The sequence below is a fragment of the Fringilla coelebs genome (assembly GCF_963513975.1).
Source record: "Fringilla coelebs genome assembly, chromosome: 3".
In the NCBI taxonomy this organism is placed as follows: Eukaryota; Metazoa; Chordata; class Aves; order Passeriformes; family Fringillidae; genus Fringilla; species Fringilla coelebs.
Genome location: NC_140030.1, coordinates 17,999,223 through 18,071,311, shown reverse-complemented (window position 1 = coordinate 18,071,311; position 72,089 = coordinate 17,999,223).

Below are 72,089 nucleotides of genomic sequence, written 5' to 3'. Positions count from 1 at the left end.
ATTAGGACACTGTCAGTGGAATAGTTACTGTCCTAATCAGGAACTGTGGCAGACAAGTGGTTTGTTAGACAGGTTGTAAAAGATAGACCATGCATAATAAAGTCACCAGAGACCAGACAAGGTATTGATGATGATCCCAGTGCTCTTTCCAATGCTGCTCTTTGCATTGAAATTTTGGGCTTATTTCTCTGATAAATGTGCTCCTTGCTGTATGACTGTGACCTTTGAATGCCTTTGTTAAACAACACACTTACATTTGATGCCAGGATAGCGCAAAGAGCCTTACAGGAAGACTGGTGTTATTATTTTTTGTCATTTCAATACTCATGCAAGTGTGCCAATGACTGTAATTGTTGAGTGGTTTATAGTCTGACCACTTGGACTCAGTTTTACAAGCAGTTTTGTGTTGTATTTCAATTTAGGAAGAGCGTAGGGATCTCACAGTAACAGAAAAACAAGAAAACAAACAAACCCCAAAAATCAACGATCAAAATGGTTCCAATGCCCAAGGCAATAGTATTGCTTTCAAGTTTCCTTAGGCAGAACTGTTAAAGTCTAAGTGCACCGAGATTCTGGGGAGTAGCAGACAGTATTTGTCTTCTACTTAAGGCTGCCTGAGATTTTTCAAGTAGACCTTAGAGCTGAGCTCTCTAATGGCCTAATGCACTCAGAGCTTGCTTAACAACCTGAGGGTAGGAAAGCTCTACAGACAGACCCAGGCAGACTCCAACAGTGGCCTGAGGACAGCTGCAGGTGGTTCAATAAGGCGAAGTTCCGTGTCCTGCACTTGGGTCACAAAAAGCCCAGGCAGTGCTGCAGGATGGGGAAGGAGTGGCTTGAGAGCTGTTCAGTAGAAAGGACCTGGAGGTGCTGGTTAACAGATGGCTGAGCATGAGCCAGTGTAGGCCTTGGTGGGCAAAAGGGCAAGGCCATCTTGGCCAGGACCAAGAGCAGGGTAACCAGCAGGACCAAGGAAGTGGTTATCCCTTGTACTTGGCGTTGTGAGGCTACACTGCATTCAGTTTTGGATCACACCCTTCAAAAAGGGTGTTGAGGTACTGGAGCATGTCCAGGGAAGGGCAACAAGGCTTGTGAAAGGACTAGAGAACGTGTCCTGTGAGGAGCAGCTGAGGGAGCTCATTTTGTTTAGTCTTGAGAAGAGGAGGCTCAGGGGGCGCCTCATCGCTCTCTGCAACTCCCTGAGAAGAGGCTGCAGGGAGCTGAGGGTTGGGTCTCTTCTGCTGTGCCTGCAGGGAGAGGACAAGAGGAAATGACCTTAAACTGAGACAGGGGAGATTCAGATTAGTTATTAGAAAAGAAATGTCACTATTGGAGTGATCAGGCATAGGAATAGCTTGCCCAGGGAGGTGGTAGAGTAACCATCCCTGGAGGTGTTTAAGAGGTGCCTGGATCTGGCAGTGGGTGATGTGTTTTTGTGCTTCAGGGGTTAAAATGGTTGTGCTGGGTTGATGGACTTGATGATCCTAAAGGTCACTTCCAAGTTTGACAATACTATGATTCTAATAAACAATAATAATGGTAATTTTAGCAATTTAGTGATGGCAAAACTCAATTAGTAATATGCGCCAAGGAAAGTGGTCATGCCCTTTTTCATGCCAAGTACAATTATTCTGCAGTTACCTGAAACAGAAGCAGAGGAAATTATCTGGGTAAAAAAATTCCATGGGAAATACTTTTTATCTGGATAGAATTGCCATGGACATTTCCCATCTTGCCCTCTGCACACAGAAGGGTTGTGTACTTGTTAGGAAGGCAGAATTTAGGTTAGGAAGTTTGTGGCCTTTAAGGCATGCAGCTCATGGAGACTAGGTTCCCATATCCCATCATGTAACTCACTACTCAGCATATAAGGACATTTCAGGAGCTTACACATTTAATTGATAATGGTAAAACACATGGCAAATACTGTTTCAGGTAGGGTCATTCATCATAACTGGAAACGTGGTCACATGGAATGTTGTCATCCTCTGAACAAGGAATTAATTACTTAAGGTGGACTTTTTTAATACATCAGAATGCAAGAACATTGATCTACTCTGCCTTGCTTTATTTCTGAAATTATGTCTCAAATAATTTATGAAATTATTTCCTGTTTTCCTTATTTTTTAGTTGCTTCTTTCCCCATTTTCTCTGCACTGCATTAATAAAACTGCTGCTTGACCTTCTGTCTTGATGCTCAGACCTGTGGGAAATTAGTAAATTGCCTAGCATGACAGCAGACCATCCACTAACATAGAGGAAACCCTAGGTGAAATAAATTCAGCTTCTGATACCTGACCTGGCTCACATCCATCAAAAATGATGTGCAGAGAGTGTGGTCTTGCAGACAGATGAATCCAAGGTGGTGGAATCATTGTAGAAACAATTCTTCTGAGATAAATTACACCAAGGGCTGAATGAGAAACCATATGTTGTTAGGATTATGGAAGGCAGACATGGGACTGGGAGCCACTTTCCCACTTTGTGAGACTTATACTGCTAGCAGCTGGGAGTTCAGAAATATGAAGTGGAAGTTGGTAGATTGTCTTTCTGACATTGATATCATCAAAGGTGTTAGTGTGGATGTGTCCAAGACTCATGGTCCAAGTCCAGCACAAGGAAAAGTGCACAGATTGATTTTGACACTGAGATGGATTCAGGATTATCTGGAACATAGAAAACGTGTCTTTACTGTGAGAAATTGAGGAAGACCAGTGTATTTAATTTATCCTCTTGTGTTTTGAAAAATAACTTACTAAGGGTCCACAAATCTCTTCTTGCCATGCAAGTATTCTGCCCTGGAAATCAAAAGTGCTTGTGTCTAAGAAGATTAAAGGTTTCTGATACAGGACATATTTTTAAAACAGGATAGTGGTAGGGCCAAGTCTGACATCTGGCTATCAGACACTAGAACAAATTCAAACTGAAGTAACTTCAAGTTTGTCGACATTGGAAAAGCAATATTTTTCAATCAAGGTTGACTCAGTAAATTTCTTAAGATTCTGTTCTAAGTTAAACATAATTGATTCAGACTCTGTGGGCAAAATCCTAGATAGGTAAAGAATGATGGTAAAGTCAGTATTACAAACATATAATGGATAAATAATTGATCTGCTAATTTCAATTTACTAGCTATAAGTAAAAAATAGTAGAAGTAGTTAGCTGCCAGCCTGCCCCTGCCTACCAACCACCCACAGGCGGTCCCATGAAATCCTCCCATTAATGCCTCCTTCAGGTATGATTTAAAAAAGCAGTGTACAGATCCAGTGGAGGAAAAAAAGTCCTGCATTATCTCCGGAGTTAATGGTCAAACAGATCTTATCATGGAAGGTGACAGCCTCACCACTGTGAGTGACAGACTGTTGTTATTTACATACAGCTCATTTCTGCCTGGTGAAAAATCTGACGTGGTGGTGAAGGTCTTCTAGTGGTTCAGTTGCTAAGAGATGGAAGGGTTTGCTTTGATGCAGATAATAAACAGCTGTTTACACAGCATGTTTGCATATGCTTTAATAGGATCACTTTGCTTATTTGGATTTTTTCCGTACTGGTTGCACTGTGTTAGCATCTGTCAAACAACAAACAGCATTACCTGAAATGTATTAATATTAATGAAGATGCTATTTTCATCATGGTAAGGACATGAAAGTAAATCTCATATTAAAAAATATTTTAATATATTTTCTCATTTGACAAAGTTTACCTTTTCCTCACATGATTTCTTCACCCACGTGTGTTTATTAGGGATTTTATCCCTTAACTCTGAATCAGACTAAGCATGAATAACTTGTAAATGGCTTCATGATTTCTTAAGCCTTGAGGCCACAGGTTATGATTGTGCTGCACACAAGCCACACAATTTCATTAATTAGCTCATGGAATTGACATATTTGTGTCTTTTGAGTGATCTAAAGCATATCTTTTGAGAATGGTACCGCCATTCTGGTATGAAAGGTCTTAAATGAGAAAGAAAACACTGCATCTATAAGAAGTTGTTCCTGTTCTTAATCACACCTAAAATTTAAAAATGTACCTCTTGATTGTAGTATTAATTTAGCTTTGCTTTCAGAAACTGAACACATTTTAGTGCGTGGATCTGACAAGTTAGAGCATGTGGCATGTGGCAATAGAGTTGGAGTTGAGCAGCTTTCTGGCATTGCTTAGCAAGTTTTAGAATTATAAGAACTATACATACCCTGTGGACAGGGGGTCACTGAATTTCTCGATGTCTTATCTTTGCTTCACCATCACCATTTTGCAGTATTATTTCTCCTGGATACTGTGGCTATCAGCCTCTGGCCAATATTTATTTATTGTATGTCAAGTAGAAATGTGCGCTTGGTTGCAACAGCTTTTGCCCATTTGGAGCTTTACATGAGCAGTTTAACAATACTCCTGCTTCAATGATTTTAATATAAAAGCCTGATTCTGTAATTCTCTGCTTCTAATGGTTACAAAAAAAAAAAAAGGCAATGCAAATCTTGAAAATAGCTATCAGTAGTAATTTAATATTGTATGCAGTAAAAATGTAAAATTATCTTAGCGTTCTAGAAAATTAATAGTTTCCAGAGCTGACAGGCCTAAAGTAAGTAAAACAACAGCTCTTTCCAGTTTTCATATGAAAGCTTCAGCTTTTTATTCCCTTAGCCTATTTACATTATTCTTTTTAGCGCAAAATAATCGGTTTGAAGCATACCAGTTTTTTCCCATAAGCCTACTAAACTGTAATTCATGCATACTTACTACAGAGAAGTTGATGCTTTTAATTTTTTAATTAAAAAGAAAATTTGATGTCAACAAGAAGGATTTTTTTAATAATTGAAAAGAATGCACATATATATACACATTATTTTATAAATGGATAAAAATATTCTGTCTTTCCTCAGTTCCATAATTTAGTTTTCTGATAAAGATCACTGGAATTTTTAAAGGAATACTGAAGATTATAATTAACAATGTTTTCTTGAGCACATCTCTTAACTGTACGCTTATTAGCCCTGAAATAAACATTTCTGTTCTCTTTGCCCTTACTGATTCCCTGACATCCAGACTGTGATCCTTACAAGCTGGTCATTTCCAGCTAAGAGATTTGACATCTCAGCAGTTTCCAGAAGTTAAATGCATCTTTTATTCCAATACACTTATCAAAAATATATGAAGTTGGGTTTTTGTTTTGGGTTTTTTTTTTAATATCCATGTTCCAGTATCAGGAGATCCATACATTGCTGTAGGTAATTTTACATATTACTATACAACGATTCATGAGCATGATCATGAATTTATTATGCAGGAATAGAGGTTTTCTACACTTGAAAGTTCGTTTAAATTAATTTTTGGTTGCAAGTGTGATAACTATTTCTGTCCACGTGCTCAACAGTGAGGGTATGAGGGGGCTGGATATTTGAACACAGTATTGCCTTCCAAAGGTTGTATAATAGCAGGATGATGGTATATAAAGATCTTATAAAAAATGGCTGCAACTTGAATAAGTAGCGAGACTGTTATTGTCTGTTTTAATTAAAAAAAAACATGCTGTTTCTAAAAGAAAGTGATATGAACATCATGTTGTTGCAAGATAGATGTGTTTGACAGTACATTTAGCTAATGTCTGTGTCCTGTAAGAAATACAGTGTGCACTTGGAATTACCTATATCTTATAGTTATTATTCTGAAATAAACCATAAATCAGCATGGAAATGATGCATAAAGAAAAGCATTTTTTTTTTTAATATCAAAAGATATAGCAAAGAGATGTCTTGCAGGATATGCTTAATATATTATGATGGTGCAGCTTTACCCTATTTCTCAGGGTGGGATTGAAGCTTATGGACTTGAAAACCTGATATATCTAGGCTCAGTACAAAGGTCAGGCAATATGATAGGGACCTGCAGCAGGCTTGCATCAGTACTGCTTTTAACAGTTCGATTGCCTGTGAGTTTTTCAGTTTCCTTTATTAGCTGATCTCTGGAAGCATAGCTCAACATTTCACGGCTTTTGATCTTTACTTTCTCACTGCTGAGGATGTCTGGTAGCTTTAAAGAATACATTATAATTGCAAGAATTTTGAATGTTCTGCTGTCTCTAAAAGGTAATGCAATCTGGGCTAATCAAGGAGATGTAAATGGCTTTCAGAAAAAAACTCCAGTGAGCACCATGTTGTGGTCAAAGCAGGGTCTGATTCCAGCTTCAGCAGAGTTTGGCAGGAGGTGGGAGCACCTCAGAAGTGCCTTGCAGCTTTGAGCTACCAGCCCTGGCAAGTCCATTACCAATTCCAGGTCAGCTTGCTGAGCTCAGCTGGCATGGTGGGTCCTGCTGGCTAAGGGAGAACATCACCAGCAAGGAGAGAGGATGGCTGCTGAGGTCCTGCTTTCTGCTGGATATGGGGGCTCCAGCGTCCAAATGCAAAGTCTTTACTCTGTGAGTGCAGAATGTGTCTCTGGATTTCCAGTGAGTTCAAAGTAACTTGGGATGCAGTACTGAAAACCTGGCCTGGTAGAGAGCAAAGGCACTGCTGGCTGCAGACATAGCCTGCATTTTTGGAGAACAGCACCCGTGGAGACAGAGGCTTCACAGTGCAGTGGGAATAACTGTATAAGGGACCTGATATGTTTTCCCTGATTTTGTCTAGCTCCCTGCTTCAGGCCCCTGCCTCAGGGGTAATGCAATCTGTTTTTATACAGCAGTAGTAGTCACCTAAATAAAAACCTTCTCAGGAATCACAGCAAATGTTGAAAAATTATAGCAAAAACTACCAGACTGTCTTGCAGAGAGGTTCTTCCACGTCTTGGTGTTAGACTTAGCTCCTTGTGAAAATGTTGCAAAAAAAAAAAAAAATTGGCACTAATTTCTGAGTCTCAGCTGCAGTCAGGCTATGTGCCTGAAGCTGACACTTTCTTGTCTAGTGTTTTGAGGTGTCTTCATTAAAGGTATATTTGGCTGTTGCATGCATGAAATGAGCTTTACTGGCTGTGTCTTTGCAATATGCCCTGAGCAAAGATGAATCCAGGGAGAAAAATGTCTTTCCTAGTTTCTAGACACTAAAGAACAATAAACTGGCATAATCTTCTTGCTGATTTCAATGAAAAGGAAAGTTGAAAGCAGTAAGCAGAGCCTACCTGCTTCTCCTGTGACACTATCTAAAGTGCTTGAAGACTGCATCAATTTACTCTCTTTTACTGGGGTGAGACTAGGCAGAGGCTTGGCAGAGAATCTGCTGCTTTCCTTTTTGTTACCTTGGTGCTGAAATGAATGTCACAAGCTGGCATCTATTCTGTTTGGGATATAACATTGTAATAAGCACACGAATGATGCATCTCTAAAATTATGTGCAAATAATTTACTCTGGTTAAATGCTTTTATTTGGTATTATGCGCCAACTTTAATTGTGTTGCTCTTGTCTTTGTCTAAATTGACTAAAATTGCTTTAACTGATATTATATAATAAATTTCAAAATAATCACATTTTGCTACAGCATTTAGTGCAAAGTACTTTTCTGCACAGTGCAGCCTCTGTTTTTGTAAAAGCTATGTTCCCAGCCACCTGGCAGCTCATTCTCAGTTCATGCGCATTTAGTTACAGCTGGCACAAAGAGCAGAGTTTTCCAAGGACACTCTGCAGACTTGTCCAGTGGAAATTATAACCTCTATAAAATTTTTTGTGATCAAATTTTGTTTTCTCAGGCCTGCTTTGTCAGATCATGGTCTTGGGTAGAAGTAGAGGAGTCACTGATCTACTAGGGTGGCATGTCTAACTAGAATTGCATTGAAGGTAAGCAAACAGCTTTAAATAGCAGAGACCTTTTTCTTCTGTTGGTTCCATTGCACAGTCAGCATTAATTACATTCAAATATTCTTCTAGAGATAAGCTGCCCACCTCTCAGCTTTTGTTTTTAAAGTTCTAAATTTTTGGTGGTGTTTTGGAATTTGCTGGTTTTGTTGGGATATTTTACCATTGCAGAGGTTTTAATGACATTTAAGATTTATCTGAGGGTTATATCCAGAGACTTCAACACTTGAGAGTGTGCCAGAAAATTAGGAAAAGTGTTAAACCAGTACAGAATATCAACCACAAAAATAGCATATATAATGTAGTTAAAAATAATGACTATTGCTTTAAAAAAAACCCAAAAAACCTTATAGGCTTAGAATATGTCCTTGTCACATTTAGTAATATTTTTCTTCAGGCATGTGATTGCAGTAATTCTGCCAGGCTGCCAGAAGGGTGGAACTGTTGCCCAGGAATCTAACATGATTTGTACAGACCAGTCTGGGAGAACAGTGGCATCAGGAGAAACAGAGTAGAGGCCATCAGAGCTCCAGGTAAATGTCTGAGCAATTCAGTGACAGATTTTCCACAGTCCTTCTGATCCTCACAGGACCACTCAAGGAGGTAAGATCCTGTGCAGTCCAAACACATTAGTGGAGTCCTCATTGATTACCTAAACATATTGACAAATATCGACCATGTTCTGCCACAAGTATCTTTTTACAATATTCTGACTTAAATGATATTTTAAGGCTTGGATTATTTGTACTGTTTCATATGTTAAAATACATAATTTGAGATGGGAATTGTGTGCATATGCAGTTGGATAATATGGATATAAAATCCATCAGTCAGAAAGTTCTCAAGTTGTACAAACTGGTTCAGCTGCTGGGTCCAAGGCATTGTTTTGTTCATACTGGTATTTTGAGATTCTGATCAAATGAACAGCTTGATTCTTAAGGGAGCAGAAATTGAACTCACAGTAATGGTTTGCAGTCAAGTGGGGAGTGTAAGTTTGTGTTCCTCACTTGCCAGACAGTATAAGTTGTGAAAGAGGCTGCATTTACAAAGAGAAGTGCAAGAAAGTTGTTAGTGCCCTATACATCAGGCAATAGAATCAAACCAAATTAATGGAATTAGGAAACTCCCACTCCTTTGGTTTCTCTGCTCATGATACAGTAATATAGTGATCACAACAGAAGAACTAATGGCAACTTTATACAAGGGAAAATTAAAGTGAAAATCTGCAATGGAATGTATTCTTAAAAAGGGGCCTATTTGAAATTGTAAAATCAGCCTGAAGTCTGAAGATGAACAAGTGATGCCATAAGTTTTAGCTTTCATATTTTTCAAATTCTGTATTGCATTGGTGTGTAACTCTGAACTTCATATAAAGTGTAAGTCCTCCTTACAGTTTAGTCTGACAAAACAATCCTTTTCCAGCCTGAGAACCATCACAGGTTCAGTCCCCAAAAAGTATTAACAAAGCAAAGCTAGGAGAATGTGACTCAATTACCTGAAGCTGTAATTGGACAATCAACCCCAATATGCAAATGGACCAAACTTATAAAAGTGTGAAAACTCATGACCCATCCTCCCTCTTGGGCACAGCCCCAGCTGGGCTCTTGTACTGCCCAAGGTGTATCCTTTGAAGGCCTTTTTAATAAATACCTACTTCATTCCTTTAACTCTGTCTAGCCTCTGTTCTAGGTAACCTCTCTAGACACAAACAGGACAGGTAAAATTTCCTGCAAATATGTTGCAGGGCACTTCTGCCATGCTGGAAATTCTCTAAAAATCACAATATGCTATAGTGGTTTGCTTTGTGCTTTGTGCTTCTGTATAATGAGCCTCAAATAAATAACCCCAAAATTAGTAAAAAATAACCATTCAGAGCAAATAGAAAGTAGAATATCTTTCCAGTTGGGTGCTGGATTTTTTCCAACTTGAAATGATGAATTAATATCTTGCATTGCTGAAACTCCTCTCAATGACTGCATATGAAAACACTCAATTTATGTGATTTTTTTTTATGCCCAGTACTTCTTAGATATTATTTTAAAAACTATCTCCATCTCAGTTTGTCTACTTTGTTGCATAGATGTGAACCATAAGTAATGCAGCTGCAATTAACAAAGCTCCAATTCTGTAAAACCAGCCTAGAAGAGAGAAGAATTAACTTTTGGAGCCTCTTTCTCTTCCATTTCATGATAGAGTAAAGCCACTGCAAAACTATTGGATTAACTATAAATATATGTCAGTTATGTGAATGTGAATAGAGAATAGAAAATTTGGGTTTATTTTCAGTAGCCATGATAACTGTAGCCTTATGTCTTATTATATAAAACATATGCTCTCCATAACTCCTGTCCATACAGAACTGGAGTACATAAATTGCAGATTACAGTTCCAGTAGAACTGAACCTCTATTGCATAGGTTACTCTACAGACCCAAGGCTATGATTTGCAGTTAGATTCTTAAATTTAAGGACTGACATGTTCACACTTACATGTTTAAGTTCTTATGCAGTTATTTTAAAATGATTCAACATGATCAGTGGATTCTGAAGAATTATTCTGTTTCCCAGCCATCACATATCTATTTCAAAATGAGAAAATGAGAATTTTCTAGTCTGTGTTAGCTCTGCACTGAGAAATTTAGGGGTTTGTGTGCCAATATAACAGGATGGTTTACTAACATCAAAGTGAAATGTTTCAGAGGCATGAGGCAGCACTGCCTCCTCCTGTTCTAGCCAGCACCAGTCTGGATGAAAAGGCCATTTGAAAAAGTAGATAGATCTTGGAGCTCATGAACATTCTTTTCCTCCTCTTACACAGATTACTAATTTTTTTTATCAGCTTACCCTTAACTTGTCCAGCTGCCTTAAAAAAAATGACGTGGAGAATTTAGAGAGAAGGTGCAGAAAGGGAGAAAGAGGCTTTCAAGAAACTTCTCAGAAATCAAGTAGATCTAGCTAACATTTTCCCATACATTCTTTAGTGTTTCATATAAATGACAGAAACTGTCCTCATACCTGGAGTGTTGAGAAATTATTCTTTCATTTGATTCCAAATGTTGATGAAAGGGAATTGGAGCAACCCTGGATACATCACTACAAATCACTTTGGAATAAACAGTCTTAGCAGTAAGGGATACTTTGTACATAATACTAATAATGTATAGTGATATTAATAAAATCAAAAATCTCTGCTTGAGATTCCAAAAAATATGTGGTATTAAAATATTTTTATAGCTTATAAATTAAATTTTAATGAATAAGAAATTTAGAGATTATAGTTTGAGAAGGGCTCAAAAAACCTGAGTGGTATTTATCCAAACTATAACACAAACCTTCAGATTGAAGTGATTAATTATTAGTCCATTTATTTTTAATATGATTAGTTATTCTTGGTCGGGTTTCCTCATCCATTTTTTCATGAGCTGGTACTGAATATTTTTCTTCCAACAACATTTTAAAAATGTCTGTATATGAAGTGACAATGTTTTTGGTTTTTTTTTAATTTTTTTCCACAATTCTAAGGAAAAAAGCTTTGATTTTTGGTTTACTGATGTGATTTGTGATTTTTATGCTGTAGTTCACTATTTCAGGTTTCATATGTCATTCCACTTTCAAAATGTAACATTTTCTGTGAATGTTATCAATGAATTTTCAGTGCTTTTCTTCCAAAATATTTTCTATTTATCTTTATAAGGAGGTTTCTCAAGACTGTGATCTGAAGTCATGCTACTTAGAAAAAAATTACTTTTACCTTTTCAGTGTTTATAAAAATTCTGCATTACTAAATCTAAGTGTTTAGGTTTATTCTTTTCTGAATGGCTGTTAATTAACTTAATCCTTTAGATTCATCTGCTTTTCTTCAAGATATAATTTAGCAAGCAGAGCAACACTCTGCTCTCCACCCAGACTGCAGAGTTCACCAAGGAAGCTGTACAACGGCCAGTGCAATTGCTTTTTCTAACACCATTTCAAAGGATGAGAGAACATGCTGGAAACTTTAGATCATGTCTTACCCTGCTATCAGCGGCATGCAGACCCCAGGCACAGAACAGCCTTATTGGCCATAGCTCTTTGGTAAAGCCCAATCTCAGTCTCTGACATTAAAAGTCTACTGATTTGATGCTTCACTCTTCCCTGATCGTGGTGATGGATGCCACACTGCATGATCTCTGAAGAATCAATGGTTGTGTCTTCTACCTAAAGCTGATTCTACCTGCCAGGGCTTTCTACATAAATGTTCTGTATCACCTTGCTGACACTAAGATTCTATTTATCAGGAAAGTGGAAAATAAGGCCTTTTGTACTCTGAACATCTTTAAAGCCAATGGACAGTTTCCATGGCTCTGACAATGTTTATATTTCACATTTAGAGAATATCCTTCACAAGGATCATCTCAGCAGGCACTTTTAAAAGAATTGCACATTACCATCACAGAGGCTCTATTCAGTCCACCTTGTTTGGGTTTAATCCTAACAGTGTCAACCATTCACTTCTAACTGATCCAAGACTATATCATGGCTTGTGTCTCCTGATGTGAAAGGATGTGAAAAATCTCATCCATATCTCCCTATGTCCGAATTAAGATACAGGTTTCAGAAGAGGTGGAAATTTGTCCAAATATTGTACAGACGCTTCCCCCTGTTTTCAACACTGCCACAATCCCGGTGTCTCTTTTGTTTGCCTTCAGATTATCTTCATTTTATAAATAAAGTTGTTCTGTATATAAAGGAAACTGATTTGCTGCACCAATATAATGTGGTTTTAATGGTATTAGGCTACAAAGTCACAGACAAAATAATGGCTGAGTTGTTCAGATTTGAGATTAAAGTTCTCTTTCCCTTCTTATGATAAACCCAATGACATGGATATTTTGTGAATGTATTTGCCCTCAGCAATTTCCTATTTTAAATTCATAAATACAGTGTACTGTATAAGAAAAAACAAAACAAAACAAAAAACCAAACACCAACTTGTCCCTGCGCCATATAGTATATATATAATACACAGGGTTCTGTGGAGGTCACCTGAAGTGCATGACCCATTTTGAATTCCTTCAGTTTGTATGATTTTGTCAGGCTTAAGCAGATGACTCTGACAATATTTCTCAGCTTCCTAAGCTGAACATTTAAAACTGGCTTCCTACTGCTTTTCCTACTGATGCTAGCTTTCAACTCGATGAAGTGAAGTCATAATTAAACAAAAAACATCCCATAGATAATTATAAGAATATCACTCAGCCTATCATTTGAGCTGCCTGCAGGCATTTTAGATGCTTGTTTTTATTTGTGTTATGTGGCTTTTCTATAATACTAATGGCTTTATTTTTCCTGTACATCTTTCTCTAATTTCTCTCAGATGATGTCAGTTTATGAGACTAGTTTAATTCTCTTAGATGTCTTTCCAGGACTCAGTGACCTCACTCTGCAGGATTGACATTTGGAATGTGCAAGTGTGCAGTAAACTTCCTGCCTCTTGGTATCAGCTCTCCCGAGGTGCTTTCTGTAAGTCCAAATCTGTGAATGAAGAAACTGCAATGATGCCAGAAAGCTACTCTGAAGTGCCTGATGATTCTCAGAAGCTAATTTTCTTGTGGGGTGATTCAATTATGGTTGAAATCAGTTCAGTGAATAATTTTGGTTTGCAAGTATAAAAATAGAAAATATTTCTAAATTGAGGGTTGTACTCAAGCTGTAATTTGAATACATTGAAGAATGGTTCCAACTGTGGATCTGGGGGCTGTTCCATTTTTACGTAAATGCTGAGACTGCAGACTTATGTCAAGACCTCCCTGCTGAAAACTTCAAAGGCATTCCTTCCAGGCAGAGAGTTTATTCTAGAAGAGTGGAAGTTCCTCCCTGAGGTTCAAAGGGTCATTGCTATAAAACTCATTATCTGTAGAGACTAGTGACTTGAGTAAAAATCTGAAAAATACTATTAATATTGTCCATGCTCATAAGGTTACAGGATGTGGGCATTGGTCAAGAAATTGAATAAGGGGTAGAAAATTTTTGGAAGGAGGAAGAGGGAATGGGATGAGACGTGTGAATGTGCTTACAGTATAAAGAAAGAGATTTTTCAAGTATGGCAAATTTTTTTATTCGAAGCACCTAAACTTGATCTCAAAGCCAAACCAAGACTGGTGTCAAAATTGTTTTTAAAGAGCTATCAAGGAATGAGGGAAGACTCCTTGCTGTTGGGAAAAAATCCAGAAGTGGTGGAAAGTCATCCAAGTATGTATTCACTAAACTTTCTTTTTCTGTACTCAGAAACTCTTACATCAAAAGATTCATTAAAGTTATAGCGTGATTACCTGTGTGTGTTGGGTACCACCACACAGAGTTCCAGAACACAGAACAGTGAGAGCATAACTTTCTTCTGCAAAAAAGAAAACTTTCTCAGTGGTTGATGACATCTGACAGCAAGGCACAGAATGACTCCCACTGACCCAGAAATCTGACTTTTTTCTCATGCATATTATATCCTTAACACATATCAGAAAATGAATGAGTATATAAAAGTAAACAAACAAACAAACAAATTCTCTAAAGGATATCCCACCCTAATTCCCACAGACAAGGATAAGAAAGAAAATATTTGGCAGGCATCAATCACAGTGCCTGTTCCTTAGGTCACTTAGTAGAAGCGAAACCTGTGAGAACCTCTGGAGTTCAGCACCTATGGTTACTGAATGCCCAGGCCATATCTGTTCTCACAGAGCTACCTATCAGTGCTAAATCTAGGGCACAGGTTATAATGACAGGCAATCAGAATACTTAGCAAGTTTGTATGTACCTAGAAAAGAACAATTTTTGTCTTTATTAGTCAGTTAAGCATTTCCAGGTACTCTTGTTAGTACTATGATATTTCTGGAATGACTGCTGACACACTTTTGGGCCTGAGTCTTTCCAGGAAATCTTCCCAGTTTTTTTTTTTTTTTTTTGGAAAATTTGGGAGTTAACATAAGGAAGGAAACATTCCCAAAAATCAGACCAGATATTATTCTGGAGAGTGAGCAGAGACAGTTTGGTTCCCTTTAGCCTTGGGAAGACAGAATAGGTGCTGGCACTGTGTTAGTTAACCAGCAGGATGAGGTGTGTTATTTAAGCATGCTGATCCATTAACCCATGACTGAGTCAGAAGGAAAAAATATTGGCCATCGCATTTCTCACAACACCCATGTGGAAATGTGTATTTTTTGCACACTTGCTTTCTGTATGATCACAAAATGGTTGAAATGGTATTTTTTTCAATTTTTTAAAATTTTGTTTGAATGTTACTATATTCAACAATTAACAAAAGATGAAGAGAGATTATTGGCATATTTACATCTGTGTATGTATATAGTTCACAATAAGTAAAGATGCAAATAAAACAATCTCTTCGAGACCTTTGCTGTCAATGGAAAATGACAGCTAAAGGTCATATTTCAAACTAATGAATATTAGGATTGTTTTTCTGGCTGTTGTACCAGTAACAAGTAACTGGAGTACCAGTAACTACATGGGGATATATCATGTGGTTCAAGAATTAATGTTAGACCCTCGTCATGATAGTATCAAAATTTATTTTAAAATAAATTAGATTGAAAATGTGAGTTCTGATTTAAATTAATGTTAAATAAAATTATTATCATCCACATGAGACCAAAAGGACTTTTCACCATTTACATTTTGAATTGAGATGGAATCACTTTTCTTCCACTCAAGTTTTTTTACATTCACCCCATATGAATGTAATTACACTCCTGGGGATCCTTCAACCTCTATATTTTGTTCTCTAACTGCAGCCATAATTTTGATATTATTTTAATAATATTTGTTCTATGTAATGGCTTATAATAGGCTCCAGAATGATTTTACCATCTAAAATATACTCCTCCAAAGAATCCAACAGCAAAGTGCAACTATCTGCTACATGGAAAATAACTGCCATAGAGTCTAAAGCTTTTTAAATTAATGCTATAATACGAAAGTATTGGAGCATCTCACTTTATGGCATGAAAAGCCTTTGTCTATAGTGTGTTAACACTGCAATTATTTTTAGTTAAATGATATTGGCTGCTGGTTGTCATTGTTTCTTGATTGAATTGTTATAGAATGTTATGCAATTTTTATGACTTTTTAAACTTATAGTTCTCTTTCATGTACTAAAGAGCAAAAATAAGTATAACTTAAAATCAACAAGTTAAAATAACTGTGCTATAACTCCAACTGAAATACTTTGATTCTTAAAACTCAAACATTTCCCCAGAGACTTGCAAAATTGCTTGGAAAATATAAGTGGAGTGTCCTGAGTAAAGGACATAAATATTACCCACATCTTTTTATTCTGAAGTTTGAAAGAGAAGATATTAAGGGTTGCATTGTATTGTCATAATCAAAGTAAATTTTTTCACATTCTCCCTAGTTTTTATTTCATACACCAAACTTAATTCTCAGAATTCTTGAAATTTATTGTCAGTTGGATCTACGTATAGATGTGAATTAAAATTTTATGTGTGGCATCTCAAGATTAATCTTGCTAGGTCCTCACAGATGACCATGCTTGGACTTTAGACTGGCTGGTTTGACACATGCATAGCATCATGGCATTGGCAGTCATGGCATTGGCAGTCAGATCCCCACCCACATGCTCTCTCACTGCCCCTCCTCAACAGGATGTTGAGGGTAGAAAAAAAGGTGAAAAAGTTCAAGGTTAGAGATAAATACAGAGAAATCACTTGCCAGTTACTACCAGAGACAAAACAGACTCAAGGGGGGGAGGAAATTATGTTTCTTGTGAAGTAAAAATTATTTGTACAATGAGAAACAAAGATAAATGAAATCAACATCTCCATCCCACCTGTGACTGAGCCCTGCAAGGCTCAATCTCAGTCAATGGCCAAGGCCTTTGCCTCCCCTACCCCATGAGGTACAGGGGGATGGGGAATGAGGTTTTTGCTAAGACCATAATGGCTCTGCTCTACAGCTCCTTCACTCACACTCTTCCCTGCCTCTGTGTGGGTGCTTCCACAGGCTGATGGGAAACACCTCCTTCACCACGCTCTCTCCAAGGGCTGCAGGGAGATCTCTGCTCCAGCACATGGACCATCTTCTCCAGTTCCTTCTTCTCCCATCTTAGTGTTCCCAAAGTTGTTTCTTCAATTTTTTCCCCCCTGCTTCTCTCTGTCGTCCGGTGATTTTACCATTTCTTAAATATTTTCCCCAGTGCCACTCCCACTGTGTGTGTGGGGCTCTGCCACGCCCTGCGGTGGGCAGTTGGATCCGGCTGGAACCGGCTGTATCTGGCTGGATGTAGCTGGAACCGTCTGGAACTGGCTGGATCTGGCTGGATGTAGCTGGAACTGGCTGGAACTGGCTGGATCTGGCTGGATACAGCTGGAACCTGCTGGAACTGGCTGGATCTGGCTGGATGTAGCTGGAACCGTCTGGAACTGGCTGGATCTGGCTGGATGTAGCCGGAACCGGCTGGAACTGCCTGTATCTGGCTGGATCCATCTGGAGCCGGCTGGAACTGCCTGTATCTGGCTGGCTCCATCTGGAACCGGCTGGAACTGGCTGGATCTGGCTGGATCTGGCTGGATAGCTGGAACTGGCTGGATCTGGCTGGATCCAGCTGGATTCATCTGGAGACAGCTGGAACTGGCTGTATCTGGCTGGATGTAGCTGGAACTGGCTGGATCTGGCTGGATACAGCTGGAACCTGCTGGAACTGGCTGTATCTGGATGTCTCCCGCTGGGGCAGCCCTGGCTCCTCTCATGGAGCCCCCCTTGCTGCCAGGACCTGGATGTCTGCAATTCATGAAAATGTCCTGTGCTTTTAAATAACAAAGTTTAAATATTCATGAGGTTTTTTTTCTTAAAAATGTCGAGGTAGAGTTGAATTTTCTTTTGCATTGTTATGAAAGAATTAAATATCTGTATTTTTATCTTTTCTTGCACTTGTTAACTCTCTTCTTCTTTCTTAGAAGTTCATCAATCCTCAGAAAAAAAGAGACATTATTTTTTCCCTAATTCAGCCTGGACATTCTGAATGATCACAGGATCCAGATATGAACGGATTATACTGCAAGATGGTGTAGTGTCTTAAAACCAGCAATGTGGTGCAGTCTATAATTCTATGACATTTTAAAATAGCTGTGTAAATATCTGCTGATTAGCCAAGATCTTAAACTTTCCACCCTGAGAACTCCTGAATGAGTTTGAAATCCACAGGCACAACCAACACAAAACAGCTGAAAATTTTATTGAAAAGGGTATGATTATGAAGGTATTTATAGGGCATCCTCTAGTTAAGTCTCAAAGAACTAAAGAAGTAATTCCTTGCAGATACATGGCTCAAAATTGCAATCACATGATACATTTCTATCTTTGATCACTAATTAAAGGGTTTTGTTTCTTTTCATTCAGCACTAGTTTCCTTCTCAATTTCCTGCAGTCATTCAGGTTAATCAATGATTTAATCATGTTATCATTCCATCAGTTTAGTCTCAAATCCTTTTGTGGGATTTTTGCAGTTTAATAGAGCTAATTTTCAAGTTAGAAAGATCTGAAGAGATGGAGATTAAGATCTATCAAGAACCCACATAACTATCCACTATTGATCTGCAGTCTTGAATGGAAAATCTCTGACTTTCATTTGAGATCTGTCTGTTTTCATGACGCCTTCCCATTCTGTCTGAGAATCCTGTTTAGGGAGATCATTTTTCCCATGCTTTATTTCTCATTTTCCATGACAATCTTCAGCATAGTAAGAGCAGGATCAGATATCTAATGACATTCAGAAATTGCACTGAATTCTCAAAATTTCCAACTGCATCTGCACTATTAAGGGGCCCTGAGAATCTCCTGTCCAAATGAAACAAGATGTAGGACTTTCAACTCACACTTATTTCTGCCAACCTTTCTTTAAACACTCTTCCTCAACAACAGATCATAAATGGAATGAGAAGTTCTTACACTGATGCAATTATATGAAACAGAATGAAATAATTCTGAAATCATTTATTTGAGGCTCAACATTTTGACAGTAAGAGGCATTATTGGATAAATGACAGCAGAATCATTACTTACCTTAGGATCAGACCTTGCATTTCCTAGTGTTGCAGAAAGCCACAGGGGTTTGACAGTCATTTTGATATTTACTGTATTTTTTTAATCTTTCTCATGTTTTAATAGTGGGACAGGATTAATAGTTACATCTAATAAGAACAATGTATTTGTGTTATAGATTTAAGCAGTGGTAATGATAATTTCTTTTGTCTTTCACTGTTTGCTTTCTGATAATTCCTAGCATTTACTTATTAATATGTTTGTTTCATAGAACTATTTCATTATTACAATCTCATTTTTGAATGGGAATAGTAAGAGCAGAGCTTGTCACTCTATATGATATCAAAGCTTGTTTTACTCCTGTTATATTACTTTGCATTCATCACCATCCAGTTTTGGCTGTCAGATTATTGCCCAATACTATAAGATATTCCTGCAAATTTCCTCATATGACTTTTAGTTTTGTCACCCTGAATAATATATAAATAAACTTATAAATAAACATTTATAATATATAAATAAATAGTCACTTCACTATTTGTTTCTTTTTCTACCTCAGTATAATCAAAACCAAATCCAGGCCAAATAGATGCCACTGGGGTCTAACTGGGACTTCTATTGACAAAACCTGTCATTGATTCCTACCTTTTGCTTTATCCTTGAACCAGGAATTAATTCAATTAGACTTTTGAAAAGACTGTTAATAAAATAAACTTTCAAGATTTCAGTGTTTGCTGTTGCTCATTGGATTATTTATTTCTTCCAAGAACACTTAACACACCTGCAACAAGTGATTCTCCATTACAGTATCCAAGCTATTTTTCCTCTCATCATATCATAGTTACCTAACATCTACTAATTCTACTCATTCTTGTAATTTCAACCATTTTATTTGGTATGGAAGTTTTACTTTGTAGATTTCTTGCTCCCTAGACATTACTTTACAATTTGACACCACATTTATTACCTTCCAATCCCTACATACTAATGCTGTTTTAAGTGTTAATGTGCTCCTAAGAACTTAGTGCTTTGATAGTTTCTTCAAGTTGTTGGGTGACTCTTTTTTTTTTTTCTCTTCTTCTTTTTTTAATTGAAAAAAAAAATCTTTTGTTCCTTTTGCTGTTCTTCTGGCTAGTTTCCTTTAGAAAATTATTCCAGTCTGGGAATCCTTCCTTATATCAAGGAATTAATTTAGATTTTCTAGTATGAGCCTGTATTTTCATTTAATTTAGTTTCAAATTACCATATATCTTGGTGTGCAATATATTTCAATTAAGTACAGATCACAGACTGCTTATGTGTTAAACTGAACCTTCAAAAGAAAAATAAATTGCATAGATGCACTCAAACATTTAGCAGAGCTGGTAAAAAGTATAAATACTTATGACAGAAAATTTCCTTCAAACCTAAAATCTGAAATGAGAATTACAGAATACATGATTAAATAAAATAAATGCCAACCAAGTCTAGCTTGTATATGAATTTTAGTTTTGAAAAAAAAACCACAAAACACCTAAGCTTTTCAGGATGGTTCTTAAAGGATGGCAATTTCCTCTTTAAGCAAGCAATTACAAGCAATTCACTGACTTCAAGCAATTACACTGACTTTGGAGACACCTCTTAACAAAGTATTTCCCACAGGTATTTTACAGAACTGTAGGTTTTTCAGGCTGTAGCATCTGCATTTGAGTTTTGCTCTGACTCCCTTAGGCCAAAAGCTCATGAATCATTATTGTACCTGCCTGCTGAGAAAGGCAGGAGGAACTGATTCAGTTTATGTGGGCTGATTCATCCTCTCCTTCCTTATCCCCTTTCCATAAATAGGCCCCAAAGTATTGTTTACTCTAATTTCTTCTCAAATTCTCCCCTATAATCCTGCAGATTTGCTCTTGGTAGAGGAGGAAATTGAAAGGGACAAGAGGTTGACTGGTTAGGGGTTTTTTTTTACAAAAAAAAAAAAATAGAGTGGGGTTGTACATGAAAGAATGAGTAGGAGAGGAGAAAAGCAAAGGAAAACACCAGGAAATTTGAACCATGTGAATAGTGACAGAGATAGCTAGTGCCCACAGGTGGTTTCTATGCAAAACTTGAGTGCTCCAGACAGCCCAAGAGTGCCACAAAAAAAATAAAAAGGGAGGTGAGGGAGGAGAAGGAAAGAGGGGTCACTTAAAAGTAATTAAGAAAAATGTCTTTCTGGTTTCACTGAAAAAGCCTAATTCTTTGCAGCATCCATTGTGGTGTCTTCTCCATTTCACTTTGTTTTATTAACTTTTAAAACTGTATTTTGTTTTCTGTTTCTTCAATTCAAACACATGGAGAGAGTGACTGCTAAATACATTGTGAAAGTTTTAATTGGCAATTAGAAGACAAATATGGACAGTTAGAATTAATACCTATTGTTTGTCAGTGTCTTTCTGTTACTTTCTGTTGTGTATAACTTGATTTCCTGTCTTTACCTTCCTTAGTATACATAAAAATCCCTCTTTTTGTCTTAAATATTTTTCCATAAATATTCCATGTTTCATACAAATTATTATTCAAAGCCATAGTTTGTTTCTTCCTGTGCAGTTAATGGACAAAGATTCCATCATTAACAGGTGCATACAGCTGTGCAATATTAATCCTCTTTCAATTCAGAGCAAGAAGACAAAATTCACTGACTTTTACAGATGCTAGTTTTGAAAGTGTGACACTTGGAGTGACATTGAGGTCTTTGAAACTGGTCTCACAAATGCTTTACCCTGCATCATGGTGTCAGAACAAATTATCTTAGGTTTTCATACAAATTACACAGTTGAGTAAGCTGAGAGTACATCAATAGTCCAATTCTTGCATAGCAATTAAAACCTGTTAGCTGGATGCAAATATGTTTGATTTTTTTTTTTAACTTTAAAGATGCATTAATGTAATAGATTTGTGCAGAACTAGTCACATATATAACATTAGAAAGCCTCACACTGTTTTTCTTTCTTTCCAGGTTTTGCTTTAATGATGCTGAAGAACACTTAAAAACAATTGATGAATGTAAATTTGTGCATCTTTTCCTGCATCTAATTAATTAAGCACATCCATTTCCCTTGGGAGCCAACTGCCAACACTGATAAATAAATAATACACCAGATTTTTCATGCTGTCCAGTATCTCTCATTTTTATGTATGTTTATAATTATATATATAAATGTAATTTTTCAAGTGCCAATTCCAGTTGCTAGATTTTAAAAGTCCTATGAAGACAGCTAATAACTAACATTTTTGCAGAAAAAAACATGTTCTTTTCTGTTTTCAAAAAAATATAACCTGTGCATGCAGTGCTTCTCTTTTATGCTTCTCAAAGATTGTATTCCATGTGCATATTTCTGTTCCATAGGAATTCTTCTTAGAAATAAAAATGCCTTGAATGTTTTGTGTGCACTCCAGACCTGTATTTTTGCACGGTCTGGTTTTTGGTAGCAGGTGAGAAGTTGCAGGAAGCTTCCACCATGTCCAGTAGAGCCAATCCTTGATGGCTCTGAAGATGGAACTGGCCAAAACTGGGCCAGTGAGAGACATTGGTATGTGATGACATATTGGAGATGAAAATCAAAATAGTCACACAGTGTTTCTTCTAGTCAGAGGAGAGCAGGAGGTGAGAGCATGTGAGGGAAAACAACATGGAGACACCAGGGTCAGTGCAGAAGGAGGGGCAGGAGGTGCTCCAGGCTCCAGAGCTGAGATTCCTCTGCAGGCTGTGCTGAGACCGTGGGGAGGCAGCTGTGCCCTGCAGGCTGTGGGGATCCATGGGGAATGCAGAGATCCACCCACAGCCTGAAGGGATCCACAGGGAATGCAGAGATCCACCCACAGCCCGTGGGGATCCACAGGGAATGCAGAGATCCACCCACAGCCCGTGGGGATCCACAGGGAATGCAGAGATCCACCCACAGCCCGTGGGGATCCACAGGGGATGCAGAGATCCACCCACAGCCTGTGGGGATCCACAGGGGATGCAGAGATCCACCCACAGCCCGTGGGGATCCAGGGGGATGCAGAGATCCACCCACAGCCCCTGGGGAGGTGCCCATGCCGGAGCAGGATGCCTGGGGGAGGCTGTGATCCAGTGGCAGACCCCTGGAGAGGGCCCTTGATTCCAGGCTGGAGCAGCCTGTCCTTGGAGGACTGCACCCATGGAAGAGTGATCCACTGACAGTGGTTTTGGGAGGGCTGTGTGCCCGTGGGACGGAGCTCATGTTGCAGCAGGTGTGGTTTGGCTGCTGCTTGTGAGTGGACCATGCAGGAGAGGTTCACAGGGAACTGTCTCACATGGGAGGGATCCCACAGTCTCACAGGGAAGGATTCCTCTCCTGGAGCAGCAGAAGAAAATTTCAGTGATGAACCGACCAAAACCCCCATGCCCTGTCTCCCTGTGATGTCAGTGGCAAGGACAGAGGGGCTGGGAAAGGTGTTTTAAGGGCTTACTTTACTTCTCATTATCCTCCTCTGATTCTGTTAGTAATAAATTCACTTTGCAGCCTTATGTTGAGCCTGTTTTGCACTTGAAAAGTTTTCTCCTGGTCCTTATCTCAACTCATGAACCCTTCATTTTTTTTTTTTTTTCTCCTCTACCCAGCTGTTGCAGGGGAGGGTGAATGAACAGCTCCTGTGGATGCCTGGTGTTGGGGCAGTGTCAAACCATGACAAGACCAGACTGAAATTTTGTCACACTTATTAGCTAAACTTGGGACCTTGCAAATTCAGAGAAACCCACTAAAAAAGAAAATATTTTCTGCTTTAAAAAGAAATATGTATCATATATTTTTACAGTAATCTTTTCTGGTTTTAGTGCCTCTTGAATTTATTTCTCATAAATGACCTCATGAAACCTATTTGAGAATATTAATGATGAAAGCTTTGAAATAGTGACACTCGTCATGTTCTCATCATCCTCCTGTAAAAATGCTGTTGACACAAAAGTCTAAATAATTTCCTGTGCTCAATTTTCTGGAATATCCATTGTTCTGGAGGTCAAAGTCATATTCTAACTTTCTGTTTTTAATGCTATAAATTTTAATAAAGGTCAGGTTGAAGTCAGTATCCATAATAATATTTAAACTTTACTTTAGAAACTGTAACTGAAATGGTCAGAAAGATTTGGCTTTGGTTTAACGTGGGAGTAAAAGAGGACAAGTACTTGGAATTTTCTATTCAAACTGTCCTAAGCATGATGTGTGATAGACACCAATGCAGAAAATTATCTTGCTATTTCTGCAAATGCAGATAGAATGTACCTAAGAAAAATATACACAGGTCTTCTGGAATTTATAAGGCTCAGAAGGTTTTAATTTCAGGCTGTGATTAAGGGGACTTCCCAATGGGAAAATCTATTGCCTTGTAAAGATGTTTAATAGATGGGCTGCCCATCCTTGCTCCTTTGCAAGGCTGTTGATTTTAAAATCCCTCACTTTGGTGCTAATCAGTTCTAGCTCCTCTGAATTTAGTAGAAATAGTCTTCACCTCAAGGCTAACAGTGAGCTGAGAGGCAGAAACATATCTTGCTCTGTTAGTTGCATTTTCTGCAGGATGAAGGGGTCTCATTCTCTACCTCATGAATGGTTAGTACATAGGAATATTCTTTAGTTTCACTGTTGAGGAAGGGCTACAGCCCAGGGACAACTCAGGACCATCCCAAGCAGGTCACCCTCAAAAAGTGTGTTCCAAAAATGTGGGGGAGAGAATGATGGGAGTATTTGGAGGATGGCTGGTGTTGATCAGTTCATCCTGTGTGGTATTGGTCATTTGTATGAGGTGTTAAAGAAAATAGACCTGTAATAGTCAATGTATCAAAGTTCTTATTCAGTACTTATATAGTGGGTGGGATTAGGAGTCCCTCCTGTCATAATTCCTAATGGTCTCTTTTTATCTTTAACAGAAAACACCTTTATGTAAATAACCATTCGGTGTGAGAGAAGTGCATGAAGATCAAATTGCAATTTATAGAACAGAAACCTATAACCATTAATATTGGAAAAGACTTCCAAGATCATCAAGCCAAACCTTTGACTGAACACCTCCATGTCAATTAAACCTCTACATTAAGTGCTACATCCAGTAATTTCTTGAACAATTCCAGGGATGGTGACTCCACAGGTTGATGATTTATTGTTGTCTGGGTTGGATCTTTTTCATCTCTGGGATTCTGTTTCCAGTAAACTGTTGTTAGGCCTGTCTGCCTCCTTAAATCTCTTTTCTGTCTGTCTGAGATGACTGTAAATCAGAGGAGACCTTGCCAGGGTATTGTGTATCACAACTCACACAATGAGGCAATTCCTGTTATTCAGCAAGGCTGTCCGAGAAGAGGGCTAGTCACGGCTTACAACTTCTCAGCCTTCCCAGAGGCAGTGCCAGACAATTGGCCTTGCAGGGCACAGAGCCAACTTTTCTCTCAGCAGGGCTGTGTTCATGACTAGGAGCAAGATGTGGAGATGAATCACCAGTGTGTCCTGGCATCCAAGAGGGCAAACTGCGCCCTGGGACATTAAACACGGCATCACCAGCCTGTCAAAAGAGATGATTGTCCCTCTGTATTCAGCATTGGTGCTGGAGTGCTGTGTGCAGGTCTGGACTTCATGTAATGCCCTGGTGCACTTGGGTTTAGGGGAAGGTTTCAGAGAGGCAATGAGCTGTTCTCTCTGGTATCCAGTGACAGAACTAGTGGGATTGGTTCAGATCTGCCCCAGCAGATATTCAGACTTGCTATTATGAAGCATTTCCTTACTGCAGGGTGGGCAAACACTGGAACAGGCTTCCTAGATAGGTGATTGATGCCCTGAACCTGTCAGTGTTTAAGAGGCGTTTGCACAATGCCTTTTTACAACATGGTTTAGCTAATGGTCAGCCATGAAGTAGTCAGGCAGTTGGACTAGATGATCATTGTGGGTACCTTCCAACTGAAATATTCTATTCTATTCTATTCTATTCTATTCTATTCTATTCTATTCTATTCTATTCTATTCTATTCTATTCTATTCTACTAAATTCCAGGCAAAAGCCACATGCAGGCTTTAGTGAGTACAGCCTTGACTGAAGACTCCTGAAAAAATGCAACACTGTACCTCAACTCTGAGTGGTTTGTCATCCATGTGACAAACACATGTGACACACATGCAGGTAAATTAGATATACATTTTTAGTCTGTTTCCCATTTGATGGAAAGCTTTTTTTTTACCCAGCAGAGACTGAATGCTGAAAAGAACTGTATGAACAGCAGGAGTGAGTAATAGGAGTCTTTTTTTTTTCTGGGCAAACCTACTTTGGTCACAAATATCTTCCTGACCTTTTGATACAAACTCATCCAACTCTCAAAAATTAATGACATTGTTCCCTAAGTCCTCTGTCTTTTTATTGAATGTTTCTGGTGAAAGCTAACAGATATTACACTGGTGGCTGAAGGATGCATGCGTTTCTCTCAATTTTTAAAAAAGAATTCATAGCTGTACCTAACAATGTGGAAAACTGGGTGTATGCTGAAGGCTGCTGCTTCTTTTGGTATTCAGCAAGCAGCTGGATTTATATTTCCTTTATTGTCATCCTGTACACATGCTAGGGCACTTCTGAGTCCTTGCATATCAATAAGTCCATCTTGTTTTCAGACACTGGAAAGTCAACAACACAAAAAACCCCTCAATACAATGCTAGATTTCTAAACATCAGAAATTTAAGTAGGAGGAGACACTCTGGAGGACATGAAATCCGGCCTCCTGCTCAAAGTGGGGCTAGCTTCACAGTTGGGCTGGATTGCTCAAGTAGTTTTCCAAGTAAGTATTGAAAATCTCCAAGAAGAGATATTCTGAAACTTCTCTTAGCATGCAGTGCTCAACCACTCTCATTTAATTTTTTTTCTTACATTCAATTGGAATTTCCACTGTTGTGACTTGTAACTCTTACCCCTTGTTTTTTACTTCTGATGACTTCCAAGCCCTCTACAGATGTCGCTTGAGCACCTTGGGGTGGAATAGGCTCTGCTATTTGGAAAAAGTCATGAATTAAATTACTTGTTCAAGACCAATCACCAATTAAAAGTCAGAACCCAAGGTCAAACTGTGTAATTATCCATAGACAAATTGGCATTTCTCGTTCTGTTTTAAAAGAAAGAAATTAAAACAATTAAAAACCCACAACATGAGTGACTTTTTTTCTTGAGACATCTGTGATCACTTGTAGTAAGAATTGCTCAAAGTGTAGTTGGCAAACCAAAAAAAAAAAAAAAAAGTGAAATTTCAGCTTTTCATTTTTTTCCTCTGGAATAGTTTCCAAACTATTTCCATAAAGTGAGAATGTATTTGGTATTTGTAAGTATTTGCTAAGTCTTTTAGACTTTTCAGATTTAGCAAATTGGCCAGATTGCAATTTGTTTCTGAACTGTTCACCTCAACTTTTTACTTCTGTGAATATCTGATTGTTTTTCTTTCTGAAGGCTGTCAAACTTTGCAGACAGTAAGATGACTGGCAATCTGACTATAGCGAATAGGAAGGCAGTGACATTCATTACAAATTCCTCAAAGTGTCAAGATTTACAAACATACTCATGAATACTCAGCTGTTATCTGAACATCTGCTAACTGTATATAGATTTATTCCATGAACCCACTAAACAGAAATCATTCCGGTTTTCATGGTCAGTCCAACAATGTCACCAGCAGAGCATTCACCTGAGGCACTGGCTGATCTCAGACTTCTCCTAAACACAGCTGAGCCCAAGTTCCAGCTAGGGTGAGAAAAAGGCTAGAAACTTTCTCCGGGAAGATGCGGCAAATATTTATAAATAACTTGCTCAAAAATATCCAGAAAGTATTTACCAAATCTGGAAACTTAATTCTACTGATCCCAGCGCAGAGCTTAGCAAATAATTTCAGATGCAATTTGTGTTCTCCCTGATTTTTAATAGCTTTCTCCCCAAAGGTAGACCATTTCCATTTACAAAAATAGACACAATGTACACGTTTCCTATGGACTGCACCCAGCCTGCTGGATTTGTCAGACAATATGTCAGACTTGATACTACAAGCCAGCAGTTTTCAGTCATTCCCCCTAAAGAAATAGTAGTGGGTTTTTTGTTGTTGTTGTTATTGTTGGGTGGTGGTGTGTTTGTTTGTTTGTTTTTACTAGGGAATGGGAAGGAAGCATTCAAGCTGCTGGGATGGAAGAGCAGAGATCTGTGGTGAAACGTGAAACATGCCAGGCAGGGTCCTTAAAGGCAAACAAAGGCGCTTTTCAGTCTGTGGGGCTGGAATCCAGTGTCATGTCCCAGAAGTCCCTTAGGGTGGGGCAGACTTTCTGCTGCAGAACCACACTTGCTGAATGCCATATACCACAGAGGTGTTCACAGAAATGGAAACAATAGGAAATTTTGAAAAATAATAAAATATCCTACCTCTGCATAGTCATGTTTCAAATTGCTGCACTGTCCCAAGCTCAGCTGCATTCTGAATTTTTTTTCAGAATATTGCAGTAGCTAGAGAAAGTAAAAAAAAAAAAAGCCTAGATTGCTTGTGTTTCTGTTAATTTCTTTCTGATAAATACTGCAGTGTAATGATTCTGTCCTGCATTTGTGTACCTTACACAGTATAAAAGCCAACAGACTTTTGTTTAAGAGACAACCTCCTATTCCTTTGGGTGGGAGAGCCAAGATAGCATCAGGTCCTGCTGCTGGGGCAAGGACCTAGAAGTGTAATTTTTATTATATCTGTATTAGCTCAAATTCTGAGATGAATTTCAGTTGTGGGTGACTGTTAATCTAATTCAGAATTTTATTTTGCCTTCCTCAACAGACATGAACACTACAATAAACTGAAGTGGAACTGGTTTACTTCTTTGCATATTGGAGAGTTAAGTCCAAAACCCAACCAGAAGCCCAAGCGAATTCAATCTTTGTCCACATAAAAATCCTAAATTATGGTTTGTAGAATATAAAAAGAATTTAATTTCATATTCATTTACTAGTAATATACTTTTGTGGTGGGAATTCTGTTTTTCCAGCTGCTGACATTTCTTCAAAGTCATCTGTCTCACAGAAGGGATATTTGCTGTCTAGGTCACAAATATTTCCAGGCAGTAGCAGAACCCCAATTCCTCTGTTGTGTAAAAGCTACAGAAGCAAGCCCAAGCTAAAGGATGTTCTAAATCAGCAGTATCAGTTATAGGTCACTCAACAGCTTCTGCTGTCAAGATGAAAGAGGTCTGAGTCACAGGCATGCATACACAAGCACAGGTGTCATGTCACCATAGCCTCTTTATATGCTGTGTCTGGAATGAAGAGCAAATGTATCCATACTCCATCCTCTTTTTCTTGAGAAAATCACAAAGGGACCAGAGATACTGTTGAATGAGAAACTATCACAACTGCTAGGTGGATTTGACTTTATACTCCACATTTCTTTAATATTAATTTAGTCCTGTTACTGTAATTCTTCTCATTTGATGCCTTTTACACCTCTCAAATATTTATAAATTTATTTCTCTGCTCAGCAGCCTGTAAGCCAACGTAAACATGCTTTAGAATTGTAATCATTCCTGTATGGAGACATGAGAAATGAGACACTTCAAGTTGCCCTAGGTAAGGCTGCTAACAGAGTACTGATGAATGGTGACCACAGGGAAGGTCATCTAATGTACAACACCTGCACATTTCTGCTTATCATTTGAAACTGAAATGCCTGTGATTTTCCCCCTCTTCTACACCCTGTCTACAGCTCTATATTGCTCTGTTATTAAAGGAAAATACATTACATTTCTAGGTATTTTGAACAGGATTTCTTTTGTTTTTAATAAATATTTCCACCCCTAAACAAAAGTGTTACTCAGGATATTCTGTGCTGTGTGTTTTCTCACTGATGAGGAGTTGCCTTCAGCAAAGATGAAGCTTTGGAGGGGATACAATGCAAGAACAATTTTCCTGCAGACTATACTCACAATCTGGCAAAAAAGGGAGAGATGGAATAAATTCCTAGTAAGGGAAAAGCAAAGCATCTCAGCTGCTTGTCTTTATCAACCTGGCTATCACAGCAGTGAGAAAGCATAAAAAGAATAACAAACAAAATTGAACAGGAGACATTGTTTGGAAGTGAGAGAGCTGGATGGCATGGGTAAAAGCCTTAGCATCCATCTGGCTGTTAGTCAAAGGTTAGGCATGTTGGCACCTGCAGCAGATCATCTAGGGGAAAAGAAAACCTATCACTCTACTTTGCAGCTGGAGGAAATGTAGCAGGCACCATCAGGCTTTACATCATGGTGTCTGGAGCCCTGGTTTGGATCAGCCTCCTTGTCACTTGTGAGGAAGCATGCTGTTATCATTTTGTAATCCTGTGCTGTTATTTGTAGCTCTTCTTGGGTCTGTTTTGTAGTCGAGTAACAAGCTCTGGGGTCATGACCTCGTTTCTGTATATTTGTATATTTTCTGTACAGCATATGACAGCTTTTCAAGTGCTGCAAAATTGTGCAAAATGATTAACAAATTATTGTTTGTAATGAAGAGTAAAACTAAAGTAGGAGATAAAATCTCATTTTAGAATAATTTCACTGGTTGTGAAAGGTGGAATGTACCCATTCCTTAGCCTTGGGCCCTATTACAGGCATTGGTGGTGTTTCATAACACAGTTGAATAAGGCCTAGGAAACTACAAGATGCATATCTAATAGAAATCAGAAATATTTTCTTTGTTATTATCTGCTTATGAAAAATGGCTGTTCCAAACAAAATCTTTATTAATTAATTCTTGATGGCAAAATCACCATCCCCAGATAACTGATTCCCACATCTGGATTTCAGTTGCACCTGAGCAGCGAAAGTAGCATAAGCCTCCTCACGTTGTTTTGAAAGCTGTATTTCATGGTACTATCCATTCTTTTATAGTTTGATTACTGGAAAACCTGAACTTTTTATTTCATTATTTTAATCTCTTGCATAAACATCCAATTATCCATCCAGGATATTTTTCCTCTTGTTTAAGGTCTCTATTCAAACAATTAAAATAGCTAGCGACTTTTATAGTATCCACAACTTACCCTGATCTTTTTCCTCTCAGCTTGATGCAAGTCAGCTAGTGTTTCTTTACAATAGTGTTACACAAGCTTAAAACAGGTGCAATGGTTAGAATCAAGTTCCCTGTTGCATTGATACCTCCATAGGAGAAAACTATAATTTTCTTTTTGGGATCTGCTGCATGTTTATTTAGATTTGCTTTTTACATTTTAAATTGCTGTTGCAATCAGATGAAAGTAGTGATGAAATATACGTGTATTACTTATATTTCATGACACTAACATTACACTGGACTTATTTTTGGAAAAAGTACCAACTGAAAATATTTGCCAACCTTTACTTGGAACACTTTATGTCATGCTACCTTCAAGTGTACATCTATGTCAGGTTCAATATGCCATTCTGCATTCAAAGACCAGCAAAGAAGCTAATGGGTAGCAGAGAAGCATCCTCAGGAAACATAAAAAGTAAAAAGGGAGCAGAGAAAGAAGGTGAGCAAATAGTAAAAATAAAAACAAAACCAAAAACAAAACCCCCAACTAATTCTGGGGGTTTGGACACACCAGCAAACTTGTGTGTCAGCAAGTGTATGGTAACTGTCCAAGTGTGTGGCCTGAGCCCCAGCAAATGCAAATACTGTCTCAGTAACAGAAGACTAAGCCAACTTGAATTAACTTGAAGTTTTAGATCATTCACATGGATGGTCAGCAAAGCTTAGCTGTTGTACAGGATTTTTCTTCCTCCCCTATTTACTTATTGGGGTTTTGCCTCATCTACAAAGGTAAATGACACTGAGATGACTTCAGAGTTTACCCTCTGCTGTTGTATGGACGGTTTAGCTGCTGCTGATCAGCTCCAGAAATACTGAAGTTCATGAGCTGACATGTTCTAGGTAAGATCAGTCCTGGTTTACTTCAGGTTGTTCCTGCTTATGAGCTTTGTGTCTGTGTGGGTGCTGTGTGAGGAGATGGCTAAGCTTGTCTAATGTCTTTTTCCTGGCAGAAGTGTTCTTTTTTGTTCTCATCTACTCCTGCTACTTCATGCTGCTCTGGCACTGCCTGACCCTTTGACAAGCCAATTCAGCTCACTGGGCTGGCAGAAAATAAAACAGGCAGAAAAAATCACAAGCTGAAAGAATGCAATATTTTTTCTGTTTAATGAACAAAATTGAATCAAAATTGAGTAGATCTAGTGCAGCTGCAGAAAAGAGCAGGATCATACAATGAAGGAGAAGGGCAGGGGAGAGAAGGCAACTCTTTTTATTTGAGAAGTCAACTCTTGAACTGCATGATGAATTGTCAAGGAGCATGACAAAAGAAAGGGAAGAAACCCCTCTTTTTGGTGTTACTTGTGGATATTGAAAGTGAAAAACTCAAAAACTGAGGCATAGGAAATGTTTGTCTCCCAAAACTTGGTTAGGAGCAATGCACAGTCTATGTTTGGTATAACAGAATTGCAGCAAAGCACCAGTTTGTCCTCACCACTGGACTTTGTTGCCTGCTGGTCAATGAGGTAATTTTCTCCTAATAACAAACATAAACCATAGAGCTTAACAGGTGATTGCTTTCCTAAAAATAATAGAAGCTCTATAGATACATTTTAGGAAGTTGTTTTTTTAACTCAGTTTTACTACTACAATACTCTGTTTCTTGAAGAGACAACTGCAAAGCTGAAAAAATTCCTTTTCTATTCCTGTCTAAATCTTCAGTCACTTTTTTACTTTATCACAGTTTCCTGAGAAGAAGGATCTGAGCTATTTTTCCACTAGTTATTCCTGCTAGGGACACAGTGCAGTACCTCCTGTGCTGACCACACCAAATAGTTGTGCCTCCTGCCATTCTTTACTCTCAGACACATTAGTGAACCCCTGCAACTCTACTTTTGGTATTTTGGCCCTTGGAAGTGTGCAGACAGCGCTGAAACTTTTTCATCTCAAATTATGCTCATAAGTAGTTTCTTCTGCCTCTCCAGTTATAGAATCCCTGTAAAGAAATGCTTCTCAGATCTTGCCAGAGAGCTTGGCACAAATCCCTGACCCTTTTTATTCCTCTCTTCTAGGTGCAAACTTTTGAACCTTAATCTTCATCTGTGATTACACTTACCCATTACCTTAGTAACATTCAGGGCACTGGTTGACCATAATGTCTATGCATTAGTTTACAATATGACTCTTTAGCAGAAATGCCTCTCACACAATAGCACAGCATATCTAAATCGAGATTGCTTCAGGCCTGGTGAATGACACCTTCTGTTTGTCTCTTCTTCACTCAACCAGATGTCAACAGAGAATTCACCTTTGTTTAACCTTCCCTCCCCTCTGCTCTTCCTGAAGGGGTTTACTTTAGCTATCAGACTTTCCCCCTGAAAACATTTTGACAATGGAAATCTTACAGTACTCATGATTCTCCTTCTAAAATGAGATATGTGAATAGCTCGTGTTTCTAGTTTTGTTTGTTATTCTCTGCTTTGTACCATGAGAAGAAAATAGTGCAGGCATAAGAGATGAGAAAATAAGCCACACATTTTTTGCAAGGAGCACCTTCTACTGATAAGCCAGTTTTGAAAAGAGTTAGTAGGCTTCGATTTCTGTTCTTCCATGCAGGAGTAAAATTGGCCTGGAAATGGTAGTTCAGTGCCCTGAACAGAAAAAAAGTTGGAGTTTCAAGTTAGACCAAATGCAAAATAAAAATCACCCAGGTTTTGGAATCTGAGAGGCACTGTGGACAAACTTGGACTTCTGAGTAAACATACTCAGTAAGCATAGCATACATACTCAGTGGTATTCTTGGGTGGAAGAACATTGCCTGTATTTTGAATATGCCTCTCCTTTCCAATTTTTCATTAGATGTCTTTTTTTCACTAGTGTAATTGCAAATGACTTCTGTTACAGTGAGAGAAAATGTATGGTACTTTTGGTCCTATTAAATGATATTCACATGTATTTAGATGATGCTTTAAAAGATCAGACCTTTGTACAATTTAAACATTTAACTTTTGAGCTAATGTGCTTGTTGACTTAAAAAACTCCTGGAGCTCAGAATTGAACTGGCTATATATACCCATGATTCAGAAGTGATAGGATTAAAGAGAAATATGATTTGGCATGGTGCAAAACATGAACTAAAGCCAAAATAACCAGCATTATGTCCAGAAGAACTTCCTGGTATAGTGTTCTTTGATTTTACCTTAGACATTAGTATCTCAGACTCCTTAAATAAAAATTTACCTGGATTAGGAAATATCCAATTGCTATTTCCCTGAATAAACTTCTAAGGACAAGTGGTCAATTTCCAATTATTTAGGACTTTTGGGTGTTGCTTAAACCAGGACTTCACAGGTTCTATCCAAATGTTCTGAGCTAGCTCCTAAGGGGCTATAAATTGGCATCATTTAACTGGGAGGAAAAAAAAAAGCCATTACTGATTGATTACCTTCTCATTTAACATACAGGTGATTATTGCCACAGATGTTTGATTAAGGGAATAAATTTGCTTCTAATTGATTTCACATTTAACCTGAACATCCTTATCTAATACAATAGCCAATATAACCCCAGCCCACCACCAGATCTAACAGTGCTTGCTGTACAAATGACTGAAATCTCATCAGCTCTAATGAACTTGGAAACAGGCCCACAAAAATTAATAGCTGATTTCTTAAATCATTGCCATTTTACTAAACAGGTACTTTTTATTCATTGTGCATTTATCTCATGCAATTTTGTATCAAATATATCAGATTATTATAATTCTGCATCACATTATGATTCTATTTTTTAAAAAAGTCTACATTTTTTCATCACTGGTTTCACTCTTCTGCTTAATATAGTTAGAGGGTTGAGGCTGATGCCTCACAAAGGCCTTCCATCTTTTTTTACTCCAGTGTTTGTTATGTATTTCTGGATCTCCTTCATCATTTCTCTTAAGAGTGGTGGTTCATGCATCTCTTTTGTCTGTTCCACCTCTTTATACTACTGTTACTACTGTGAATCTGAACTGGAAGGCTAACTCCTACTCCTGGCAAATGTTGACCTCGGGGCTAAGTATTTGAATTTGCAGCACTGAGTGTTAGAATGAGTGTGAGACCAACCTTCACACTTCAGAAACTTGCCAGTTGGCAGGTTATACTGCCTGTCTGCTTCTCATTCTGTTGTGCCCTCTGCAGTCTGCCACCCTACATCCCACAGTCTTTTTTGTCAACAGTTTGTCAACCTAATAGTTTGTACCTGAGAAATTGCCTTATGGCCCATCAACAAGTATTGAAATCCCCAGAACAGTTGTTCCAGTGAGACAAAAGTTTCCAATATGCTTGGCCAATGAAACATAATCAGAAATATTTGTTGTAGGTTACGAGACATTTATGAAAAAAGGAGTATGTGGGCATAGATTTGCTTTATGTAGTTCTGTGCTTTTGTTATGAGTCATTTTATAAAGCTCATGAAAATAAATTGAATATAAATTATTAGTATCAAACAAAAAAAAATTACTAGATTGCTTTAGGCTCTTCCAGCTCTATATCTTAATAATTTTGAGCAATAACCTCAGAAACCTGAATCTTGGGGCATTAAGCCTCCATTTATTGATACCTGCTTGTCTGCAGTATACTTCTGGAATCATGAACAGAAAGGATACTGCAGAGCCCTCCAAGTGTTGCTGTGAAGTGAACAGCTGGACAGTTTTGCTGGGGTTCTTTTGTAGAAAGACAAATACATACATGTATTAAGCTCTGTTAATTGGAGCTTGGAGAGTAAATCAGTTCACTTTGAATCAGAAGGTGAATCAGAAGATCCCCTCTAACTCTTCAGCTGGTTCACTCTCAAGGTTCTTTTGGCTGTTGGCTGTTGACTTCAACAGCTCTGATGGAGTCTTCTGTGGTGGGAGTGACAGAATGCCGGAGAAGGCTGTCAAGAGAGATTTCAGAGTTTCTATCTTTGGAGATATTCAAAATCTGACTGGGCATGGTCCTAGGCAACTTCTCTGGCAGCTTCTACTCTGAGCAGTGGGGATGGGACTGGATGATCTCCACAGCTGCTGTCCAACCTAAGCAGTACTGGTTGTGTGGATCTACTCTACTTTGCCATACCCCTGTTTTGCACCAAGAAATGCTGAATTGAGAGTTTTAATACCACTGGGTTGATATGCAAAAAGCAGATCTGGGGAAGAATTTTTAATTCTTTTCCCCAGGGTGAAAAATTACAGTGCCACTGGAAATCCAGAGTAGCATCTAGAATAATTTCAGCTCGGCACTTCTGCCTGCCTGGCTGAAAAGGGCCCTTGGTGATTTACCAGGGTGTTCAGAGCTTTCTGTAATGGTTTTTCATTCTTACCCACAGCACCAGGGTTCATTAGCTACCTACCACATTAAGGTTTTTTCTAGATTCCTTTTCATGTTTATTGTTGGTTTTTTGATTTTTATTTTTCTCCAGAGAATACCCTGATGCAACCAGAAAATCAGCTCTGCCTGTTCTGATCTGAGGGAGCAGCTCATAATGTTTCTCTGTCAGATAAGAGTCCTGAAGGTTTTAACAGGTGGCTGAAGTTTCTGTGCTTTTTTAGCTTTTGTGACATTAACTGAAGATCTGTAAATGAAGTGGGGGCTCTTACAGAAAGATGGTTTCTGGGGAGTCCTTCCAACTGCACCAAATGCCAAAACTGCCTCTGCAAATACCAAAGCCAGAGAAAGAGATAAGAGACACCATGGTCTTCAGTAAGAATTTTTGTGCAGGGTTTCCAGCTTTAGGCAGAACTTCCTGAAGCCTTGAAGACGTATGCACAATCATGATAATATTTCAGCTTGCACCAAGTCTGTTTCTCCCTCCCTGATGAGCTTGCCTTTTAGAAAAAGTCTTGGAAAAAAATCTCAGCTATTGCATTCAAAGCAGGTGACACGCCAGTTTCAGCCAACTCCAGAAAATACTAACAATTCTTTTGTAAAAAGTCTGTGATCTGAACCTTTCTCCTCCTGAAATTCTCTTAACAAAAGAAATTGAACAACAAAGAAAGGTGATTTCTTGTCCTTGATTATGACATTTTGCAGCTGTGGCCCTTGTAACAGTGAAGTGTGCTGCCTGTTATGGGTGTACAGCTTTACTCAGGGAAGTTGGCTGAAAATACTTAAGCATTTTGCATGGGCAGATGGAATATGTGGCCATTTTTAAAACAGGAACAAATGCATGAATTTAATTACAAAGTGATTTGACAAGTACTTGTTCACTCATTGCATAATTTTCTAAAAAAAACTTGGAACAATTAATTGTTTCAGAGATGATGTTAAGTAGATTCAATAAATGTCTTTTTGTTATCATATCATAAGTCTTATTAAAACTTCATGTAAAGGATTTAAAGTGCTTTGGTTTTTTTCTGTTATTATAGACTGATCACTTTGGCAGCCTTCAGATATGCACATGTATTTAAAACCCATAAGGGGGGAAAAAAAGGCAAGCCTAAACACAATTTATTGTACATTTTACTCACTACAGGTCTTTTGCCTAAATAGGGCTCACTGGTGAACAGACAAAGTCCAGACAGTCATGAGACTCCTTGCCTTAATTGAAATTGCTGCATCTGTGAGATTTAGGTCAAAGTTACAATTTGAAATGTCTGTAGTTAAAATCAGATTTTTTGAAGCTACTAATGTAGGTACATAAGCAAAATGGCTGCACTATTAAATTCATCATCCATTAACACTTTTAGAAGCTATTAAGGGTACCTGAAACTTCCCAATTCTATGGTAAGCAATAAGAAATCAGAGATGCTCTTCAAGAATTTCCTCTCACTGAGGTTGGTAATTCTGGATATGTTTTTGTGTTTGATTTTAAAAACAAGACTTAAAAATGTATTCTGTTACATATTGAAAGTGAAAAGGAACTCTTGTTTGTACCTTGCAAATAACAAGATAATGCTTCTATTATTTGTCACTAAGACTCTGTGAGAGCTTGGCATTTATTTCCATATATGTATTAATTAATTTTTAATATCTTTATCTTGTTATTCTTTCTAAAGAAATTGGTATCAAAATACATCAAAAAACTATTTTAACTATATCTGCTCCATTATACTTACATTTGTTTTAATCCATTTTCTCTAACAGTGTATAATCAGGGGAAAAAAGGAATCTCCATAAATTTGTTCTTATTCTATCAACGTTTTGTTATTATCCTTAGCAATGCAGTAGCAATTTCAGTCTCATTGTATACTTCATATGTACTCAGTAATCTCCTAAGTGAGATGAGACTTCCCTTTAACCACGTATCAAACACAAAAATGTATTTTCCCATAGTCATATTTCGGCCATGTATTAAAATATTCCTGAACTGGCTTTTCTCCAAACCTCTATTTTTTTTGGAAATCATCTCAATCTTGATGTACGTAACAGCAAGAACGGAGAGGAGAGGAGAGGAGAGGAGAGGAGAGGAGAGGAGAGGAGAGGAGAGGAGAGGAGAGGAGAGGAGAGGAGAGGAGAGGAGAGGAGAGGAGAGGAGAGGAGAGGAGAGGAGAGGAGAGGAGAGGAGAGGAGAGGAGAGGAGAGGAGAGGAGAGGAGAGGAGAGGAGAGGAGAGGAGAGGAGAGGAGAGGAGAGGAGAGGAGAGGAGAGGAGAGGAGAGGAGAGGAGAGGAGAGGATTATCTAGGGATATAAATAAGGTAATGAACATTTACCTTCAAACCTGGAAATAATTTCATGTTAAATAATTTTGTGTTAATTTGTAATGTATCAAATTCTTCAGCACAAAATGAATTCAGCTCCTCACTTCCCTTTTTTTTTCTTTTTTGGTACTTTTAGTGAGGAATTGAAAGGGTTGGGACCCTGAGAGCACCAAGTGGCCTGCACTGCCCTAACCAGCCCCAAATGGGGTACATGCACACACACAGATGGTGTGAAGTCCCCTTAGAGGATGGACAGACTACTGCAGGCACACCGATGTGCCCTGCTAAGGACACAGGCAGGTTTGGGGCCAGGGCTCGCTTCCTCTCAGTGGCTCACAGTGTAGGCAGAATAAATGTGTTATGGATTACCTTACAGTGCAAAATACTCTTGTTAAGAAACTTTGCAAGTAGTATTAATCTGATTTTTTTTAATGAAAGAAATTTAGCAATGAGACTATTTTCTAAATGTCCCATGAGCAACGGCTTACTTTTCAATGACAATGGCTTTCTTTATTTAAAAAAAAAAAGTTTATTTCTTAAAAAATGTTTTTGAAATGAGGTAAGAAACAGCTATCTGTTTTCCATTTCTGTGGCTGAATACCTAGAAAAACCTCATGATTTGAAGAGACACTTTTTTGACTTATTTAAGAAAAACCTTATTTCATAAATAAGTTTTGGTAAAAGCTTTTAATTTAATTATGTAGATTCTGTGATAGTTTTTCCCAACAAATAATAAAAAAAAATACTTTTTTTTCCTTCCTAAAAAAGCTTTTTTTTCAAAACCAAGAATGACAAAAGAGTGTTGTATCTGACAACCTGGGTATAGAATTCCCCCATGTGGGTGGTCATATGCATCACTCACTATCAAAGGGCTATTATTTTGGAAAACACAGAGTCTTGACCCTCGCAGATATTTAGTTTGACATATTTTATAATGCAGGACATGTATTTTTCCCATATTAATTTCTGTGTGAACAAAGACATTCCTCATTGAAAAGAAACAATGTGTATTTGATTGAAAATAAGATCCAAAACTACCATCACAGCAAGGGAGAACTCCTGGAAATTAGCACTGAATATTTTTAATTCTTATTTAAAGTCAATGCAAAGCAGCATAATTTCTTTTTGGAATGGGTAAGAGTTTAATGTGACTCACAATTCCTACCTGCCTCCTTTGAGCTCTCACTAATTTTCTATTTTGATTAATCACTCTGGTGTCATGTTGTGGCAATAGTGACAAACAGGCAATGGGTCCATTTTTCTATTTTGTGTCCTATTTATACAGTTGATGATCATGCTAGCTCTTTTGACTGCAGCATTTTGGGGGGATCTCATGTTCTGCATATAATTGACTAAGATCTCTAAAAGTCCTGCAATCCCATGTCAGGATAGGGTCCCTATCCTGTGTGTTTGACCTGCACACTCTGAGTGACCTCTCTTTTTTGTTTGTAGATGGATAACTTTACCCTTGGTAGTAAATATGTCAAATGATAGCTAATCCATCACATCTCTAGGTAAACTGTTCTAATGATTGATCACTGCTGATGTTAAATTGTTTGGTTTATTTGCAATCTGATTTGATCTGCCCTCAGATTCCAGTCTCCATGGATTATGTCAGATGATAATTCAAAAGTGCAGTTAAATCATATCTTTTTTTCTCTCATGAACAACTTGTAGATCATTTGAAAGACATCTTTGGACATTTTCTTCATTTAAAAGAGTGTTTAGTGAAGCATTTTTTGTCATAATCTTTTTTTTTTATCCCCTCATTTCTGCAGACTTGTTTGTCAATCAGCTTTTCAGGTGATACTAGAGCTAAACACTGCATTCCAGTAATGTTCTTCCTATATACAAAGGTGTCATGTCTCTCAAATCCTGTATATAATTTCTCACTCACACTGAGGGATTGCAGTTGATTTTCTGTCTGAACCACCCCATTGCAGGGCCATGGTAAGTTTATTACCTGACATAACTCACAGAATCATTGCTTTCCAAAAGACAATCTACCAGATGGGGGGAATCTTTAATCCTTATTCCTACTTGTGGCAAATCACTGTATTAAACCTTATGAAGAAGCTGAATGAGGGCTAGTCTTTGAAACTGTTATAAGAGACTAATAGAATCAGGCCTTTCTACGTGCGATCTCTTTTTGAAAATACTTCAGTGAGTTTCAACTCACTTAAAACCCGTTGTCTGATTTTTTTCCCTGATTTCAAAATATTAAAATACTATGAGCTACTAATTTAAAAATCAGTGTTTATTAATCAACTTCTAGATTTCATTGAAGAGTTTGTATTTTCTGGTTAAAACCCACTTATTATAAAATAATTCACTGTGTAAATATATTTTTTGCTCAGCTCCTACCCTGGTGGCTTTAGCTTGAAAGTTAGGTTACTTGTCTTAGAAGTGCATTGTGCACCTGTAAACCCGTTGAATTATATCACCTTTTTGGCATCTCATTTTCTGGGATTTCATGTGTTTGCAGCTTCTGAGACTTATGACTAAGATATGCTGATTTTGAATGGAACCATGCTTTCCTTTGTTGCAGAATCCATTTTTTGACTTAAAGACTCAGATCTCTGCTGGCTTGGACGTATGCCTGCTGCCAGTAAGACATGGTAACATAAGAGCTTTTCCTGACATTCTAATTCAGTATTAGCCTAGTCCTTGTGTCAATTAAGATAGGCTAGAGGGTAATTTATTTCATCCTAATAGTATGATTCCTTTCCTATCTTCCATGCATTTGGACTGCTTCCAGTGTATTTTCTCCTTACAGCATGTTAGAGCAGAAATGAAGACTAGAAGTTGAAATTGTCCCCTGAGTAGGCACTAAATCTCTATACATTTTTTTGTTTTCTGTTTAATGCCAGAGACTGAGTCTTTCAAATGTCCTGACTACAGTGGGCAAATTGTCTGCTTGTATTGCATTTAAAGATTTACAATTTGACATGCCTTGTTGGATATCGACTTGAATGATATTAGACCTTGAAACTTGTGTACACAAAATATGTTCATCCCATGCTCTTCCAACAAGTATATGGATATCTCTTAGCAGGCAAACAGAAGTTTAAAACATGAAGTTAAGTATGAAGAAGCACATTTTATTCACAGAATGGATGATAGAAGCACAATAGTGTTAAATGTGAAGATATGACAATAAAATTAAACTTCTGGTAGTGTTCATTCTCTCGAAATTAATAAGCAGTGTGAAATTTAAGTTGGCTGCTTGCAACCTTTCTGTTCTGCTGATTGTTTTAATTGCCTGTTGCCTAATGTGAGGAATCAAAGGGACATACAGAGAGAAAACTCTGTAGTCAGGTGAGCAGTTTCCTTTTGTAATTTAGATGATGCAGTGGAGTGAATGGCGATAGTGAAGTGACATTTTGACATTTTTTCAATGTAAAAATGTCCCCAAGAAGGCTGTATTCATACACACTCCTGATGTCTCTAGTGTGAAGAAAATCTGTGCTGAGTGTTAAGTGATGAGAAAGTTCAGTTTAGTGTTGTCTGGCATCACTGTTGCATTGCAGTGGGATTGAAATAGAGTAGTGAATGTGGCCCTGAGACAGCATATTGCTACAGACACTTCAGGTGGACTGAAATTGTGATCCAATACAGATTTTTATGCATCCTGAACTTGACTGATATCATATGCAGTTATCTACTCCAAAAATTTCAGCAACAATCAAAGTTCACCAAAATGTACTTCCCTCTAGTGCTTACAGTATTTGTACCTGGTTTATGCAAGTATGACTACTTTAGTAGTCCTTTCATGTCACATTTTTTAGCTATTAATAAAAAAGTTTAGAGCTTGGGTGTGGAGTTTGGAAAGGGGTCAAAACAAAGTATACATGAATTTGTCATGGTGGTTGTACAAAGAAGTGATTGTGCCCCTTTCCAGGTGGGAGTGAAATCTCATCAAATTGAGAAGGTTAACTCCTTGTACTCATGAAGATCTTGTTACTGCCCAACTTCAGCTCTTATTGTTGCAGACCACCAGGAAGGGAGATCCAGCTCACTGTCCACTGGGCCCTTTGACCTTCCTGCTGACTACAGGTGAGTCTGTGCTTTCTTCACATGTGCACATGCCTTTTATTAAATTTCAGCACAGAAATAAGTGGAGACTGTGATATCCTTTTAGTTTTAGGAAGCATTGAGAAGAAAAATATGAGAAACAATTATCTAGATTAATTTCACACTTTGTTAAGCTTGATTTAAGAAAAGAAATCTGTATTTAAAAAGCACAGTGATTTCTATTGGAAAATTATTGTATGGTAGTTCTCACAATCAGTCATTATATTATCACTGTAAATAGCAAAGATAATTTTGAATAGAAAGTGTCAAAAATGGCAGATAAGAATTTCCTTTGCCTAGAAGTCACAATGCCATCTTATTTCCAGCATTTTTTTATATGCACTACATCTGTAAAATTAGAAATTATCTATGACAATACAGTAGTTAATTCTGGAATAAATGAAAAATAATTCATAAGTATCTGGAGTGAGGACAGTGAAGCAATGCCATTGCTATTGAGCTGAGAATCAGGCAGAAAACATCTTTACAGAAAAGTGTAATTTTTTTAGATTGACCTGCATATTTATGTCACTTCTGCACAAGTAAGGTTATTCATACCCATTTAGATTTAATACTGTAGCCATGTTAATCTGAATGAAGTTTATTTCTTTGTAGTAAGTTTAGTGAGGGTAAAAATATTAGTTAATTGTCCAATTAGTAAGCATTACTGCAATCACTGATAGCAGACTGAATAAAGGAAGATAGAAGAAAGATAGAAACTTAACCAAGGAAAGATTTTAAGGATTGATACCTTTGTATATATATTCCTGTTACTCTTTCTTCAGAATACTCAATAAGTTAAACATTAAATAACCTTTTGATGACAAATTTAAATAATTCTTTGTAAATTTTTGAAAAAGATTCTCTAAGCTTTGCTTGGTTCTACAAAAAAATGTGCAAGGAAACAGCAAGAATACTTTGCATTGGTGGTCTCAATTTCATCAGTTTACAAAACTATATTAGCTGCCATTTATTTGCATGTCACACGTCATTTTCAGTGAAATTTGATCTCCTTCCACCTAAAATTTTCAGTAAGCATATTTACAGTTCATAGTTGATTTGACAGGTGCTATGGCATTGACTTGATGTGCCCTTCCAAAAACATTCTCAGGTGTTCCTACATGAAACTTACTTCAGGACACCTTTCCCAGACACCTGACATGTTAGTAGGCACTGCATCTAAGGAAGACTGGATTGCTAACACTTACTATTTTGCTAGGACCTAGAAAGTGTAGATCATAACTGTCTGTCTGGGTGTTTCTTGGTAAACAATAAAATCTCTGCCTGCAACTCTCCTTCTCCTCCTAACTTAGGGTTTAAATGGGTTGACAAGTAGCAGGAGTAAAGATGAATTTGGAAATTACATTTTAGCTTTACACTTGTCCCTATGTTTGACTAAATAATGAAAAGTTATATTGGTTTTCTTTTAAAATTACAAATTAAATGTGAAAGTGACAGAAGAAACATTTATTTGTGTATCTGTAATGCACTAGTCCTGACTGAAACAATTGCCACTCACACAAGAGAACTGCTTTTAAAATAATTGTTACCTGTACAAGTTTAAAGCTGCAGACTGGGTAGAATAGTCCCAGTGTAAAATACCAAAATATCAGTATCCAGAGTGAATAGTGTACATGTCCATTCAGTAATAGTGGCCTTGTAGTAGTGTATTTGCACAGGTGGGTATTTCTATGACTGGAGTCTGAAATTTCCTGTTTGTGCTGTTGCTTAAGAGTGTAACAGTGAATGTGGTTTTTCTACTTATTTACAAAACAGGGAAGTTGTTTTCAATTACACTCTGTACTTTTCTACCAGAAACTTACAGATGGATACTAACAACTTCATTTTAAAAAGCACTTTTGAACTGTTTGGAAGTTCACCCAAGACAGAAAAGATTTTATCAATGCAGCTTTATGAGGACCTTATGCTACATACAAATTGAAAGGTATTATGTTATCTTCACTTAGGAAAAGAAAACTTTTGTACATACCCAGCATGAAGGCCTCCAGAATTGTCTGACAGCAAAGCCCTCTGGCATTCAAAGCACAGAACTCTCCATTGTCTGACATCCCAGAAGGAGTGTGCTTAGGATGGAAACTCAAGCACCCCTTAATTTCACAAACATTTGTTTTTATCTTTTACTGTGTCCTGCAGATACTTTTCTGCCTTTCACCCTTGAAAGTCTTCTAATTAGTCATGGAATGAACAACTAAAAATCAGAATATAGTCCACAAGAGTTATTTATATGTCTTGAAATCATCCCATAATGTTTTACATTGTTCTGTTCCTCCACAAATCAATTGACTTTGGTGGTAGTTTTGCCTAATTAAAGGCTAAAAACCTTCTGAATAAGGATCTCAATATCTTGTCTTAATTGCTTTTCTGCAAAAAACTGTTTGGTTTAATGATTTCTCAGTTCTGTCAGTACACAAATATATTTCTTATTAAGATGCCTCTTTTATTCTCTAGTGTTGTGCATGCAGCATTAACTGAAAGGTGAGTGGGCGTTGTGCTCTCACCAGAGATTATGTGCCTGGTCAACTACTTATTCATTAAAAGGTTCTACTAGAAAGTAGAAGAGCTAACACTGGAGAGAAGGGCAAACCATGAAAGATGCAAGCAAAACCAAATCATGATATTCCTTTGCTTGTCAGTATTTTTTTCAGAACTAGCATTATGAGACTTGGCAAGAATAACAGTTACCTAAATGAAACTCCTGCATGAATTAGAGGGCTGCTGCAAAGGAAGCTGCACCATCAAGGAGAAACTGCAAAGAATGGTAATTATAGATGTCCTTGACTAATGGTTAGGGGTGAGATAAATGGCTTTTCCTTGTCTGTCTGTGCATATTCCTTTCTTCTGAAAGGGAACAGCTCTGCATGGCAGCCAAGGGTTACAGTGTGTTTTGCTTTTTGCAGCTGTAGGATCATTTTCATGATGCACATCTTCACTTGGAAATCCTGTGGCAGTACCAGGTATTTGACAATGGTCGGGCTTGTGGGTAGAAGAAAAGTGGGCAAAATTCCTAGGACTTTGCCAGTGAAGAGGGAGCTTTCAACATTTAATTGTTGCTTACCTTTCTTACATACAATCTCTGCAGATTGTTTGCAGATCAATATTTGAATTTTACACTAACAGATTTATGGGAATTCATGCTGTATGCTGCTCCAGCCAGCTTACAGAAGATCTATGTTGCAGGTGTAATAAAGTCTCTACTAACTTTTAAGACCAGATTTTAAAGCAAAGTAGTATTTGAAAAGCTCTATCTTGATTTAGGTAGTTCACATCCCTTCAGATACATAAAGGCTATCACCAGGAAGGGTTTCAAATACTGATGCCTATTGTAATCCTCAGATTCCCAAGGGTACCTGAAAATCTGATACTTAATTCCTCAAGAATAATAAATGCAGCTGCCACTGGCATTGTTACTTTGTATGTTCATAACCTTTTTCAATAATATGGTTGCTCATTGTTTGCCTTCTTTAGGAATAAAGGTTCCTTGTGCATAATTTATTGTATAAATAAGTAAAGAATTGTGCTATGTTTATTTTAGCCAATAGTTGTATGCAGCTGGACCTGTAATATAAAAAAGATATTTAAGCCTTTTGTCTTATGTTTAGGTTTTTTTTCTTTAGGTGGAAAAAATATTGAGTAAGTTTTGTCAAGCCCTTCCTCTTTTAATGCAGTTAGACAGGAAAATGCAGGAAGAGGAGCTGAGACTACACTTAACCCTGTCTGATGGAAGGGGGATTGCATCAGAGGTGCCTAAATGTGTATGTGTGAGCAACTGGGAAATACAAAAGCATCAGCACTGCTTGAGATGTGGTGAAATAGATTAATATGGGAATATATCAAAGCAGTGGGTGCAGAGAAGAGCAGAGGGGAAAGGAAAAAAAACCTACTGGAGCAGAAACCTTCAAAATACTGGAAAAAACCATGGAAAATTCTGCATCCATGTTTTATATCCACTCTGTTGTGTGTCTCTTTAATGGATAGCATTTAATGGACAGATGGGGCTGTTGAAAAGGCCAAAATACTTATGACTTTTTTTCTAGTAAATAAAGTGCTTCCCCTTTAGGCTTTTTTTTTATTCCAGTTTTAATGAGGCTTCCCTTCACTGGTGCCAAGAAGTGCCTAATTTGCATGTGCAAATTCAAGATTAATATGAGTGAACTTTGTTAGATTTAATAATCTGTTGTTGCCTATGAGGAATGAATTGCTTTTTTTTCCTTCCAGGATTTTGTGTTATATACTTAGATGACTTAAGTACACAGGATTTTTGTGTCAACTGTGATTATGTGTTTTTGCAGGATTTTAAATCAAGTATTAAAATTAATTTTATTTTAAGAGAGTTTAGAAGCTTCCATGTTTTCCTTTTTTTTTTCCCTCTGGGCTTAAAAAAAAAAAAAGCAATGTAATTGTTTGTGTTCAATCAACACACAGTATTTTGAGACTCTGTCTCTCAAAATAGCTATTCAAATTGGAATCCTGTAGAATTTTATAATTGCTCTGGACCTCTGAGTCATCTGCAGAAATATTTTTAATGATCAATCGACCATAAAACTCATAACTTTTATTTGAGGTCCCTCAAGAACAAATTGATTCTGTGTTTCCATATGATTAAGGAAAATACCCATCTAGTTAGGGATTTGCATTAAAAGGTGAAGAAATAGGGAAACAAAGAGCAATTCTGATTTGCAAGGGTGAAACATCCCACATTAATAGTGCAATAAAATTATTAAAACTGAATATTTGATTAATTTTCAGTGTACCCTTCATACATATGATCACACCTTCCACCTGAGAAAGTGAGGGGTAAAGCAATTTCTTCCCTTGCCTGCAATTCCCTCTTAGCACACGATTAAAGGCTTATACAAAGAGGCAGGAGAAAATTCATTAACTTGGCAACCACACAGTTTTATCCAATGCTACTGATGCTGAAGCTGGAATATATGCATGTGTAACTTAGAAACAAATTTCACATTTTACCATTAGTGGCAGGTGAGTTGCATTGGTAATTCCATCCGCTGCAGCCTGTCTAAAATAACTATATGCAGCAATTCATGCATGTAATTCAGCTACCTGATTCATTAACATTTAAACAGTCTGTTAGGCAATGGCCATAAATTAGATGCCTTGCAGATCCTTGGCAAAAGTGTGTTTAACAGCCATCGATACACTAAAGCCTTGTCAAGGAAAAAATTGCCTACATGCTATGCAGCAACAAACAGGAGTGTTTTGTGTCTGCCCTTTTAAGGATGGCATCTAATATCACTGGGGCCACAGAGAAATACTGTGATTGTATGGAAAGAGGGAAAACACACTGCACTTAGTTACAGGTAAGTGCTAGTGGGACTGTCTGTGTCTGGAAGGAGACAGAGATGTAGGGTCTAATCCAGAATACTTTTAAAGCAATGGAAATGTTCCTATGGATGGAAGATAAAGGACTCCACCACCCCCCACTGAAGGGAGTTCCTCTCCCTTGAAACATGTTTTTAGCTCCCTTATGTTCAACAGAGTAGGGGAGTGAGGAAGAAGCTGGGAACACCTCATCCTGCTTTATCCCCCAAGGACTGATATCCCCATTTCATATCAGCCAATTTAAGCTGTTTAGAATTCTGTACTATGGCAGTGGGGGAGAGACTAACTCCAAAGTGACTCATCTGTGGATATTCTCCCTTCTGTCACAGCTCCTTCACGACTGTGCCTCTACCATTGTGTCCTACTTCCCGCTTGGAACTCAGCTTGGACAGAACCATCCCCATCACCTCCATCTTTCCCAGCAAATACGTTCAGTTCTGGCAGTGAACCATAGCACCAGGCTGAAGGGTACCCGACTGGGCTGGTACATGTCAGGAAATCCAGCATGTATTCTGCATACCCTGGGTTATGTCCTGTGCCATGAGGGCAGGTGAAGGAGTTTAAGGACACAAAACTCTGATGAGACAGTCATTAAGGTATGGCAGAGGGAGTCAGACCTGGTATTGATACTGTACTACCAGCTACACTCAAAACCATACTGAAGGCATTTTTGAACAAGAATTGGCATAATTCAATTTTTTTCCAATATGGATGATGAGGGAAAGGAACCAAATCCTTATGCCAGAAGCTAATTCAAATCTGGATACATGAAAACAATATTATGAAGATTTTCACATCTATATTCCCAGTGGGCTTTAATCACTTGATACAGTAACTATGCAGGGAATACTAGTTTAAAGGTTAAAATGAAGAAGAATTGCAGGGAAACAAGAACTTCTGTCATTCCTATGTAATATGTATCACTATTTATGGTGGTTTGCAACTATCAACAGAATTCCTGCACTTATATCATCAGTTGCTGCTGTGGTTCCAGTTCTGGAAGCTGTTTCCATTTGTTTCAGGACCTAATTATGGTAACTGAAATTATGATTGTTTTGTTGCCAATCACTGATTTGAATAGATTTGGCCCCTTGGTGTATTGTCATCCCACAACAGAATTCACCTATTTTTAAAACCCAAAATTACCTTGTGAACTACTGGTAGGTCTGGCCTTTGGGTTGTTTCTTTAATACTGGAAGAGGTTCCCACATAGTTTTCCTATTATTGTGTTGGACAAGCTGAATACCACTTTTCCAAATGACTGAATTAACTTTGCCTCTGGAAAGTTGGTTTTAGTCCTGGTCATGCAATGGACTCCCATCTTGAGATGGTCAGCAGCAGATCAGTTATGGTCTAAATAAGCCAAGATCCGATGGGCATTTCAAGTCAACATTTTTTAACTACTCAAAGAGCAAGCCTGAAAAAGTGTGTTAGGAACCCACTGAGTGGCACCTTAATGCTCTATTCTAACCTCAGTAACAGCTCAATATATTGCTGATCATGAGGCAAGACAGAGTGTTTAACAGGCCACATGCAAGACCATTTTTTTTCCCCAGAACTGATAAAAATATGTTTTTCACAACATCCAGCTGATCAAATCAATTGATTTTACTGATACCCAGAACCATATTTGTGGCAAACTCTTTGGGAAAGAGGCTCTGTGGTCTGGGGCTTGATTTAAATATATATTGTAACACCCACATTTCGAGTTTACTTCTGCCTTTAAAACACAAATGCAGCTAGACTCTGGAGAAGTCCTTATTGTATTTTTTATAAACTTTTAGATGCCACAGATGTTTTAGACTTGGTAAACTCTTAAGAATTTTTTCAGAGTGTTTTAATTCTTTTCTACTACCATGAATTTTTATAGTTCTACTTTACTGAAGTTTTTTGAGGTATTTCAAAATATTAAAAATTAAATATCTTTTTTAATTACTCTCATGTTGTAGGACATTTCTATTGTCCCTATAGTTGTTTCATAAACAACTATAGTACTTGTGGGGAAAATTTGCAGAAACAGAGACATGTTTGCAATAGCTTTTTGTGGCTTCTTTTCCTCTCTGTTTTCTCTCTCTATAGTAATTGGAGTATTGATTAGATCTGTATGACGAGCCCATTTCTAAATGAACATAACCTGTTTTTACTGGTTATATCAGCAATCAGGAAGTGTTTTCTGAATTCTTTAGTATTTTGTACTCTTTAGAGAGTAACGTACACAAGAAGAAATTGTTGCTTCTGTAGACATAATGAATGCATGGGCGATATCTTCTCAATTTAAACTTCTTCTCCTTTCACACAACTGATGTAGTTCAGTGAATTCTGGATTAGTCATCAGTTTTGGTTTTGACAGTTGATGAATACAATCCTTAAAAAGGGTAGACACTAGAGACAATCTAGATCTTTGAGAAGATAACGTTGCCAGATTTTGTTTAGATTTATTTTATATTAAATTTCAGTACTTTATTTGTCATCACAGACGTGATCTCTGGTATTTAAAAAACCAGTATTTTAATAGCTATTGCACTGCCATGGAAAGAGACACCCATCAATAAACATCCTTTATTTTCTAGAAATTTTCTACAGTTTTTTAAATTCTCTGAAGGAGAATTGCATTTTTCTGGTGTGCATCTAAGTACTGATAGTTTTAGAACAGTTCCTAGTAATGCTTTTAAATCTCTGAAATTAAACACATTTATTGCAAGAATAATTCTGCCTAGGCACAAGCTAGCATATTTCCAGTGAAATAAGTGGAACTTTGCAAAAATGTATCAAGCAAATTGCTTCATAATTTGCATTCCATAATGTTAATACAAATTCCTTTGTCATGAAATATTATCCAATTTCTAAAATTATCACTCTTTCATGATGCAAAGCAAATATATTTTTCAGCTTATCCTTAGGTGTGGGAAGAGAAAGGCATAGACTGCTTATTTGTTACTGAATGTTCTTGTTAACTCTTAACATATTACATTTGTTATATCTATCATCCCTGTGTTTAGAAATGCATCAAAATAGCCCCAGTCTCCCATAAATAAAACATTATTTAAGCGATTGAAAAAAAAAACATATGAGAATAAAGTACCGGTATTTGCTGGATCTGAAGTTTATTTTGTGGGAATTCTTGGCTTTTGGCCTCATACATCCTAACTTCCTAGGTCTTTGGAGATTTCCCTTCACCATGTCAACCCAGAAGACCTGCCTCTGTCTTTCCTAGGTTTTTCTGAGTTTCTCATGTTTACCCCGTGAGAAGTTACTGTGAGTTCAGTGTAGAGATGGGGGCTGTACTTTAAACTGAGGGATGGCAGCATTGTCCTCTAAGGCTGCTCCCTGTCAGGTTCTCTGAGCTCTCTGTGTTTGCAGGAGCTGTAACTCTTAGAGCTGGGAATACATCTTGACCTACAAGTATGACCACATCAGCTGCTGGTAAGGAGCAGCCCTCCCACACATCTCTCTTCTATCTTTCATGCTCAATATTCAGTGAGTGTTCACTTAACTCTGGGTTGTGGGACAATACAAACAACAAAATAGTGTCCTATGACTAAGACCAGAATTCTGCTGTGGAAGGAGAACAGTAAGAAACAGGAGATCTGTGCAAGCAGGTCCATGCAGGTAAGTATGTGTTAAATATGTAGGGAGAATGAAGGAGAACAACAAGGGGACAAAAGTGAACTGATTTGACTATTTGTCCACTGGAGCTTGATATTCCTCATCTAATATAGCTGATTGCTTCCATAATTTATGTTTGAATAGACTGGAATTTGAAGTTTCTCTAGAAACTATCACATCCTCACTCCTTCCTCTGTGTGACATTGGGACTACATTGAATTTTCTGACCAATTTAGCCTTGATTTACATTTCAGTCCACATTCATCTATAGCTCTGTAGTTCATAGGGTTTTTAAGTAGCCTCCTGACCAGTCTGGGAAGTGCTCTGTGGATTTTCTGTTGTTGTGTTCTTTACTTAAACTCCTGACTATATTTCTAGTTTCATATTTTAAAATTATTTGTCAATCAAAAGTTCCTTCCAAATTTGTTCTAGTTTTAAAGCAAAAATGATTTTTTCACTGCAAAAATAAATGAATAAAAAGTGTATTCATGCTTATATCTCTTTGTGCAATGCCCAAATTAGCAAATCAAGGTGTATTCCGTTCACACACTGAAATTAGGAAAGTTGTTGGCTTTTTTTCTTTGCCCCCTCCCCCTTTTTTTAGCTTCAGATATTTTCCAAATCTACAATAAATGATTTTGTACAATGGCTGAGTCTTAATTTATTCCATTTAAATTATTTAGCATTCATTTATACAATATTGGAACATTTTATTTCAGGATATGACATTTATCATGGATCTTTTTTTTCAAGAAGAAGCACATAACCCTCAAGATGGAGTTGTTTGTTACACTTTTTTTCTCCTTATTTAGCTTGTTAAGTCAGACACTAGTGGTTCTCAGTTATAGGAATACAGAATACAGTACTGTACAGGAATACAGTAGAGGCCCTGCATTATCAGACATCTTTGAGTTCTGTCAAAGCTCGTGGTGTGCAGAGGAATCCTACACAGACTGTAAAAGTCAGGTCATTGTGCTGGCTGCATTTGGCATTCACTGCAGGAGAACCCAAGGAGCACAGACCAGATGCTCTAAGTGAGAATGACATCATGTGTCTGCAAAGGTAAGGTTTCCTTTTGCCTTTAGACATTTCTTGAGACATGGGAATTTATTGAAATGCATATTGCTTCAAATGGCGAGGAAGGGAGATGAGCTGTTATGGTGGAAAAAAGACAAATACTGAAACAGATAAAAGAGGGGGCAGGTATATCTTAAGGAAAAAAGGAAAAGCAAGTCATATCTTTATAACTAAAAAGGTGGAAACCAGTAATAGAACCTGTCTGCTGTATTCATGTAGCTCAAGGCAACGGAGGGAGAGATGGGACTGAACTTGTCCCACACTAGTGAGCAAATCAAACCCTGGTGCATTTTCATCAACTGTCAGAAACAGACAGATATTTCTTTGGGGCTAGGCAGGAAATTAGGCTATTAAGTTACAGCTTTTCCACAGAGCTCTTGTCATTCTCTTCTCCTATTCTACAGATGTTCTATCAAAGCAAGTCATTGTGACCATTTATCTTTCCAAATTTAAAATACTTTTTCCACAGCTAATTTTTTTCCCTCAGTGGTTGAGGTCTTTGTAGTCTGTGTCTTGCTTCCCTGATCTTGTATGGATCTAAGATTAATTTGCACTAGCAAGGAGTTCAACAACAAAATCATTTTCAATTGGGTCAGGTGAGGTCACTCCCAGCTCAGCAGTGTGAGGAAAAAAAAAGATTATTATCATTCTGGGAACACTACTACTTTAGTGTGGAGGGGAAAAAAATGTCTGTTAAAGACCTTTACAATAAATTTTCATAACATTGGAAACTATTAATTTTTTGTTTACTTTCTGCACTTTAGTATAGTAATCTATATGCAAATAATTTGAGTTACAGAATGCTTTTGTATTCCTTAAGGAGAATTGAACAGAATTTGTTAGCTGACTGGTAGCATTTCACAAAAAAACGTGGCACTGTCAAGCTGATACAGAAATACCTTTGATAGATCTTTTTATATCCTTGGCACAGAGACAGTGTAAATTAAATAGTAACATTCTGTTAGGTATTCCATGCACCATATCACAAATAGGTAATTTTATAGGAAATTTAATTTTTAGCTTAAAGGAAATATTTTAAACCAAAAAAAAAAGTTTAAATGTTTAAAATTTCATTTACAAGGAAAGAAACCCCAAGCTGTTAACAGAATCTGTTCTTTAGCGTCTGTTTTATATCATAGCTTTGAAAGAAAATAGCAAAAAAAGAAGCAGCATCAGCTTAAATCCTTAATCAAGCATTAGTGTTTAATGTGCATTGGATCTTAATTATTTGTTGCATCAGGCAGAGATTACAGTTAAGAAAATGCACATGGTTATGTCATTTCATTCACACAGCATCAGATTTTCAGGTGAATTAGAGCTGTGTGTTTCCTTTAGGACACCTGTACAAACTGGTGCTAACTAAAGACCTGCTCCATGCAGGTTAAGAGGAAGGAAAAGCTGCGTAAGTGAAATTGCTGGGCCATGTCTTTGTTTCTGCTTTATGCATCTTAAATTTTTATGTAATCTATGTTGAAGAGTGACAAATACCTTAGTATTTTTAAGTTAAAATCTGTATTTTTATGTCTGGGAAATAACATACTTTGGATTTAAAGGTTCTGTATGTTTATGTCCAATAGAAAAAAAAAAAAGGAGTGAAGTACATTAGGAAGATTACTTTATGGAAATGCAATTGTCTTAAAAAATAAAAGGAATGTATTGGAATAATTTCAGTTGTGCTGTAGCAGTCCTGACTTCAGGTGTTGTCCTTAATCAGTTTCATTATATGCAAAAAGATTCAGATTTTCTGGGTCAAATTCTCCCCAAGTGTATTCTTCCTGAATTTTCAGGAAAATGGATGTGGCCTGCTGATCCCAAATTTCTTCCATTTCCTTTTTGTGCGATCGAAACATGTAAAATGAAATAATGTTACTAATAATTCTTTAGAGAAAAAGATACTAGACATATGGTTTTTTATTCTAAGAGTTTGAGCTAAATCCTCTGTCTATACATACATACATACATACATACATACATACATACATACATACATATAATTTTGTTCTTTGTACAAGCTTAGATGATTAACTATATGAATATAATTGAAAAATTAAAAAAAACCCTAATATAAATATTCTATAGCCAAAATTTATTTTATTGCAAAAACAAAACAAAACAAAACAAAAAACCCCTTTCTTCCCTTAATCATGAACAGAGTTTTTAGCGAGTGTTAAATTAGCTCTTGAATGACTGTGTACTGGTAATAGACAAGGTTTAGTACAAACAAATTTGCCTTCATTGTCATGGATTCAGTGTTTAAATAGATACTTCGCTTTCAAAATATCACTGATTGCTACTCACATTATTGCACTTCAGAGAGCATTGAAAAGTATCCCTGAATGTTGGTAGTATTTGATAGCAACACATTTTAGGCTTTACACTAACATTAGACTTAAATTTTCAATGGGCTGAGTGAAGACTCCCTGCTTATTTTCCCATCACTCTGAACTAATAATAGTTCAGGATTAATATCTCAATATTGCAGATAAAAAAAGGGATACAGAGAGTGTCAAAGCTGGATCTGTGCACATAATTGCCAAATTACCCTTTCAGGCCAAAACTATTATTCCAATGGTTCATAATGCAAGATATTCCTAAGTTTCCATTGTAAAATTGTACAGGTCTTTAAAGTAAAATCTTGCACCTACCTGTGTTAGTGTGAGCACTTTGTATAAAATTGAGAGAAGTGTATATCCCTTCTTCCAGAGAACACTTCAGCTTATAGCTAGCTGTTACCTAAGGGCTTCCTAAGAAAGATTTAAATAGTCTTTATAATGTGCTCTTATAAAGGTAGTTTATAAAAAATTATGTATTTTTATATAATTTACATTTTATATTATCTTTATTATTTATAAACTAAAATAATATAAAACTTACATAACTTATAGAAAATGTAATTTCAATTTTAGGCTGCACTGGATTTGCACACTAGCATTTGTACTAAATTTAGATTGTGATATCTTGAATAGTGGCATTTTTCCTTTGGAGCTTAATACAAAATCCATTTGAAGTTAGTTTGCTTTGGCTTAGATGCAGAAGAGATCATTGCATCTCCCACTGTAGTTAACAAAAAGGATCCTCAGCTTTTATTTGCTGTTAGAGAACATCTACAAAAAAGTATTTCACATAACAAGCTTCTGAGGTAGGACACCAATGGCAGAAGTACTACAAACTTTTTTATAGGAAAATAAAGACTTTTTAGAGGACTACTTTTAGCTGAAAGTCAGTGTTTAGTCTAGGTTCTGAAAATAATCAGACTGAAGTCTGATGAGCATGAAGACAGGAATGTAAAGTGAAATTTCTGAATAGGTCAGGAGGTTGTTATGATAATCCCAACCATTTGAGTGATGGGTACTCTTACAGACCTGCTTTTTCACAGCAGAGACCTGTGCTAGAGACAGAAACTCAGTGGGATCTCTGGGTCTTGCTTGGTTTTACATTGCTGGAATGCAACTGGGTTAAATGAGCCTATCCCTTATTTACAGCAGCAATCACAGATCAGATTGGCCTTGTATTTTCCAGCAAGTCATGAAACTGTGGACTCCATTATTTGTGAGCAAAGTAGTATTTGGATGGATAAGCATGCTTACTAACAGCTGGGCTAAAATAGCTAAACACAGATGAGATAAATGCCATTCTGCTTGCTTAACTCTTGCTGTTTCAATTAGATGTGTTGTTTTTCTCACTCTGTCTCAACCCATTCTATTATTTTTCCTGTTTGTATCACACTGCATCACTGAGCAGGTTACACAGCTATCAGTTTCTCTACTTGAAATGAGAACATTGCAAAAGATGATGGAGATGACTTCTTAATATTAGGCTGAAAAAGTATAAAAAACTCTTGCACTAAATGACCTGGAGAGCTCCTAATAGCATCTGTAAATTTTTCAAGATATCATGTTTACTAAAAATGTTGAATAAAAAGGTCTCTATTAACTGTATACAATGTTCCTGAATTAATATTTCTATATAGTGAAGAAATTTATGTTTCCTTTGAATACACTGGGAAAGTGGCACTTATTTCTTTGGAAATAAATTGCTTAGCCTAATCCACCAATTACCATTTCCAGAAGAAAGAATACTTTTTTATTTTTATTAAAAGATTTTTGCTCCCCAGCAGACATTTTTATTGCCAAAGTATTACTTTATTTTCAGAGTACAGGTTTACAAACTGAAGACAAAATTTCACAGAAGGATAATATGAAGACAAGGAAGACAAGTTTAGGGGAATGATATGATAAAACAGAGCACATCCTGAAATACACTTTAGGGACAATTTTACTAAAATTTGACCCTAGGCAGAGGAATAATATAAACAGATTAATCTGCATACAAGTAATTAAATCCATGTACAATAGTGTCTATTTTGGAAGAATTGAAAGTGGATGTTTCTCATGATGAGAATGATATCTACTCAGTTAGATTTGAATTCATAGCATGTTTTTTAAGGAATAATTTTTTATGGCTATTTAGCACATACCATTTATAGTATTTCTTATTCTACCTTCTCTATTTTGTTTCATTTTTATTTTAATTTGATTGACAAATTATTGCACTTTTTATTGGTAGCATATTTTTCACCCACTTAAGCTACTCTTGCTTTAGTCTAACATCACTGAATTCTAAGATCATAGAGTAAACAATTCATATCACAGATCTCTTGTTGCTATTGCTCTGGTCCATGTTTTCACCTCCCTTAACTTCAGCAGTATTGAGTAATCTTCTAAAGACACCAAAGTTAGAATTTCCATTGGCTATTCCAGAATCCATAGAAAGATTTTGATGCATTCTAGGAAATGTTAAACTCATTGATCTGTGTGGTTGAAGCTTATGTATTTATACAAAGACAATGAAAATGGATAAAAAGGGGGCATACTCTGGTGATGAACAACACAGCATAAGAACTTAGGGGAAAAGTGGATACAGACCTTATATGCATAGAACATATAAACTGTAATTTCAAAGACAGAGGTAAAATATATACTTTTTCAGTATGTTAATACTTTAAGTTAAGTTGCTTTCAAAATTTTGCTTTCTGGAGAAACCAGTGAGCAAGAAACTGCCATAATTTAATGTTTGAGTTACTACCACTTCAGAATGTCAGGATTAGAAGTATCATTTCATATGCAGTGGGTAATGAACCCTTTTCCATACCCACGGCATGTGAAATCATTTCAAGATTTCTAAGATGAATGGAAAAATAATTATTGCTGAAAATTAGAGTGATGAAGAGCATGAACTTTAAATGTACTTTCAGATCTTATTTTTTATTGTGACTACGTATGAAGAAAACTAGTGATGACATCAGTTATATCATCATAAATACAGCCTCACATAAATGTTATTAAATATGGGCGCAAAATATTAATATGAATTTAATTTTCAATGTAAAAAATAATTTGGATGTAATAAAATTATTGTTACATCTTTTTCCTGTCCGTGTGTTTGAAATAGCCAGTTTTGAAGGTAAATTTGGACACAGGGGTGTTTCTCTCCCTTCAAATATTGTGTTTTTTGAAGCTGAACTCAGACAGCTGACTTCTGTTGATGTGAATGTCAGTTCTTATCAATGATATTTAGTAGCATTTCCTTAGCTAGCTAAGCACTGACTCCAATCTCCCAATTGTGAATTCACCTCCAATTCATCTGTTTCATGTCACACCAATGGATTTTGAATGACCTTCTTAGGACTCTTATCCTTACAAAGCACTTGGCAGCCATCTCCTATGCTAATTTTCATCAACTTCCATTTCTTTTTTTTTTTTTTTTATTATCAACTTCCACAAGTGTTCTTCTCAGCTGATCCATGAAATCTCAGTGCAGCCACTGACACTTGATGGATTATAGAGTATTAGAGAAAACCCCAATGATAAAATCCTTGTGATAGGCTAAAAAAAATTGAAAAATAACAATTGTTTAGCTAGAACCTTGCTGATTAGATCTAGTCAAATGGAGAGAATACTTTCAATTGAGAATACTGTTTATAATTTAACTAATTTAGATTTGTTATTTTTTTGTTCAAGTTAATGGTGGTAATATTATTATTGTGCATTGCTACCTTATTTTTACATTAAAGATATTAGATCTTTTAATCTTTGCATGTTGCTAATGGAAAACTGTTTTCTTGTAGGTATAAAATTAATGTAAAAGGACAAGGTACAATGTATTTTGTCTTATGCTGGATTGCTTTCTAGAATCATTTGCTTTATTTATGGAACATATAGAGATAGAGCATATTAATTGGTCACAACTTTTTCCCCTTCTAAGACTCAAATGAGCAGTTTAATACATAATTATTGCCATTTAGGTTTTTTTAACTTTGTTTCTCATTTACAGTTTTCTCTGGTTTGGCAAATAAAGAAAAACAAGCATTTCAATATGCTTTGGATATTTGTGATTTCTGCTTTCTTTTCCTAAATCTTTCTGAAAAAATAATTCTTAATAACTATATTCTAGGGTCAGAATTCACCTTTCATTAACTCTTGAACCTTAATTGGTGACTTTTATTCAGAAGAAAAAATAACCCAAAATCTGGGTCTGGGCCCAACTTGCTCTAGGTGGCATCCTAAAAAAGCTGAGAAAGCTTAATGTCTGGTTTAAGACAGATCTGATATTCAGACTGTTTTGTTGACTTTCTCAGCTAACTTGTCCATTCCTTCCAAAAATGTCTCTTCTCTCTTGCTGTGGCTGGACACAATGTGGGGGTACTCAGTTTTCCCTTTTCCTCATTTAATGAAAAGCTTCAGGGTCAGGGCCAGTTCCCACCAAAGATGCAGCTAATTGTGAAGTATATGAAAACAAAGAACTTACACCAACCACCTCTGCCTTCTTAACTCTATTTTACATGAAGAAGTTAATAAGCTATAAATCCAGTGCTCTTGAATGTTTGAAAAATACCTAGTGAAAATCTTAGAATTTCAATGGACTGTTGTGTGACTGAGCTCTGAAAACCAGAGTAAAGCCTGATTCCTTCAGGAAAGGGAGGCCAGAATCTTATTTCCACCAGAAATTGATCCAGGGCAGCTCTCTACCCCTTCAGGAACAGGGAACTTTCTTTGCAAAGTCACTTGACTTCTTTTCACCTTAGTTTTGCTTCATGGGCGGGACACTGCAATGAAAGGAAAGGACAAACTATTCTGTGCCATCCTAGGCAGAGTGAGTATTTCTGCAGCCCTAATCAACCATTAAACCTTGACTCTGAGATATTTACATTACTTGATCTTCAGCTATCTGTCCCTGTATGTTACAGGGGAGTAGTGATAAACAGAAGTCAATACTGTCAGACCTAAATATTACACAAAACATATTGAGCAGCCACCTTAAACTTCAGTCTTCTAGGCATATCTAATTCCCTCTGAACATAGAGATGTGCTTAGCCTTAATATGGTTGCATTTATGCTGTATTTCATTAAATAGTTCACTCAGTTTTTCCTCCTGTAGGTCCCGAACTGAGACAGGACTTTACTGCAGTCACATGAATAACCATGAACAATAAAGGAGAACATGGACTCTTAATCTACCAAGGAGGAGAAGAAAAGACTGTTAATGTGACAGCCTTAAGTGGATCCTGGAATTCTCAACTAAATGTGCTTCCTAAATTTCCACCTTTGTTTGCTACCCTAGGATTTTTACCTTGTACACTTTAGCCTAAAGCCTTGGTTCTGGAGATGTGGAGGTATTTCCTTGTCAAGAGATGTGTTCAGAATTTATTAGCAGTAAACCAGTATTGTTTCTTCCCCTCAGACATTGAACCCCTTATGCAGCCAAGTTCAGCTGTGTGTATGAATTCACCGTTTTCATAAACAGGAAACATTTGTGTTAAAAAGTTAATCTGCAAGAAAAAGACTGGAGCTTGTTCACTGTTATAGAGTTCAACTGAAGGCCAATAATCCAATATATGTGTGTTGGGGAAGTGAAAGGGGAGGATAAGGAGGTAGAAACCTATCTTTCACTGGAAAAGAAATAAAAATAGCAGCAAATGTTATCATTTTCAGGCTGTTACTAGCAACAGGGAGACGTGATCCAAACAACAAGTGAATGACTGCATACACTGGTGCAAGATAAAGACCACAGATAGGAATTTGATTAAGCATTATTATCAGTCACTGCAGAGAGAATGGCAGTCAGCCAGCACAGCATTCACTTTTCTGTCCCTCTCTGCCTCTGGCAGACTGCTTATGCAGGTTGACATAAAAGTAACCTGGAAATTGGTCTGCATGGCAGATAGCAGTCATCATTTTCTCCAGGCAGGGTCTCCTTAAACATTACTCTCATCGTTGCAGACACATAACTGGTGTCTGGCAGCTTGAACTGTTCTGCTTTTTTGTTGTTTTATATTCTTAGATTTTTGATTATTACTATTCTTCCACCTAAATGTTGAGATTTAGAGGCTGTGTAAACACTGTGACCTTTCTACCATAAAAAAGGAAAAATATTCATGTTGGTGTGAGAAAACACAAATAATGCCTCACTACTACCTGTTAGGGTTTTATTAATTTTTTGTCCATTTTTTAAATTTGGAACAGTACTTTGAATTATGAATAGAATTTTAATTTTTTTTCCCTCTTTCTCCAATGCAGATAAAATGGGAAGGGTTAAAAAGTGCTGGATATATAAATCTGCGTTTCCTCCACTTTCCAATGCATATATTTGTACATACTCTAGAAACAGAGTTTGGAAAGACAAAAGCAAACTGCTTTCATCCTGGAGAAAGTGGATAGAGTACTCTAGGCTTTGCTTTGGGATTATTAATGCTGCTTAGCTCTCGTACTTCATTTATTTAAATCCTGCCACCATAATATTTACAGGATATATACAACATCTGGAATCAAAGATAGGATGAATTCCTATGAATCTGACATATGAAAACTAGAAAGGGTGAGAACGAACTAGAACTGTGAGAACAAGCATTATGCAGACATCTGCTCAGAATACAGCCAGCTCCAGGAATTTTTGTCCACTCCCCATCTTGCATTCTATGAGCAATTATTGGACAGCGATGCAAATGAATGTTCTAAAGTAACCTAATATCATCACTAAACTAACAATCTCTTTTGACAGAGGTGCTTCCACTTACCTATTTGATGGAAATTAAATGCAATGCAGAGAGCTGTAAGAGGAATCTGTTCGATTCTGACACATGATGTTTGTGCATCTGAGGTGGAATACATGACAGACCTCCATTGTTCATCAGCCAAACAGCCTGTTTTAGTGTTCAGGGCTTGCTTTTATGGGAAATTCAAAGCTCCCAGCTCTAAACAATCATTGGTCTAATCTCCACTCCTTCAAGACTCTGAACTAGTCACGGGCTTGTAATTTAGGAGCGTTGTTATTGGTTGAAACCTCTGTCAGCCAGCCCAAAGGCTGGTTTATGAAACTAGGCTGGGTTTCTTATTAATAGCTAGATTAATGTTCAGTACAAGTCAGTTTGTAATGCAACAAATCCTATTGCATAACATAACTGAAACCTGTCTGATGTATGTTTTCCCCCAAAACTCTAGCTGTACAGACACATACTGTCCTGGTTTAGGGCAAATTTAGGGAGGGAATTTCCAAAGAGATTATTCCCTAAAGGGCAAAATTCAGTGGCCCTTCACCCCACCTGTTTGGGAGATAAACCTCCTTTGAGAAAAGTGGAAAAAACTGTTAATTTAACAAGGAAAGTATTCACAAGCATAAAAAAATGAATATTAAATAATAAAACCTCTCGCTGTTCTGAAGAGATGGCAAATTCAGAAAGTTCTTCTGTAGCCCAGAAAGAGTCCTCTGTGGTTGTTTCTTGGCTCACCGAGTGTCTCTCAGTCCCTCCAATGCTGGAATGCCACATCCCAGCCCCCAGTGGGCCACAGGAGTGAGATCCCAGTCTTTTTTCTGTGTTTTTGGTTGAAAGCAGGGCTGATCAGCCTTAATATCCATCATAAACAGAACAGACGATTGGGGCTACAGCATCAATTCTTGATTGAGCAATTCAAATTAAAAGGGTTTTATTAATTTAGCCATGTGCTCTTGAAAACAAAAAACAGGAGAGCCAGTTTCAATCCATTTCTGAGCCTAGTTCTGGGTCATTGGATTGCACCTTTTTCATAGAAGATGGAAATGTGCAATACACGACAAAGTATTTGATTATTTTAGTTGGATGCAGGTTCATTGGAGAGAGTCTTAGTTTTGATTGTGTTTGGCTATTGCCTGTTCATTTCACAGGATCACAGAATGGGTTAGTTTGGAAGGGACAACAGGGAGTCAGCTGGTTCAACCTCTGCTCAAACAGGGCTGCCCTTGCCCACATTGCACAGGATGATGTCCAGACAGTTCTCTACAACCTCTCTGTACAATCTGTTCCAGTGCTAAGTCACCCACACAGTAAAGTTATTCCTCATGTTCAGGGAGAACTTTCTGTGCATCACTTTCTGCCTCTTGCCACCAAGCACAGCCTGGCTCCGTCCTCTTTTCACCTCCCTTCAATACTTAGACATTGATGTGGTACTGTTTCTGTTGTCACTTTTTCAGGCTGAAAGGCCCAGCTCCCTCAGCCTTTCCTCCTAAGAGGGATGGTCCAGTTCCTCAGTCAGGTCTGTTGTCTTCTGCTAGACCCACTCCAGGTGCTCCATGTTTCTCTTGTACCGAGGAGCCCAGAACTGGACAGCACTGCAGATGTGCCTCACCAGGGCTGAGTAGAAAGACAGGGTCACCTCCTGTTACCTGCTGGCAAAGCTCTTCCCCATGCACCCCAGGACACCTTTGGCCTTCTTGAGGACATGGACACTCTGCTGGCTCATGAGCAACTTGTTGTCCACCAGGGCCCCCAGGTCCTTCTCCCCGGAGCTGCTTCCCAGGAGATCAGACCCCAGCCTGTACAGGTGCATGGGCTATTTCTTGCACTTCATTTGCTGTTGTGGAATTAGAAAATTCTTCTCTGCCCATCTGTCCAACCTGTCAAAGTCCGGGCCACTCCTCACAGTTCTATGCCAGTGAACACTGTACATAGATATGCCCTGTTCCAGGCACTAGGGGAGGCTTCTGAGTGAGAAGATACTGTTTATTTTCAGAAAAAAAAGCATCCCATGTTGTCTACAGAATATGTGCTATTGCTATATTTTATGCAATTCTGATATATTCACAGATATCAATTTGCATTTCCACACTGTAAAAGCACAATGGAGGGCAACTCAGGAATCAGTGGGCCATCAAATGAATGTAGCTCAATAATTTTTGTTTTCCTTTTCTTTCAGCCTAATGGGCACACATTCTGTTTAAGATGACTTATCACTTGTCACAACATTTGTGATAGTTGTGTTATTCTTGCAGAAAATTTCATGTAGCTGTTGAAAGTGGTTCTTTTCCTTGAGACCTAACCATCAGCTTCTGGCACACATGTTCTGCAAATAACACTCTTACTAGTGTCTCACAATGTTGCCCAGATGCTTTTAAAATTCTTTTTAAAAAGAGTCTGCAGCAGCTGTCTTAGTAGGATTGATAACTCCAAAAATCATTCTGTACGTAAATTTTATTTTGTCATCTTGCTATATGTGCATGCCATTCTGTACTGGGTAGCCAATCAGAATTAAAGTTGTTTCAGAACATGGGAATCAAGTATCTTGGGACCTGGATGCGTAATGTCCATATATATCATTACAGACTTCTTTTTTTCCCTTAAAATGTTATAAAACTTGGCTCCATGACAAGGTACTTGATTCCTGTCACAGAAAAATTTAAAAGAGGAAAAAAAATTGCTGTGGTGTCTTTACTAAATATCAAGCTTGGTAAGTGCATTGCACATTTCTAGAATCCTGCTCTTAGAATTCCTTGCATTGTTCCATAGGTATGTGTTACGATTTGTATGGCTTTGAGTATAATCAACCTTATATTTCAGCCCCAATGGCTAAATTCCAGTATTGAAAGGAAAAATCAGCAAAATTATTTCCCCCTCTTTCTTTATATGCATATTTCTGTTTATTACTAGATAGTATTTTTTTATATGGAGAAAGTTATTAAGTCATGATTATTTTGATCAAGAAAAGGAATAAAATTGATGGAACCATGAAGAAGATCAACAGGAAGAAAAGACAGCAGCTTACTGAATGAGCAAGATTCTTTTTGGTGGGTTCTGACAGCAGATCACAAAGGACCTTTATAACACTTTCACTGCAAATTGACCTAATTCTCTGTCATAATCTACTTAAACTGATGAGGTTTCCACCTATCTTCAGGCATAAAGTGCAGTCATTCCTTTCTAGCTGATGAGAGCTGATGAGCAGCATGTTTATTACTCATTCCTGTGGCTTAAATCCAGTATTTTCAGAAACAGTCCAGCATTACTAAGTCATCAGTGATTCTGGAATAGCAAGAGAATAACCTCAGTCTTTGCTATGGGAGCTGCTTAACAAATCTAAAAGTGTTAATCATGTTCAGGGCATTGTCACTTCCAGGGAACAACGATTACTTTCAGTGACATGCCCAGAAGCAATCTATTTAGTTTTCTTTTCATATAAAATTGGGAAATAATGAAGGTTTTATTAAATGAAACTTAATTCACCACAATAGGGACTTCAGATGTACCTGTTCCCACTACCAAGGGATGAAGTATAATTTAATAACAGTCTCTTTAGATTAGCTCTGTCTATTTGAATGTCACATTATTAACTGACTCGATGTCATAATGTGCAGATTCCAGAGACTGCTGTTTCAGGCTTTTTCATTTTTTTAAAAAGAATCCTACATTGATGGTTTGTAAACTACATTATTACTGTAACAAACCCGTTGGATAAGAAAGGCAAAAATGGTGATCTAAGCTTTTTGGCTGTCGTCCAAAGCACTAAGACTTAGTAGATTGCTAATGCTGTCTAGCAATGGTGTGTTTTTCCTGCCACAATGACAGCTGCTGAGAGATTTTCTGTTATTATCTTACTATTTTTTTAAACATTAAAGTGTAATGATTTACTAGCCTATAATGTGATAGCAATGCGTGAATTACTGTGGCTCCATTTGTATATCAGCAACATCTGTTTTACAGGTGTGAATATATCAATTTTGCTAATTAATACCTGGTGGCACAGTTTCTGAGTGAGGGTATAAAAATGGAAATAGAGAAAATTCCTTATCTATACACTATTATTTCAAGTCCCTGGGAAATAAAAAACAGGCAATGCACACTAGGATTATTTTTTATTGTTGTTTTCATTGGCTACTTATTTGGTTTATTTTACCATCTCCATAATGTCTCCTAGTACCTAGCCAGGAGATATTTTGCTGAGGAGTGTTTTAAAGAAGTAGCTTTCAGTTATACATGACAGCAAAGCTTTTTTTTAAATAAAAACTTCAGTTTAAAATTTCAAGCACATAGTTAAGTAGCATAAGAATGAATGACCACTTATCAGCTGAGTTCCTCTCTGGGTCCATGTGGGTGTTCTCATTCTGGGCAGTATGCAGGACTTGGTGAGCCCCTCTAACCTTGAGGATGAGAACTATTACCTGTATATTTTTCATAGTCTGGCCCCTAGTGATCAAGTGAGTCTCCTTTTCTCATTTTGATGCCCTAACCCCTTTGGTAAACAATGTTTAAGAAGTTTTAAAAACAGGACTCTGAGGTGATAGAGAGGGATGTGGAAACTGGACATGGAAAATGGACCAAGAAAGAAACCCTGTCTTACATTCTTCCCTTGTGATTAAACTCCTGCACTCTCTTGAAGAAAATACATCAAACTTTCCTTCCTTCCTTCCTTCCTTCCTTCCTTCCTTCCTTCCTTCCTTCCTTCCTTCCTTCCTTCCTTCCTTCCTTCCTTCCTTCCTTCCTTCCTTCCTTCCTTCCTTCCTTCCTTCCTTCCTTCCTTCCTTCCTTCCTTCCTTCCTTCCTTCCTTCCTTCCTTCCTTCCTTCCTTCCTTCCTTCCTTCCTTCCTTCCTTCCTTCCTTCCTTCCTTCCTTCCTTCCTTCCTTCCTTCCTTCCCATTATTTTTTAATGAATCAACATCCAGAATTAAACTTAGCATATCTCTTATTGCAATTACTGTAAATGCCAGAAAGAACCTGAAGCAAAGAACCAATAATTTATGTTCTAGTATGTATTGGAATGTATGTTTAATGTACTGTCATATTCAATATATATTTCAGATGATTAGTGCAGATATTAATTGTTTTCTCTCTTCTGAACAAGCTAAATCTCACTCTTACCTCAAATTAAGTTTTACTAAACAGGAGGTTGTTGCCACAGAGTTGTACACATGCTCCCCCTCCCACCACAGAAAATTAGCACCATTCTTGGCAGGTTTCTCTCATGAAAAATGGCCCAGTGCTCAGAACCTCTGACTGAGGATAGAGCAACATGGCAGTGAAGCTACCTGGGAAGCAGCACAGGACAGGGTTGATGGAGATGACATAACATTTTGGCTCTGTAATATAAGGAAAAGCACCAAAGAGGTAAGGCAAGAAGAAAAGACAGGATATTTCAGCACTGAAGAACCCTGAGCACTATCAATCTTCTTTTAAGGTTTTTGTATTTTGAAAAGCCTTAAGGGAAGAATTTTAAAAATTCACTTCGATCCTGGATATAGAGGATTAAGGATGAAGGAAGTTGTAGTTTTGGAAAGGCAAGTGATAACTAACTCAGGGTCTTGAGAGATAGAGGGTTTCCTAAGTTAGTCAGTGATGTCAATCAATCATCTCATAATCATTAAATTCAATATGAAGTAATGGCTTAGATAAATTCCTCAGAAAACTTTGTCAGCCCGAAATTACTTATATCTCATCTACATTTATTTTGTATGAATCTTTTGCAGACAAATTTTAATCATATGGTTCTGTGAAGGAGGCATAAAACTAACAATTACCTGCATTGCTGTTGACAGCAAAATTAATGGCTTATTATTTTCTGAATGGAGTTAATCTGGTTTTTAAATAGGATGAGAGAATGCTACTGAAAATGAGGTAAGCACTACTAGGAGAGAGAAGTGATTCCTCATCAAGCCTTCCAGAGGTTATTTCAGGGGGAAGATTTGAACAATATGCTGATTATCTTACAGTTGCTAGTACTGAGACTTCTGTACTAAACACATTGCTTTACTCTCTATTTTAATTAAATGGTAAGGCTTTTGCCGTACAAACTCTGATTTAGAAGGGTGGAGGGGGGAAGGCTTCCATGTTTATTCTTTGGAACTTTTGTAATGGAGAACATTGAACTGCAGAAAAAGATAACACCTCCTTTAGAGCAGGCTGCAGAAATCTCCCTGCACAATTTTGAGGAGTAGATTGAAGCAAAAATCTTTATGTTGAACAAACACCACAGAATCCAATCCTAACTTGAAAATCATGATGGCACTTTTTTACAATGAGACACATCTAATTTGATTTGAGATATTTGCTATGTAAAATTCTACCTTTGAACTTCCCTTATTGTCCATAGAGGCCTATGTTGTTTTCTAGAGAGAGCTCACCTAAATCCCACTTTGTTTGTACCTGGTTTGTACTTTGCATGCAAAGTATGCAATCAGTTCTTGTATACCAGGTCTTGCAAGTTGTAGCTTTCTCACTCTGTGCAGATCAGTTGCTGCAGCTGTAGGATCATGTAGAGAAAATGGTACCTTGTATAGCATCTCACTTATTAGCAGGGAAAAGCAAATTAAAATATTTGAATATTCTAATAACATTTTAATATATATAACTAAACAAGTTTGTAAAAGGTTCCACAGACTGCTCAGGGCTTGATAAGTGAGAAATCAGACACTGATATTTTATAAGAAAAACTTGTCCACATATTTCGTTGCCACCATTGTGCTCTAGCCTGAATCCATTTTGGCTTGTACAACAGTTTGAGACAAAAGCTAATGGCTTACTTGAGGTATTCCTGGTAAAGCTGTATTTTTAAGCCTAATATCTTTTTTTGGCGTCATTGTTTTTCCAGAAAACATGAGTGAAACTAAGGAAAGGTGACAGAGAGAAAAGGCACAAAAACATCAGTGCAATGAACAATGCCACAAAGCAAACTCAATTCAGAGCAATAATAGATTGACCTGTTAGGTGACCTGCCTTGTGAAGAAAACAGAAAACAGACGTGCTGTCAGGTACCTACAAAACAGGCAGAAATACACAATTCATCCAAAATGGGAAAGGAAAGTATTTCTATCTGCAGATCTTAGATAGTTGTCATTGCTGGTAACATCTCTCCTTTAATTTTCTGCAGTGTACTGAGAAGAACTGAAAAAGCAACGTGAGACACAGAATGTTAGAAAAGGTGATAGTACTTTTAAAGATTAGGTAATGCAGAGAAACTTCCATAGAAAACAAGATGCCAGAAATTAACAGGATAATAAGTGAACTCAATACAAATTTTAAAAATCTAAATTTGTACGATTTAGTAATGAAATCAACCAAAAAGATTAAAGTGAAGAATAACAGAGAGGGAATTTTTTTGGCATGTATTTTCAGATTTGAGAAACCACAGCTATTCTACAGGTTCCCTCTGATTAAAATATGGGAAAGAGACTAAACCTCACTTATCACACATTAAATCTCATGTGGAAAAAGACAGACCCTTTGTAAAGTATTTGTAGTACTGAGAGCTAACCCCTGCCAAGATTAAAAAAGTGAAGCTGAGAAGTCCATAATGTTTTTTAGCTTTCAAAATACATGGATAGAATCTCATTTTAAAACCTATTTAAAACCAGATGGAAGAAAGGAAGAAAAATTTTGCTGCACTAATGATCACATAGATCTTTCCCACCTCTGGTTGTATGACTAGATGATTTATCATAATGAAGTAATGATAAATGAGAAAGAGAAGTAGGAAATATAGTATTTAAATGTCAGCTGCATAGAGTGAGCCTAATAATGCAGTATGCTGGTACAAAACTATTTTCCTGAGAATTTTGGTTGTTGCCAGAAACATAGCATTGCTATTTAGTAGGCACCATCAGAGAAGAAAACTTTTTTGAGTTTTTGACAGTAATGAAAAATTATTTTCTAAGAATATGACATAAAATAATCACTTTTTTGCTCTGGGAAAGAGGAGTGGACACTGGATTGCCCAGTGAGGTTTCTACTGAACCATGGCACTGGAAATTGTTCATCAGCAGTCAGCTTCCTTGGATGTGAAGCCCCACCAGAGTAGTACAGTCCTGATTGCTATAGGACATAGAAAAAGAAGAATGCAAGAATCAGGAACAGAAAGATATTGACCTGGGTCTGATCCACTGTTGGTATTGTGGCTCCCTGGATAAGCATATTTGCTTATAAATGAACATGTTTATGGATATGTCTATATAAACATGCAGACCTACTCTAAGGTTTGGCAATATTTTGCAGGTGAATAAAGACCTCAGATTTTTTGCATTAAGGAAACATTTAATTCCCCAGAGTTGTAAAAAGATAAGAAAAAATATTTCTGAAGAATTTTTTTTTGCACATTCCTGCAGCTCAGTATCAGAATTTACATTATTCCTGGTGTTTTAACAATCCCAGCATAGGATTTAATGGCAGTACTTTTGCAAAAGCCAGAAGGTAGCCTCTATCTTACAGTACCTGAGTTATTAAGTCATTCAAATCAAGATTCACTTTCTGGAAAGTGGAGAGTCCATTAACGAATTCAGTTTATTGCCAATTCCATATATAATACAGTATTTCAGCTGCAAAACAAAGTAATTTTAGGGTGGGATAAATCAATAACACAAGATTTTGTAGCAGATAGTAGTTAAAATCATCTCTGAAGGTAGCTTTTTCCCATGTCTCGTGTCATGTTTCATTGAAAATATAATGGAATTTGGATAAATAGACAAAGAATCTCACTCTCTGAGGTCAGCTGAAAGACTTCAATTAAATCAGTGTCTTCACTAATTATGAGTATTGCCTAAAATAATCTTCTTGTTTATATTTACAGGAACTAATAATACTATATGAGATACTGAGCAGAGAGGTTCCTCTTTTCATTTTTGTGGGAACTGAGCAGAGATGTTCATATCAAAGAAATCCTGCCAGTTCAGCAAGGACCAGCAGACGGATACATGAATAGACAACATGCTTTTGAAATTATTTTGGGTGCAAAATATCAAATCCAATCACAAAGCAGAAATGAAAATCACAAGCACCCAAAAAAACCCAAAAAATCCCCAAAAAACAAAAAAGCCATCCTTTCTTCACTGATTCAGTAATTAATGACTAACTTTTAAACTTTGAAAATTGAGCAAAGTTATTGTGATGTTTTCCATTCTAAAGCTGATTTTGGCTTATTTTGCACATCCTGTGGCATAGCAACATGAATATGAGCCAGCACATTTAATTGTCCTTGAAGAGTAACCTCTGGTAATAGAAATTATTTCTTCTCTCAGATACTTTTCCCTTGACTTCATTTGGGCTAATGCACATATGACAAAATCCAGTGCGCCACTCCCTTGCATTTCCTTAACATCTGACCTCACACAGCTGTTAATTATTAAGACACATTTGCCACTGCTGTGCATGTTGCCATACAGTCTCTTTACAGTCAGGATATTTTTATCCCAAATACTTGAATTTACAAATAAGCTAGAAAAGAATGCCTTGCATCAGCTTTAATTTTATAACGCAGTGACCCATTCTACCACTGTGTAATAACAGGTCCCACTGTGACAATTAAAACAAATCACCCTACAGAGTATGTCATTAGATACATTCATGCCTCATCAGTAACTGAATTGTCTTTTATGATATATTTCAAGTAAAGGTATATAACTTCAGCCTGGCTTCCCCAATGAACAAAATGATTTATAAAAAAATCTCACATCTTCTTGATTTATTATGAAAATGAAATAGGGATGAAATGAAATAAAAACTTTAATTAAGAATAAGAGGACTGTTGGCCACTAAATAAAACACAAGTGTGTAGATTATTTTGAACCACTAACAATGGATCTAATACGAAGCTATGTTCCCAAGCATCACTGCACCTATTATGTCTTCTACTTTGAAGAGACTCAAACTAGAAAGAAGTAAATGGAAAAATGAGTTCTGCTAGCTCATGTTGCAAGCTGATAATTTTTCCTAATGTGAGAACCTTTCCAATGCATTAGATCTAAACCCATCAGGGGGGATGTTACTGTGACTGTCAGAATGGCACATACTTCCCCCAAGCCTCATCCCATCCCCATGACCGGTGCTGTACTTGTGGCGACAGTGCTACAGGAGCAGCAACACTACTGTCAGCCTGCCTGTGCTTTCTAAGAGCAGATAAACTATTTTTCTGACAATCTTTACAGTCTCACTTCTGGGAACACTTGGAATTAGTGTTGTAACTGAACAACATTTTCATTCATATGTCTATTAAGGTGCTACCAAACTCTTTCTGTTCCTGAGTAAGGCACTTATGGTTGAGATTCATCTCATTAACTTTAAACTTTTTAATTTTAGCCATCTACATCTGAGCTAGTCACTTGAGACTTTGTAGTCAACAGAGAGATATAAATGCTTTTCAAAGTGGCTTCAGCTGACCTATCTGAGTCACTTGGTAGCAGGGCATCCATTA